This window comes from Prosopis cineraria, unplaced genomic scaffold (genome assembly GCF_029017545.1).
Source record: "Prosopis cineraria cultivar Desert tree isolate PC_DT_omini unplaced genomic scaffold, ASM2901754v1 PC11, whole genome shotgun sequence".
Classification (NCBI taxonomy): Eukaryota; Viridiplantae; Streptophyta; class Magnoliopsida; order Fabales; family Fabaceae; genus Prosopis; species Prosopis cineraria.
Window position 1 is genome coordinate 25,855,097 of NW_026555342.1, and position 72,089 is coordinate 25,927,185.

Consider the following 72,089-nt stretch of genomic DNA (forward strand, 5'->3'; position numbering starts at 1 on the left):
CAACCTTACTATCAGTGGTGATTCGACGACTGACAACAATGGGTTTTCTTTTTTTTTTTCTTTTTTAATTATGAGGGGTATTTCAATTTTTTCACCTATGGAATTAATATATCATAAAGACTAGAGAACTACAGAGCTATTTTGAAATCATTTAGTCCTTATGGCATATAAATTTTGTATAATGGTCCTTGGATGCTATTTTCCCTTTTTTCTTTTTGGCATAAGACAAGAAAATTGGAAAACTCTAAAAGAACCCAAAATCAAAAATTAAAAGAACATCATTTAATGAAAATTAAATACTTAGCATTTTGGTCAATATCATGCAAAAAAATACATGTGAATCAAAATTTCTAGAGGAATCATATATCTGTTATTTATTTAGCTAATAAGTTATAAATTTTTAATATTATTATTGCTATTACTCATTATGCATTTTCTTCTCGTACATATATTTTTATGTGTATATACTTATTAATTACATTATACTATACCTATTTACTCTCTCTCTCTCTCTCTCTCACACTATTTATATAAAATTAGAAGGTGACTATATTTGTAGTACATATATTTCTATGGTATTTTCTTCCGTCCATTAAATATGTAATGTCCACCATTATATTATCAGCACACAGCACTATCATAATAATCATTATTAAACAAATCCTTATATTATGTTACTATAATAGAAGAGGGCTTAAAATCAAGTTCAAAAGTTTGGGATATCAAGAAAACCTTTTTAAAAAAGATGTTTGAGTTTAAATAATAATTTAAAACATACAAAAAGAAATAACAAAAGCACAGAAACATGAATCAATACATTCGACATTGGAAAGAGGGTTAATTAAACATTAACTAAAACACACCGTCCATTGTGACTCATGTGTCATCCACCATGCCTAATGGCACAAAGAGGTAAGCCCCCTTATTGTGTTATGCGTTGCAGCACACTTATCCTACACTATAGCCATGTTTTCAAAAATAAGACCAAACCAATTGATTGAACTAAGAACTAGCTCTTGATCTGATCCAATCAACCTGGCCCCTTAAATTGGACACTTAACCAACCAAATCAACCATTGACTAACCCAGTAAAAACTGGCAGCTAATTCCAAGCTTATGGACAGGATCAAACTTTTTTGACAAAAAGAAAGAAAAAAAAGAGGCAAAGTTTGTAATTTTCCCACGGGTCAAGATATGTAATTTTCAAATTTAAAAAAACTCAACCCCATTCCAACAAACGGTGCGCACAGCCTTCCGTCATTTTATAGGCAATCATTTAAGTGGAGAGAAACGCTCAATAAGATTGTCACCTGTTATTGAAATTATCATACAAGACCACTGAAAAAAGGTTCAAAGAAAGCCGATAAGATCAGAAATAGACAGGTTAGTCATAAGAAATGGTTAATCAATGCATGTAAATATAGTACAGTAAACAGCTATATCAAAGACTATAATCTCAAATGAGGTGATCTTTTCTGGCCAACCTGATGCAATATCATGGAGATCTACACTAGTTCTAGGATACACTCTATCAACCCTCACAAGGATCACTGGTTCAGGTTTGGATGGTTCAAGAGAATCAAGCATTTCAAAGTTGGAAGGCGGCACGGCGTTGGATAGAAAAGGATGCATGGAAACGTCAATAAGATAGTACTGTTAGATAGAGATCAATCTCCTACAAAACCAAGTTATCAAGATAAGAATACATATAGATAACAATACTACTTCACATGAGCAGCAGGGACCATGAAATATGACCCAAAACATAAAATAAATAAAAAGGGCAAACCAGCATAACATGCGCCAAACGGAGGACGAAGAAGAAGATGGATGAGAAGGAATGGAGAATGATGGCATATCTAAACCGAAGAGGAAGTGCATGGAATTAAAAGAGAGAGTGATAGATCACATTAACCCATCCACGGAGCCCAATAGCAAGCCATATTATATCTTAGGCCGCAACACCTAAAACGGCTCTATGAACAGGGATCTGTGTCTGTAGCCGAAGCATCCCCCATCAGCTCGGTGAAACTACTTTATAAAATATATTGATTATCTTGGTCTCTTCTAACTTACTCCAGGATGAACAATATGAATAACATGAAATCCAAAGTATTCTTTCTTCCTTCAACCAAGCCTACAACACCACGGACACATTCACGAAGCTTCAACAAAAAGAGAAGTTTATGATTGAACAACACTCACAACAAAAAGAAGCAGCCACTGCCACTTTATCCGAAATTTGCAGGACTGAGGATTCAATGGTTGAGGCTCAACTAAAGGAAGCAGAGCTAAATAAGCATATCTCTAAGTTGTAGGCTGAATTGGATAGTAAGAAAAAGGAAATTGAGGAGCGTAAGATCAAATTGTTATATCTTCGAGAACAAAACAAGAAGAGTGCTTTTGATGACATAGGATTCATAATGAAGTTTGAGGAAGTGAGGAAAGAGAGGTTAGGCATGGTTGAAGCACACATGAAAGCAAGGAAACAGCTAGAAAATATGGACGTTAAGTGTTCTTCTTGTATCCAGTTTTGTGAAAGCCACACTGCTGTTAGGAATTCATCTGAAGCAAAAAATTTGACTGTTGGAGAAACTTATTTAAACTTCCTGCAAATATATATATATATATATTCTAGAGTCAAATTTAATAGTTGGATTGTTGCATGTATGAGTTTTGGGCTCTGTATTATCATTGCGGTGATTTTCACTATGTTGATCGTCAATAATGGTAGAATTCTCAAAAAGGAAAAAAAAAAAATTAGAGTAGGACTGTGGTTAATAATTGTTGAACTCTTTGTTGTATACATTAATATGATGATAGTGAAGTTTTTTCTGGGCTTAGTCCTGTGGTTTTTATCTCTCACCTGAGAAAGTTTTCCACATTAAAAAGTTGTACGAGTGTTCTTTATTTCTTTACCTAAAATACTTTTCATATATTCTATTTAAAACTTTTAGTGCATTATCTTAACTTATATTTTTCTTACAAATTGTCTATTTGTGCAAATTCTTTTCCAACAACATTTTTATTGCAGTACTTGATTGAATGACAAGTGTGGTACTTGATGGGTCACTAAAATACAACAAGCAATAATCAACCAAGTTACCTGGCCCACGTATGAGGTTTCACCTTGGTGTTCTTTGATATATTTTATATCAATGTGTTCTTTTTTCAAATTAGTTATCAATTTTTTGGATATTTAATTAAATTGTATTTGAGATATTTAGGGTAAAATTTGAAACAATATTTTATGAGAATAAAGACTATGAGGTGTTACAATCAGTTCCCCATGAGTTATATTAGAAGAGAAATGGCTGATGCTGGATGTTTAAGATGAAATGAAACAAGGCAAGTCCCTTGATGCTAGATACAATAATATTTTTGGCTTTTCATTTTAACAATTGCTTGTGATGGGTGATATTCATGATGAGGGAAAATATTTAAGTAATAATGCAAGAAAAATGTCACACTCCCATCAAACGATAAAGAAGTACTTCTTCTGGTCTTAATATAAATTACTTTTCACATTTTTATCAGAATCAAGACAAATTTTAAATTGACAAATTTTAAATCTCATTAACTCTGTCTAAAAATTTAATAAGTTTTCAACTTTATCCCTATTAAATATACTTAACTTAAAAATAAAATACTCTAATATTTAATAAACTTTCCAACTTTAATAGGGATAAAATGGTAAAAATGAATATAATAATGATTAAAGTGTTTTATAAATAAGATCAAAACAAACACTCTTTATTATATAAATAAGACAAAAGGAATGCTCGTTTGTGCAATATCAATCCTTTTACTTAATTGTCTATATTAGTGGTTTTTAGATATTTTCAATCTATGCTGATAGTGACAAATTAATTAAACAAGCTTGAAGAAAAATTAAGAGAAGTGGATTGATGAACAACTGTAATAACTTTAGATTTTAAATTAGTTTAATAACAAGTGGAGAATAGTAAATTATTAGAATTTCTTCAATAATTTTCTTGAAGATCTAGAATTTAAATTCTACTAAGCAAAATTCAATTTTACTTTATTTTAAATTATAAAAAAATTTATATCTTTTTTTGTAATTTTTTTTATTCTTTCTTGTAATTTTTGTGTGCTCTTTCTTATAATTTTTTTTTTTAATTTTTTTGATCAGATTTTTATCTTCATCTATGCAAAAAAGAGACAGCATTTGGCATTTATCTTTCTCTTCACCGACAGTGGCTCTTATCTCTCATTTCCTAAAATTCTGGATCTAAGAAAGAGGGAGAGTGGTCGTCCTCTCTAGCCACCTTCCACTACTATTTAGATCGCCAGAAAAGCAAGCAGTTGCAGCGGTCCAGTCGTCACAAGTAGTGGGTCCTTATTTGACCGTTGATTTTGCATCGTTCTTGTTGCCATCCGTTTCTCCTTTGTCGTCCCCTATTTCGCACATCTCTAATCAACACCCATCATCTTCTTCTTCCTTATTCAGCAGCAACGTTCTGTTTCCTAGCTCTCATTAGTATTGATTAGTGATAAGGATTTATAAATCTCTTCCTCCTTTCTCGGTCCTCTGTGTGTGTTAAAGAGATTGTCGCTATAATCGGAAGGGGCTTCGAATTCTCTTCCTTGTTGAGTCTATATGAGTGGCGTATGACTAGATTATTGAAGTTGAAAAATTCTTTCCTTTGCTGCTGCTGTACGTGACCATATATATGAGCGTATGAGAAGGGAAAGTTTGATTTAAGTTGGAAATTGTGGATGCAAAAAGATGATGATAATGATGATGGCATGGGTTTAAGTTTTAGTCAAATTTGATAGGATTATTGATTACAATGCTGAATTGTAAAATTTTAAAAAAGTAAAATTAAAAAGGAAGAGATTAATATTAGCTTAAGGGTTAATGCTCATAAGAGATTCAGGAAAATGCTTGTTAGAAGAGTTTTGTTTGAGTTTGAATTTTTTAAAATTCTATTGATTGTGATGAGAGGTATGATTGATTCAAATTTTATTTAGTTGAATTTTTGAAAGTTTTATATTTTATAATTTATAAATTTATAACTATGGTGCTGTTTTATTATTTGATCTTGAGAATGCATTTAATGTGTTTGAGAAAATTGAAAAAAAATATGATAAATTTAATTATGGGTGTTTGGAAATTTGTTGGGCAAGAAGCTATTGATTAAAAAATTTTATTGAATAGTTTGGAATTTTGCACTCAAGGTATGTGACATAAGGTATAAGAAAACCATACCTCATTCAAATAGTTGTCATGATTAAAGTGTTATGAGATAAATAAGTGGCAAGTGATGATGATGGAGAAATCATTAAGATATGAATTTTGGGCTTTTGGAATTTTGAATACTTGCAATTGGTTGGAATTGTGTTGGTAGTGAAATAAAATTTCTATAACTACAGGAGGTAATTTGAAGTTTCATTTACATATATTCTTATAGGGTATGTAGAAGATGAGTATCTTGATAAGAATTGAGGGAGAAAATATATAATTGGATATTGAAATTTAGTTGGTAAGTGAATAGCACCCTAGTTTATTTATCAATAAAAGTCTTTTATTGAATTTATTACATTTTTTTACGTATCATTCTTACTGACAACTATGATATATGTTGGTTACCTTTATTATGACAAGTATTGAATTGAAGATTAAGATAATTCATGCGAGTTTGGTATTGAAAAAGAAAATTGTATTTCAAAAATGATTATTTTCTCGCATGTTTGAAAAGTATTTTTAAGAGAACTTTAAGCAAAACACTATTGCTAACAATAGTTCTGTTAGCCCTTGGTGCCTTAGATAATGACTAGTTAGTTTGAATTTCGTGAGCATCATATTCACGTTTGTTATTCGTAGGTCTCGTACCTGTACTTGATTTTATGGCTTTGAGCCGCGTTTGGTTAGTATTATCCTTGAGACTGTGTGTCCACGTTTGTTTTTAAGCTTAGGCTACGTTTGGTTACTTACCCTTATAGACTATGTGTTCACGTTTGTTCTCGTGACATAAGCCACGTTTGGTTATTTTACCCTCGTGGACTATGTATTCATGTTTGTTACTTGGTCTGTAAAGTTCTTAAATCATTAGCTTTTGATTGATTTGTGAATACACACTTCATTGATTTTATTTAATAAATGATATTATTTTTATTTATTTACTAAATCCATTTTATTTTACAAGAGCAAAGCATTGAGACTTTTTTTCAATTATAAATTTATTGGTTTAGTATTTTTGAAGCTATATGAAATTTCTTAATTTTCAAATTCATGATTATATTGTATTGATTGTTTTAGCTAGTATATTTGAATTTCAAATGTTTGCAGTTAGTAAGTTTGTTACCTTTATTTAAATATAAATAAATTGCTCTCTTTTAACATATCAAAATTAAGTAATTTTAATTCATTCACGTTGTAAGAATTTAAGGAGGAAGCATACCTTAAGTCATTAATTTGCACATACGTATGTGGAAACAAAGTTACACCGATCGAACGTTGTTCGGATACCCACAACAAATACACACACTGAGAGAAAATGAGTTACAAGGAGAAATGAGTCGCAAGGAAATGAAAGCGTTCAGTTCTTCCTTTCACACAAAGAACAAAAAAATGACTGAAAACTACACCCGTAACCATCTCTTATGGGAACGTGCGACAGTTTTTCCTTAACCGTTCATGACTCAAATTCAAAAGTTGGAGAATATTATGTTTGAGGCCCTATGTAAATTGCACATTGAACCCAAACATTTCTCATAATTATGACAAGAGGCCCATTTCCCAATTTGAGCTTTTATATGGGCCTGATCCACCAAGGGTGGATAACCCAACATCTTCCACTCACACTTAATGGAGAAGATAATGTCAGTCCTATCTCTTTCTTTTTCCTCTCTTCATACAAGGTGCTTTACTGTGACCACATAGGCTTGACATCTTTGTTTCGGTTGTTTGTAATAGGAAATCCTATTAAGGACTAGCACAAATAACCTTAAAGTTGAATTTATTCTTGATTAAATTCGTGCCTTGATGTCCTAGATTTACCAATATACACTTTTTCTCATTGTGACTAATCTAATCCCTCTTAAGTCAGTCCAAGACTCAGATAGTCTCTCTTATATGCATAGTATCCATACTTATGAATTCACAAATTATTTCATAAGGGACATGTCTTAAATGCGAGCATAGATGTGTATATTTAAGATAATCATCCTTTTGCCCATATACTACTTCGATAGGAAACAGTCGCTTTCCTAACGTGAAACCTTTAAGTTGTGCATCAATTATGACCAAAAGGTGTATGTTAAAATAACAGACACTGTAATATATCTCCATGATAATGTCAAAGTCAAAGGACATCATTGAAAAGATTTTTCCTTTTTGGGACTCACACAGCAATGAAGCAAGGATTTATTCACTTGCTTCCCATTGCGATTCTTAAGCACATGTGGTATGAAACACATGTTATGGTGTTACTCTTACTTGTAAGAGTGTACGTTATTTTCATTTATTATTAATATCATAAGAACTTAAGTTCAAATATTCATTGTACCTAAACCCAAATTCTTTTTTTCTATTGATCTCACATGACATCAATTTAGAAGAATTTGTTGTTTGGCCATAGGTGTCATGGACATGGGGATCCATGACTCAATCCAAGTTTGCTTACGAATCTCATCTCGACTTGCTTTATGATTGAGGCGACATATGATTTGTGTTTCTTCTCTACCATATCAATATTTTTGTTGCCTTGCTGATGAACACTAATGTCTCATCTCTGATTTCAATGTCAAAGGTAGTTGCTCGTGTGAGAGAGTCAAACTTATCAACCTATATGACATACTAGACATTGTATATTCCTAATTGTAAATATATGGAAGTAATGAAGATTCTTATTAATATACCCAATATATTACATCAAGTCAATCTAACCATGCCAAGAGCCCTTACATGTTTCTTAAATATCTCCTTGGCTATGGGTTTTGTTAGGGGATCTACTATTATACATTTTGTGGAAATTTATTGAATAGTGATAACCTTTTGTGCTATATAATCCCTTACAAAATTATGCTTAATGTTTATGTGTTTGGTTTTGCTATGATATTTAGGATCTTTGGTATAGGCTATGGCTGCATTGTTATCACAATGAATTAACACTGGATTTGTACTTTCATTTCCAAACCCTAGATGTTCTAAAAATCTCTTAAGCCATATAGCCTCTTGCACAGCTACAGTATATGTTACAAACTCAACTTCCATAGGGTGTAAGGCAATGCATGTCTTCTTCTTACTGCTTTAACAAATGGCCCCATTGTTTAGCAAGAAAGTATAGCCTGAAGTTGATCTTCATTTATCTTTATCTCCACCTAAATCCGTGTCGGAGTATCATGTCAGGCATAGATCACTCCCTTAATAACATAGTGCATAGTCAACAATACCCATTAAGTTTCTTAAGATTCTCTTTACAGCCTTACAATGTCCTTCTCCGGGGTTAGATTGGTAATGACTCACAAGTCCTATGGCATAACAGATATTTGGTCTTGTACACATCATTGCATACATCAAACTTTCGATTGCACTGGCATATAGAACTCTTTTCATTTTCCTTTTAGCTATCTCAGTTTTAAGACCTATATCAGGACTAAGCTTCACACCTAAAGCTACTGGGGTATCCATGGGTTTACAATCTTTCATATTAAAACACTCAAAAATTTTCCTTATATAATTCTCTTGTAATAGATAAAGAAGCTTCTTAAAGTGATTTCTTTGGATTTTAACTCTAAGAATGTATTATGCTTCACCCATGTCTTTCATTTCAAAATTTGACAAAAGCCATTCTTTAATAGCAATTATCAAATTCAAACTATTTCCGGCTAGTAAAATATCATATACATAGAGATAATATTACAAACTTTCCGTTGAACCTCTTGATGTAAACACAGTGATCTTCCTTAATCATTTGGAAGTCATATGAGGTTATTGCTCTGTGAAACCTCAAATACCACTGTCTAGATAATTATTTTAGTCCATAAATTGCTCTATTTAATTTACATACTTTATCTTCATTTCCTTTTTCAAGAAAACCTAATGGTTGTTGTATATAAATTTCTTCATCCATATCACCATTTAGAAAAGCAGTTTTTACATCCATCTGGTACAACTCTAAGTCCAGACTATTTACTATTGCTACAATCAGTTTGATAGAATTGAAGTGTACAACAAGAGAAAATGTATCCTCATAATCTATTCCCCCTTGTTGTGTATACCCTTTTGCTACTAAGTGAGCCTTGTATTTATCAATTGATCCATCCACTTTTTTTTTATTTTGAAAACTCACTTGTTTCCAATAGCCTTTCAGCCACGTGGTAAATCAACTAATTTCCATATTTGGTTGGTCTTCATGGAATCCATTCTTCATCCATTGCTTTCTTCCACTTATCCTTAGCAGGTCTTGATAAAGCTTCATTTAAAGAACGTGGCTCATCATCATCTAGAGGAGTTACTACTAATGCTTCACCCTCAATTTAGAGGCATCTTTTTGGCACACTTTCTCTATTACTTTTTTGAAGTGGGGCCTCTTGTGGATTTTAATTCTTTTTAGGTCTTCTAGCAGACTTTTTAGAGCTCTCACTTAGATCAACATTTTGTAATGATTTAGGCCTTTCTATATGTTCTATATTATGCTGCTCTTGTGTCTCGTAAAGAGATATAGTTTGATCAATTTCTCCCCTATTAGGAAACTCATTTTTTAAAAATGTGATATTCCTAGATTCAAATTCAGTTATAGTTCCATCATCATTTTCACCAATAAAAAAATAACACCTTGATTGCTCAGAGTATCTTATAAATATTTATAGGAATCATCATAGACATATGCAGCTGACCCCCATGGTCTTAAGATATTTAAATTTGGTTTGCGTTTTGTCCATAAATCATAGGGTATAGAAGTAACTGATTTTGAAGGCACATGATTTAGTATGAAAGCTACAGTCAGTAAAGCATCCCCCCAATACGAGATTGGAAGATTTGCTTGTGCCATCATTGACCTAACCATATCTAGAAGAGTTCTATTTCTTCTTTCAGCAACTCTATGTTGTTGCAGAGTACCAGGAATAGATAGTTGTCTAATAATTCCTTTTTCTTCACAGAGTTCTTCAAATTGATCAGACAAGTATTCACGTCCTCGATTAGTACGTAATGCTTTAATTTTCTTGTCTATTTGATTTTCAACCTCATTAATGTATTGTCTAAAGCACTTAAGAGTTTTAGACTTTTATGATATCAAATAGACATGACCAAAATGTGAAAAATCATCGATAAAGGTAATAAAATACCAAGCTTTGTGTTTTGCCCTTATACTCATAGGACCACATATATCAAAATGGTTTAATTGTAATGAATTTTTAGCCCTAACACCTTTACCAGAAGGTTTTCTTGTTGCTTTACTAGTTAGACAATTTTCACATAAGGATATTTTCATGTTTGTAATTAGACCTAGCATTCCTTCTTCAGCTAGCTTAATTATTCTATTTTGATTAATATGCCTTAATCTAGCATGCCAGATATTCATAGCTACATTATTGGAAGAGGTGGTAAAGCAATCATGAAAATGAACTTTGTCAACAATATCCATTATAAAGAACCTTTTTGAAAGAAAAGCACAACCATAAAAAGTTTAATTGTACATAATGTCAACAATCTTGTCATGAAAATTAATTACAAACCCAAATTTTAAAAAGCAAGCAATTGAAATTAAGTTACATTGGATGTCCAGTGCATGTAAATTAAGTTCCTATGCCTTTTACCTCGATCTTTACATTGTTGCCAATGTAAAGCCACTTGCTTTGATTCGACAACTGACGGTACTCTATAAAAGATCCACAATCCTTGCTCATGTGGTCTGTAGAGCTTGAGTCTACAATCCAAGAAGAGGAAAAAATTTCCAATAGAAAAACATTACTAGAAATATAAGAAGAATGTGAATTCACATAATTTACAAGTACCTAATCACGTCCACTTTGCTCAGGACAATCCTTTGCAAAATGGCCCATCTTTTGACAGGCAAAACATTTGACATTTTTAAGGTTAATTCTCTTTTTGCAGCTCTTCTTGCCCTTTTTTTTAAAAAGTTATTTGTTCTTTTTTACTTTAGGGCCACTCTTATTACCCTTCTTTTATTTCTTCTTGCCTCTCTTGGGCTTAAAATTTAAAGGACCACCTTCCTTGACAAGGTAAGCCTGTCTAGATGACTTGTAAACCTCCAAACATTCAGCCTCTAGCTTTAAGTATTTAGCCACATCGTTAAAGTTAATGATGTTTTCATTATGGATTAGGTTAACGTTTATATGCTCCCAGCTCTATGGGAGCGATCTAATTACAACCTGTACTTACTATTCATCAGAAAGATTATGCCCAGCTTCTTTAAGTTCATGGATCATATTGGCCATCTCTCTAAGATGTTTATGCATAGGAGTATTTGGTTTTAGTTTACAAGTGTCAAATTTAATTGTAAGTCTTCTCAGTTTGGTGTTTGAGGTACCACCAAATTTTTTTTAAGGCAACCTACATGGCTTGGGCAGTGGAGTGCTTCTCAAATTCGCACATCAGATTGTCCGCCATAGCACTTAGAAGTGTTATTCATGTGATGCCATTTTTTCATTTCCATGCCTCAAATGCCTTTTGGTCTCTCCTATGTTGAGTCGAGTTTCCTACCTCAGACTCAGCCATGACTACTGTCAATGGCTCAACAACATCTTGTTCTTTCAAAGTATATGACATCTTACGGTGCCAGATATCCCAGTTATCCCCATTTAATTTGTTGCCCTTATTCAATTCAGCGATAATGCTTTTTGTTGTCATTCTTAGTTCTGAGATGAAACTATTCTACATTAATAGTTTTCTATATTAAACCAAGAATAAAATACTTATAAGAAACATACAATGTCTTATATTTTAATTATTCTTTACTAGAGTGATAACAACTCTATTAAGTCAACAATCGGGAGGCTATGTTTGTATCTCCCATCACATTGATTCTAACAAAATCACTATCATTTATAAAGAATTTTATAAATATTTTTATAATCGTTATATATAGCTTATAAATGATTTATCACTTTAGAGCTCCCACTCAAATAAAGTATATATAAAGCAATTAAACATAAAACAACATGCTTGATATATTTCATAAATCATTAAGGTCTTAATACAGCATAAAAAATAAATTTTTGGAAAAACAGAATAATGGTTAAGGTACAAACCTAAAAAAGACAACTCTTAATTATGTCTTTATATTTTTCTTATACTTTCATGCCCTTGATGGCTCTATTCCATAAGGGATTTCTAGAGTATGATTTGTTTTGCTTGTTATGTTGCACAAGCTACTTCTTGAGTTGTTTGAAAATTTCTCCTATAACCATGGCTTGTTTTTCTTTTGTTATGAAGCTTGAATATGCTCTGACTATCGGAGAAATTTGATCCAGTTTTTTTATTCTTTTAGCTTCTCTTTTTGCTATATTTATGATCACTGAGGATGTGAAAGGTTGTTTGGCATCTTCATTTTCATTTTGAACATTCTCATCACCCTCTGATTCATGTTTTGGTCCCGACAACATGCGCACCTCTTTAGGTCCTTCCAACATATTTTCAAGATCAACATTAGGATCTTCTTCAAGATCAAAATCAGAATCCTCAGTTTGAGGTTCATATTCCTCCTCCTACTCTTTAAAGAGTTTCAGGTCGGAATCCTCACTAAGAGGCTCATAATCTGGTTCATCCAAATACTCAATGCTGACAGAATAATTTTCTGAGTTATCAGTGCTGCTAGAAGCCTTGTGCTTCATATTTTTCTAAAAAAAAAAGAAAAAAATTTAGAAATTTTTTGTTTTTAACTTATTAAAAAGCACTAGATAACTCAAAAAATAAATTCTTGTTTTATCTCAAAAAATATGCAAATTATATATCAAAATAAAAATCTCAAATTTAGGAATTTTTTAAGACAAATTTTGTCCCAATATGGTCCCACATGCACTGACACGTGCCCCAAGAAGATGCTAGATCAAGAAATTTTGAGAAAAAAAAATTCCACTCTCAGGGGAGGCGCATGTTGTGCATGCACCACCTTATCTTGCTCCGATAACGACACGTGCCAGATCGTTGTTCTCCATGCACCGACAGCTTCATGGTAGGGTCAGTCACGCGCTGATGGAGTCTTCCCATGGGTCCCACGTGCCATGTGTCCTTCTTTATATTTTATTATTTTTTAAAAAAATAAATATATATTTTTATTTATTTTTTTAACTGGGTCGAGTTTATGTACCCGACTCGTAGACCCATAAATCCATTTTTTTTTGTTTTTTTTTGTTAGGCTTCTAAGCCCAAGACCTTTCTTCCTTTTTTTTTTGTTTGGGGTTTCTGGGCTTGTAGCCCAAAAACCACTTTTCCCTTTTTTTTTGGACGACACGTCATTTTGATGACATCATTTCTATTGCCGTCTTCCTCCAAGCGGGTCGAGTTCGTCAGATCCAAAACTTTCAGAGGCCATATCTTCATTTGGTCTCCATTTTATGGGTTTTTGGTGTCATTTTCTTCATTTTTTTTTTAGCTCTACACACTTATGCAATTCTTTTGTTCAACAAACTCATTTTTCAAACACCTATTATTAGTTTGTTTTTAGTCGTTGTGTTTGTCACTTGAGATTGCATGCAAAACGTGTATAACCATATATAGAACACTCATAGTAACCAAAAAGCATATTAACACATTCATTTTGGTAGTAATAATCTTAAAGATAGACAAAGACAAATTCATGCATAAACACAGTAAGAAAATAAAAAACTGAACTTATAGATTTACATGTATATAATTAAGCAAATCATTATAGCTTCTTTAGACATAGGAAACACAGCCCAGGAAAGACAGATGCTCTGATACCAATATAAGAATCTGAGGAGCAAAACATACCGTGAGTCATTAATTCACACATACGTATGCGAAAACAAAGTTACGCCGGTCGAACTTCGTTCGGATACACACAGCAAATACACAAACTGAGAGAAAATGAGTCACAAGGAAATGAAAGTGTTCAGTTCTTCCTTTCACGCAGAGTATAAAAAACTGACTGAAAACTACACCCATAACTATCTCTTATGAAAACGTGCGACAGTTTCTCCTTAACCATTCATGACTCAAATTCAAATGTTGGAGAATATTACGTTTGAGGCCTTGTGTAAATTGCACATTGAACCCAAACATTTTTCATAATTGTGACAAGAACCCCATTCCCCAATTTGGGCTTTTATATGAGCCTGATCCACCAAGGGTGGATAACCCAACACATGTTTTATTATTATAATTGATATCTCTAGATTTTGAGTTATTATACTGAATTATTTTCCTTGTAATTATTTTAGATAATGGTAAATTTATTATTTTGCTCTTTTAAATTTTATTTTTGGGAGGATGCTATTCATTAAAAATTATTTTGGTCTCTGATTTATTAGGTGACGCTGGATCTCCTACTGATCATTAAGGGCTTGCAACTGTGCTGGATGAATAATTATCTTTGTAAACCCCTTCTCTTTTGATGTAAATATTCAATTATATGTTTTATTTTGATATTTACATTTAGGTGCTCCACGTCAAGTATAGCTAGGATCCTACTTTTTGTTTTATTATGTTGATTGTCTGTGGTTGGGGAACATAGTTCCAATATGTTGAATGCATATTATAATATTTTCTGTTATAGAGATTTTGGGAGATTATATTTATAAGGGAGGTTCTACCTAAATTTTTATAAAAATATTAAAAATTTTATTAAAACAAATATTATTAAAGATGTCATAATTTCAATACAAATTCTAATTATGTTTTTTTTTGAAATGGAAAATTCACCTGATTTGAGGCTTAAGGGATGTGTGATAAAATATACATCTTATACCGATCACCCTCTATTTTGGGCCATGACAACAACTTTCTCAAAGGTTTGATCTGTATAGTTGCATGTTTAGATAGGCTTTGCAATCAATTCTACAAGCCTAAAGCCTTGGTTTTGGAATAAAAACCCAAGCACCCTATTTCCTTCATACATCAATGTACCCTTACAACTCCATTTTGCATGAAGCTACTCCCACCTCTTTTCAATGATCGGTTATATATATTAGAGCCATAATAGGTTGACAGAGTTAATGCCATCCCAAATATATCCCTAGCCATGTCAAAGTAAGTTATTTTCATTCTCTCTTTCACATGTGTTTCTTTCTTTATTTTTTACTCTAGTTAGATTTTTATTTTCTTTCCTTATATTTATTTATGAATATTTTTGCTTTCGGTGATTTTTTTTTGTTGCCTGGATCGAAATATGTTTGAAACTTCGATGAAAATTGCCACTGTCATTTTATTTTTATTCTATCCTCTATTTTTTTATCAACATTTATTGTCTATTTTCCATTCATATATTAAATGGATCACTATTATATACTTCCTGTAATTTTATTTATAGGAATAAATTTGAGTAAAATAATATTATTTACAAGTTAAATAATATATTTTACTTGTTAAATAAATTTGAACAAATTTAATGATATTATATACATCTTTATTAATATTTTAATTTTCAAAAGTTACAACTTTTATGGTAGTTTACATATTTAAAATTGATTCTAACTAAAATATCTAAATATCTTTAATTATGTCAAAATTAATTTAAAAAATAATATCCACACTAATATAATTAATTATACTGTGAAATATGCAAAAATAAACACTTTATCAATTATATTAATTAATATATTTATGAATTCTTGGTTAATTATATTAATTAATTTTTTTATAATTAATTATATTTAACTGAAATTTAGATACGTCCTGATTGTTTGAGCAAGTCTATAGAAACAGTCAAACAGAGATACTTTATTACTTCTTAATGCTAACGCATTTGCTCTGCTTCATCATTCTCTTCATAGGTCAAAAACGAAAAAATCATTCTCTCCAGTCTCCATCACAAATTCTGTGCCTTCACGGAGTGAGATTATAATCTTCGCATTCGTGGAAATAGGAACTACAGTACTTTCAATGAATTTTGGAGCTCTATTTTAAGTTAAATTTCAAACATTAAATGTGAGTTCAACATTTAATAACAAAAACAAATTTATAATTATTTTTTTTATTGATCCTGCTATTCTTAATTTTTTTAATTCTTGGCACAAGTTCATTTTATAATTCTTGGATTCTCTTTCGTCTCTACTCCTTTAAACATCGTTTGCTATTTTTCTGACTGAACTTCCCCCGTCTCCCTCTCCAGTCTGTCCGTGCTCCATCATCCAACAATGAATGTTGAATATTAATAAATTTTGAATTATTTATTACATATTTTTTTAACATATTAAATTTTACATTCTTTATTCTTATTTATTTAACATATAAAATTTTATTTTATTTTAAAATTTTCACATATATAAATATTTCTTATATATATAAAAATTATGCATTCATAAGAACATTTTAAAAACACAAATTATTATTAATTTAAATAATTTTTAATTTATTAAACTGAAATTTTAAAAAATATATTTAAATATAAATTTTAGAAAAAAATTAGTGAAAAGACCTAGTTAGAAATAAAATTGGTTCTAGGAACCAAATGTACTTAAAGGCTTCTAGCCAACATGTGAAGGGTTGCTTCTTACGTTAATTAATTTTTTCAAAAAGGCACAAAATTCAGTCACTAAAGCTCTGGCCAACAAGTGAAAGATCGTCCGAAAGGGTCACTGGAAAGTGTCGTTAGGAAAAATCAATACCACTTGATTACATGTAATCCTCAATAAGTAGAGGTTGAAAGGATTTTGACTTAGAGTGTAAGGGTTCTGGTTTAGATGCAAGCCTTTTAATTTGAGATACAAGGATTATGACTTGGGTGCAAGACTTATGGCTAGAGGTATAAGGCTTCTAGCTCAGTGCAAGAGATTTGGCTTAACATGCAAAGGATCTGATTTAGGATGCACGTGTTTTGGCTTTGAGTGCAAGGCTTTTGGCTTAAACGATTATATATAATATCTTGTGTATTACATATAAATCAAATACATAAAAAGCACCCACTGTGAATAATCTTGTAATTACATGAAAATAACTGTGAATTACATGTAAATCAATACAGAAAAAAAAATTCATGAGTATGCCTTAGGAATAATTTATATATAATCTCTAGCGAATTATATGTAAATCAAATGCATAGAGAGCACACCTTGTCAATTCTTTAGAATTACATGAAAATAATTATGGATTACATGTAGATTAATATTGGAAAAAATTTGTGAGTAAGCCTGAGAAATCATTTATGTGTAGCTTTTAGCGAATTACATGTAAATCAAACACACAATGGGCATGCCTCTGTCAATCCCCCATAATTACTTGAAAATGATGATGAATTATATGTAAATTAATATGTGAAAAATTATGACTAAGGAATGATTTACATGTAATCTCTAGCGAATTATATGTAAATCAAACACACAGAGAATAAGCCCTTGTTAGTACTCCTGAATTACATGAAAATAACTATGGATTACATATAAATTAATATATGAAGAAATTCACAAGCATGCTTGAGGAATAATTCACATGTAAAAATTCACATGTAATATCTAACAGATTACATGTAAATCAAATATACAGAGAGTACACCACTATCAATGCCCCTTAATGACATGAAAATGATTATGAGTTACATGAAAATGACTAAGCTAGAAGCTTTGCACTCTAAACTTGATTCCTTACACCATAAGCCATAACGAATGCAAGCTAGAAGCCTTACATCCAAGCCACATTTCTTGCACCCAAGCCAAAGTCCCTGCAAAACTAGAAGCCTCGCACCTAAGCCATACCTTTCACACCCTAAGTCAAGATCCTTTCACCCTCTAGTTCTAGTATCCCAAATCAAAAACTATATTATGGGGAGTAAGAATAATATCATGCCCATGTTAAACTACATCCTACCTTATACAAAAAACAAATAAAGGAATACTCATAATAAGTTCTCTCCTTTTAAGCATTATACATTATATAGCAAGCCATGTTAACCTGTAAAACATGTAGATTCAACAATTTAACATGGAGGACAATTGAATAGTCCCAAAAAAACAAGTAAATGTGAAGAGTGAGAGTGAACAATAATAATTTCAATGAAAGAACACTAATTCCATTAGGTTTGGTTTATCTTTATATCAAATACAATCAAAATGATAAATAAAGACAACAGGGGATAGTCATGTCAAACTACCTCCTATCCTATACAAAAAAGCAAAGAAGGGGATGGTCATAAGTACACTTCAAAGTATAATCATAATTGCATTCAATCTTGTAAGAGAATCCCTTGATCAGTATTTTCTTATAGCTCACTTAATTTATAATATGCATGAGTTGAATTTGCAGGAGCTTCTTGACTTGAACTTATTTTTTCTCATCTTCGGACAAAATCTTATGCTTCAGTGAGTCTAAAACATTATTCTTGAAATGAAAATTAGTAGCTATCACAAGTAGGTTATTCATACCATGCTACATTCACATATAAGATGTTTATCCAAAATGAAATGACTATGAGAATTTTCTCCTTTAATAAGTCAATGATGTGCTTTTTCTCTAAGATATTGAGCAGTAAGTGAGAAACTGTGGTCATGACTGAACTAATAAAAGAAAACGTGGGAATTTATGAAATAAAAAAGCATCAAGGCATCATTATATGTATTTGTCTTTTGTTGCATGATACCTTGCAAAAACAAGAAACAGAACTTACCTATTCCAAGAGGACCTTCTTAGTTCCTACCCAAGTTGTCCTTGAATTGCTTTTGCCACTAATTATTTCTAGTACAAGAACTTCAAAGCTGTATACATCAACCTTTAAGGTTAACTGACTACCTAATGCATTTTCTAGGGCTAGATAATTGCGGTGCAAATGAAAAACAAAGCAGGGTACAATTTTTATCAAAATCAATGTATGGATTGATCAAATTCCAAAATACAAACTGGTATAGGCACATATACATATTAAGATACCTTGAATCTTGTTACAGCAGAAAGGTGAAGATAAACAAAAATTGATAAAAATTGATTGGTGGAAAAAATGCGTGAAAGAGTTCTCAATTGGTTTATAATATTACAAAATTAATTTACACCACAGAGATTTTGATTTAAAAGAAAAGGGGGAGTAAACTTATAGACAATTTTTTAAACTAGAGTTCTCTTATTATTTTATTTGGTTAATTAACACTCTATAATTACAGATTAAGCCTTGCTTTTATGTATAATACATGAGCTAGAAAAAAAAAAGTAAAAGACATGAGATTTGATCACATTTGATTGCATATAATCGGTGAAATTGACTCTAATTTTAAAAATGTCGAGTTTGTCCTTGAATGTTAATAGAATTAAGAGTTACAAAAGCTAACTTGCAAAGACAATGAAGAGTTATTCTTATCTTTGTATAGTAGTTGTTTTTTTGATATTACAATGAATGGTAATACTTTCTAAATGATTGTTGTTCAAGCATCATCTTTATCATTTAAGTCACACAATTGTCTAAAGAATATGAACACACTAGAAAGATTTATATTATATTGATTCAAAGTTTTGTTGACAAGGAGCATTATGCATATCAAGTTCGAACAATATTATATGATTGTCAAATATCAGAGTCAAAAAATTGAAGCAGACATCCATTCTATACCTATAAATATATATAGCTCTCTTTGTGATTCTCTAAACATTTTTTCTTATATCGCTAATGTCTAATATCAATTTGTGGAAATTAGAGAAGAACAAAATAAAGATAACACTAAAGATTTAATGTGAAAAAACTCTAAAAAAGATAAACAGAGCACGGGATAGTCCTGCTGTAGTTGAGAGATTCAATCTTCTTAATTTTACACAATGAGAGATCATTCTATTTCTTTTTGTCAAATGAACAAAAGAACACCCTTCTTTATGAGATTCCTCAACTTGAGGAATGTCACCTTTGCAATTCTTCTTTACCAAAGATATGAATTTGAAATCTGAGATTTACAAACATAAGCTTTTTGGCTTAATCCGTAACAAGGCCACACCCCACCACGTTCAAGCCTCATCCCATGATGTAGCTCATTCTGCTAGCATCCTCCATAGGTGAAAATACAAATTTTATGGTTTCATATATGATGCAGTGAGATTTGGAATGAGATTTGTGGCGGTGGATGACGGTGATGGAAGGAGGAGTTGCCAATCACCTTTAGTAGGCAAAGGTAATAGGAGGAGTCACTGTTACCAGCCATCTTCAAGCTCAACAGCTTCAAAGAGATTCTGATAGTTATTCAATTAAGGCGTGTGAAGAGAATATTATACAAAAGCATCTATTTTATGAATATAACAATAGACTTGATCTTTCAAATATATTTAATTCTTGAGATTAATTTTGATTTTAACTAGATTTTTTTATCAATTTTCTCTCAATTTTATTATAATAACTGATTTTTATCTAAATGAGTTTTATTGAATAAACTTTTAACGACCTGAATTTAGCAAATTAAAAACAAACACACATGAAATTGACAGAGTTTGGATTAATGAAGATGCTCATGAAGTCACGTCATTGTCAATGGTTTTGTCGTATGCGGAAAAGAAGAAAGAGCCAACAAATTGGAATGGACTTGTTCTTTCTCTTCTATTCAGGGCCATCTTTCTCTGTCTTTGTCTCTTAGAGACAGACACTGACCCAAGCTGGGCTGCCGAGCCACAATATCACTATTTTCAGGACAATTACAACGATGGCCTTTAGAAGTTAAAACTTGAAAACTTGCTTGTAAATATCATAATATTTACTTAATACTCTTTCAATCTTTTTTATAAATTATTTTTTTAATCTTATCAATATTAATAAAAAAATTATAAAAGATAAAAGTGGTTAAATTTTAAATATATTTTTATACAATAAATTTTAAAAATAATGTTATGTTATTTTTTATGAAAAATAATTTTAAAAATATTTTTTAATTATTATCTAAAAATTACACCATAAATTATAAATGAGATTAAATAAATTTTTTAAAATATATTTTATAAATGAGACTGAATGGAGTAGTTCACTGGATTGCTTTTAACGAAGAGCAAGAAATAATTATTTTCCACTCTCACACGTCACTTGAATTTTTCAAAACGCACCAACTTTTTTCGTATTATTCTTAATTTAAATTCATTAAATTCCAAACATCCTATTTTTTCTTTTCTTTTTATTTTTTGATAATCAAACATTCTATTTTTTCTATATGTGAAAATGAGAGTATCGTTTCTTTTAAATGATATTTATTTATTTTTTGTATGGTTACTCTCACGAGAATATTTTAAAAAATTAAAAAATAAATTTCAATTTAAGGACTTTTCTAGGAAAAAAATTATTCTCTTCATTCAAAAATGTAAGGCATTTTTAAAAAAATTAAATATAAATATATAAGATATTTTTAGTCTTTTGAAGTATAATCATTATCTTTTTTTCTTCAAAAGTGTCCCTATTAGTAATAAATTTATATTTATTGTAGGATATTTAGTAGAGGTAAATATAAAAAGATAGGGTTAGTTTAAAAGTAAATAATTATTTTATTAAGAATAAGATTTAATTAAAAATATTTTATATTTTTTGGAGGGAGGGAGTAATTTTTTAGACATTTCATGTTGTGATTCAGGGACAGAGGAGGAAATATATCGTTCATATAGAAATGCTCTTTTCTTGGCTAACCGGGAGCGGATATTGATTGATAATCTCTCCCCATGCCCATACGCCCATGGCATTATTTTCTTCGGTTCTTTCTGTTCTTCGTGTGAGCCCCACCATTTTTGTAACTGACTTTATTTAATTACTTAAAACACATAATAATTTACTCTAATTAGAGAAAATAAGGTAAATCAAAATCAATGGCTAAACAGTAGACCATTTTATGTTTGCTGGCCTGAAAGAAAATCTTTGTTTCAGATGAAACATTCTCCCTCTAAATTAGTAAATTTAGATTTATAGAGCTAAGAGATTAATGATGTTAACTATTTTCTATGGATAAGTCAACTCTCTGAATTTATAATTTTGCATTCTAGATCTTACAAGTGTCCTCTTTTTTAGTAAAGTTGTAAATTTCAAAATTTATTTTGTAAATTTTAGTAGAATATTTGTAAATCTAATACATTGACTTAAGAGATTAAGTTATATATTAAGAGATCAAGTTGTAAATAATAATTAATTACTCTTTCTATTTAAAAATATAAAATATTTTTTGAAGAATTGGATGTTTAAAAATGTAAGATATTTTTAATTTTTCAAAGTGTAATCATTGCTTTTTTTTTAAAAGTGCCCTATTAATAATGACTTTATATTTATTATAGAGTGTTTAATAGAGGTAAATATAAAAAAAATAGAGTTAGTTAAAAAGTATGTAACTATTTTATTAGGAGGTAAGATTTAATTAAAAATATTTTATATTTTTTAACGGAGAGTGTATGCTTAAAGTAAAATATTTATATTTATGCAAACATAAGGAAAGACTTGTACTCCCTCCGGTCCCATTTATAAGTCTCATTTTAGAAGGTGCATTTGGTCTCATTTATAAATCATGGTGCATCTTTTTATGTAATATTTGAGAGGTATTTCCAAAATTACCCTTCATGAGAGAGAAAAAGTAACAGGACATTACTTTTTAGATTTGTTATATAGGGGCATGTTTGAAATTTTACGTACTTTTATTCCTTGTACTTTTATTGTATTGATATTGATGAGGTTGGTAGAAATGACTTACAAATAGGACCGGAGGGAGTATACTATTAATTTTATATATTTTTATATATTTTTATTTAATTAAATTAAGATAAGTATATTTTAACATGTCATTAATATTAATATTAAGAATTTATTATAAAATAAAAATATTAAAAAATATGCACCTGTCTCTATTTAATAATTCTTGGGTTGGGATAGGAATAGGTCAAGCTCCTATCAGGAGCTTACATTTTGACCCACTTCAGGCCCAATCTAATTTATTTATTAAATAAACTCAAACTAAATTCATGCTTTTAACTAAATCTATTTAGTTAAATAGGCAAGTCAAAATTTTTAAAGCTTGACTTATGAGCGTAACATGTCGACCAATTTACATACATATATATATGCCCACATATATTATGTAATATATCACGAATGCATTAATTTCACAATTTAATTTTTAATTAATTTATTTTTTATTTTTAATTATATTTTCAATCAGATTGAAAATATATATTAATTTTAATGTTATTATTTTATTATTATATTATATTATAGTTAATAAATTTGTTTAATTATTATATATTATAATTAATAAATTAAGTTATATAATTATTCTAATAGCCGACATTCAAGAGTAAAACAAGGGCTTATATCAAGAGTTTTGGGCGGATGGAGAAAATATCATGTACAGTCTTGATATACAGTACTCACACATGGACCACCCTTTCAAACACATCATTGAATGTTGGAGCCTGCTGTTGAGACGATTGATTGGGGTGAAGAATTGTGAGCAAATACGCTCTCTCAGTTCGCTATTCACTACAGCTTCTGCTTCCTCTCAGCAATTTCAGTGTTCAATCTCAGTCACAACGGTTTCTGTTGATCTTCTTCTTCTTTAGACTCTTGCCTCGCTTCTTCAACACTCTCTCAGATCTACCTTGTCTGCGTTTGGATCCTTCCTTTTGTGTTTTTCTTCACTTATTAACAATTCTTGCTGCTGCTGCTGCTGTTTTTATTTTGCTGATCTTCAGTCACTGTATATTTCGTTGTTGTCCTTCATACATATTCTTGTTCTTCAACACTTCGTGTGCCCTGCTTCTTTGTTTTTGCTTTGTTCCTGTCTCTTTAATCTCCAGAGTCCCATTAATCGTTGTTGTTGTTGTTTTAAGAAAAAAACTTAAAAAAAAAAGGACAATCTGTGTGGTCTGTTTGTATCTCTACTTTGATTTCTATCTAGTTCCTATAATTCTTCTCCTTCTTCATTGAAAAAGGAAAAAAAAAAATGAATTTTCTCGCAAGGATACCTATCCAGTGATTAGAGTTTTGAGCTATCTCTCCATTAATCACTGTCGTCCTGTTATTGTTCTTCTTTATTCTAAAAGAAAAGAAAAGAAAAGAAAATACAAATTGTGTGGTCTACTTTTGAGTCCCAATATGTGTTGATATTTCTCTTCAGTTACTTTCAGTTTCCGTTGTTCATCTTTTGGTTCTTGTTCCTCCTAAAGAAAAAAATCCCTGTCAAATGTCTTCATTTTTACCGTTCAAAGTTAAAAAAAAAAAAAATACAGAGAACCCAGTAAAGGACCCCAAAAAAAGGAGAAGGAGAAAGGAGGCATTCCCGGAAGAAGCATAGTGGAAAAGCATTGAAACTTGAGGTATGTATATCTGTGTTCTGCTCTGCAATGCAAGCGGTAGGGCTGTGCAAAAGTCTCGATTTTGTTCGGTCTGGTTCGACCCATGAAAATCTGGTCTTGTCCAGATGTTGGTCCTATAGAATCAAAAAGATAGGATTGATTTTTTGAGTAAGACCAGACTAGAGACCAAACATGTGGATTAAGTGGTTCGGTTTGATCCTATATAATTATTTTAATATAATTAAAATTAATTTATAAATTATTAATTAATAAGCCTTAGAAAAAAAAGTTTTAATCTTGCCTTGTACTTTGCACTGATCGAAAAAAAAAAACCTTAATACTGTTACTCAACAGCACTTAGCATCTCAGCCACTCACTCAACTTTGCTCTCATTCTCAATTTCTTCAGTGCACCAAAGCTCTAGCCCTTGCCTTGTACTTTGCACTCTGATCTTGATCTGTTTGAACTTTGAAGGAATATGTTTGTGGGTTAATTTTTATTACTTCTGTTCTTGCTAATTTTTTTCATCTGATCTATTTTCGGTCTTTCCTCTAATTTTTTATTGAAGTTATGTATTTAAATCATTTGGAGTTTGGACTTGGTTTTAGAAATTATTATGGATTTATTATGATTATAAGTGTTTTTATTATCTTAATTGAGTTTGTTAAGTTGAAATAAATTATTGGTCATCATAGAGAAAAAAGAAAAAAAAAAGGCTAACTGAGTATTGGACTAACAGGACCAGTCTCTTAGTCCTATAGACCAAGTTCAGTCTTGGTAATCTCCGAATTTTCACAGGACCAGACCGGATTATGGGTTACTTAAGCCAGTCCTTTTCATGAAAAGGATCAGACTCCGGGTTAGGTTAAAGTCCAGTCCCATCCAGTCTTTTGTGCAGTCATAGCAAGTGAGTTATGAATTTAGATTATTACTTTATTTTGAAATTGAGTAACTGACACGCACTGATTAAAAGAGTAAAATAAAAAAAGATAATTTTAAAATTAGTTTATTTATTATTATATTTTTCAAAACATCTTGTATAATGCGCGTTAATTCACTCCAAAAAATATATAATATAAAATGTGTATAAGTTTTATATAGCATAAGATGGGTTGTCATAAATTACCCAAAATCTAATTTTTATAAATTGAGAAAATTTTTTTGCATAAACCCCGTAAAGCACGTCATCCGTATTTAGGTATAACAGAAACTGTCACAGGATCAATAGTAAATAATGATTGGCTAAAAAATATAGGACAATGTTTTAAAATTCTATTTAATCTTAAATATTAGACAAAGATATACTCTGTTTTTTTTTTTTAAGTGAATACTCCCTCTGTTTTCAATTATAATAAAAACCGTTATATGCTTCCTTTTTTTATAATTAAAATTACACATTCCAAAAAGTATTTTATTACATTTTTTTTTCAAATTGCTCCTATAAAGTCAAAGTTTATTTTTAGGCGACATATTTATTTTATTAATTATGGAGATAATTTAGTCAAAACTTTTTAATTTCATATATAATTATTAGGGTAAGATTTATGTTTTTAAACTTATATATTTAATATTCTTTTATCTAATCAAATTAAGACAGTCGAATTTTAATGTGTTAATAATATTCTCTCCGTTTAAAAATGTAAGACATTTTTAACTGAATCTTATCCCCAATAAAGTGATCACCTATTTTCAAACTAACATTATTTTTTTTTCATATTTACCCTTATTAAATATCCTATAATAAATATAAAGTTACTGTCAATAGGGACGCTTTTGGAAAAAAAAATTACATCTCAAAAGACTAAAAATATCATATATTTTTTAATATCCAACTATTCAAAAAATGTCTTACATTTTTTAATAGAGGGAGTATTAATAATAAGAAATTGTTATAGAATCTTTAAAAGATACACTTGTCATGATTTAATTAAAAATAAACATGTTAAATTTTCCAGAAAAAATAAATAAACATTTTAAATATATAAAGTTAAGTATATATAAGTTTTTTCTTAATTATTATTCTTAATCAACTTCCTAAAACTAGGAGTTTGTTTTTTTTTTCTTATATTTAAAAACAGATTAGTAATAGTCAACTTTTTTTTTTTCAATGATTACCCTTCTTTTAATCCCACCAAGTTGTTTGCAAACTTGTAATTTCCAGGCACGTTTAATTATAAAATTTAAATTTCGTGAAAGTATAATAAAATTTAAAAAATTTAAATATTTTTTTTTACAAGTTTATGAATATTGATTCCTGAACTTTTTTTCCCCTTTGATTAGGGGAAAATCAAGAAGCAAGAAAGAGAGCCCTCCGATCAAAGACATTGAAATATTTGGACAAGAGGTAAGTATAGAGTTTCGTGATATTAATATTATGATATGATCTCTCCAATAAACCATTGAAATTAAATATTACATTATCCTATTTTTATTATGAAACCATTTCCTATAGTATTTAATACAAAACTCTCCATCTAAATTATTATTCTTTTTCTTAAATGTCATATACTTTAATATTTTGTAACTAATTAAATAGCATCCTAAATAGGTGAGGATGGGAGATATAACGCCCTTCACTACAGGTTAAAAGCAAGACAATCCAACAACACACAATCTAACAAACAAAGGCAAACATCTCACGTCAAATAAAGACCCAGAATCATTTACGAGGCTAGGATTGTGTCCTGAATTTCAAACTTTGTTTTCTAAAACAATCATTATAACGAAAGGGGTTTTTAACTATGGTGACAAGCCAAAGAATGCAAATTCAATTGTAACAAAAGATCAATCATATCCATGCATAAACAAGGTTACGAATCATCCGTAATCAAGCTAGAATCAATTCTATCGTACCACTAATAACATCCATCCAATCACAGAGCAACAAGGTTAATAGTTACTACAAAAAGTTAGTCTGGCCAGCATCATGCCTAGAGATCAAGAAACCACACACAAGCAAACGATCATCAAGAGCATTAGAGTGTTGCATTTCATAGTATGTCATTGAAATATTACCAGGAATTTAATAAACGAGCATTACAAAGCTACTAAATGCTTCTTTCATTGATTGATCCTTGAATGAAGTGCGAAAAGACCTCTACACAGGTGCTTTCCCTTGATCGCTGCAATCCGCACCTGAAATTGTTGAAATGGGGAAGTGAGATACAAATTCCTAGTAACTGGTACTTCTAGTCTAAACAAGAGTGCATAAACAACAATCTTAAATACAATTGCAGTAAAGCTTAGTTAAAAGTAAAACATGATGCATAAGAGTTTGAATTTGAAAGTATTGCCACCCAACTTCCACACTGCCCTCCAAAGCCCCCAACCGCGGTACAGGGAGCACCCACGCATGCCACCTTCTGCAGCCTCCAGAATGGTTTAGGATCCACAAACAAATCATGAGTGACAAGGATTGCAGCCACTTCCACAATCCCAAACTATCAAGTGTTTCTACAGTCTCCCATGCTTCTTTTCAATGAACACAAGTTTAAAGAGAGAATTATCTCAAAAGAGTAGCGTATTAAAAAGAAGAGCTTTTTATACTTGTAAACCATGCTTTTTATACTTGTAAACCATGCAATCTCTTATGAGGCTCTCGCATATGGAACTCATAACAATGCATCTTTGTTCAGGAACCAAGATCAACCTATTAAGAGAAAAATCCTCTTACACTTCTAAGCTATAAATCACACTTTTTGTGAAGTTTTCTGATATAAAACTTATAACAATGCACCTCGATTTAAGAATGAATACCTACCAGCCAAAACCCTACACCTACTTGTCGAAATTCTATCAATATTATGAGTACAAGTGCAAAAGAGAGTTCATCTCAAAATACTAACTTGTTAGGAGAAAAAGCCTCTTACGCTTATAAGTTATAAACCACATTTCCCTAGCAAAGTTCTTTAATGCAGGACTCATAACACTGTATCATTGTAAATTTCATTGACGATGGATTTTGTCATTCAAAATAAAAAGGCTTTAATTATTTTGCACTATATGAATAAGATTTTGAATGCTATGATTTCTTTTGTATGCTATTGAAATCTTAGATCCTAGTAAGTGTGCACCTAGGCATCACTATGTAGTATTTTTTTTGTTTTTTGTTTTTTTGTTTTTGGGTAAATGTAATCTCATTATGATTGACAGATGGCGGAAATCGGTGCCAGCGCTATTGCAACAAAGTGTACAGATATATTGGTAGATAAAGTAATGAAGGAACTTCCATACTTGTGTTGTTACGAGAGTTATGCTGATGACTTTGAACAGAAAAAAAGACAATTGTCAGCCGCAGTGAAGAGGATGGACATAAAGATAAAAGAAGCCAAAACAAGAAACGAGACTCAAATTGACCCTGTAGTTAAGCATTGGGTTCAAAGAGCTGAAAAACTTAGTCAACAAGAACCAAGCCCAAAAAAATGGTTTGGTTGCTTTTCCCAATGTTCATTGGCCAAGGAATTAGAGCGCATGACGCGAGAGATTCCAATAATAATGGAGAAAGTCGAGAACTTCTCTCAAGTTGCTTATTCAGCCGAACGTCCGGGCATGGAATTCTACTCACAAGAGTTTATGCATTTTAAAAGTAGAGACTCGATATTTGAACAACTTAGGGAGGAATTGAAAGATGGCAATAAATGTAGGATTGGATTGCAAGCAATGGGAGGATCAGGGAAAACCACAATGGCAAAAGCAGTTGGTAAGGAAGTTGAGAATTCAAAGGCATTTGATAAAGTCATCTTTATTGAAGTGCCCAACCCTGTTGATGAAAAAAAGATTCGAGATGAGATTGCGAAGAAGTTGGATATGCAGTTAGAGGATGAGAAGAAATTCACACATGCAGAACAAATATGGATTAGAATTGCCAACGCTGGAAATTTACTCATAATTCTTGATGATGTCTGGAAAGAGCTCAATCTTGAGAATATAGGGATTCACCATGGCATCCATACCCAGGGCCGTTGTTGTATTTTGCTAACCACACGTTATGATAATATTTGTAGGAGCATGAAATGCCAAAAGACCATTAAACTAGGGGTCTTACCTGAGGAAGATGCAGTGGATCTTTTCCTATCTCATGCCAGTGAGAGTGGAAATGATTGTCGTGATAGATTGAAGGTGGCAGCATCAAAAATTGTGAACAAATGTGGAATGTTACCCATTATAGTTGTGGCAGTAGCAAAAACCTTGAGAAACCAGGATCCAAGAGAATGGGAGGAAGCTTTTGCAGCAACAGAAAAGGATGCATCCTTAAGGCATGGGAATGCTGATGAAGAAGCAAAGAAGTTTTATAATTCTTTGAGATTGAGTTTCAAGCATCTAGCTGCAGGAGCCCAAGATCTCTTCCAGATATGTTCTATATTCCCAAGAGCTTATGAAATACCTATAGAGCTTCTAAGCAAAATTGCTATAGGTTCGGGACTTTGTGGAAATGATGACAGCTACTATATAGCAAGAAGTCAAGTGCTTTCAATAAAAACCACACTCGTCGGTTCTGCTTTATTGTTGACTGCTCGAGAAGGATGTGTAAAAATGCATGACGTGATTCGTGATGTAGCCCAACAGATAGCACATGAAAAGGTTCAAGAAATCATGGATCCGGAGACAAAATTGAGGGAGAATGTCAAATATTCATCTTGGATCATAAAGGACTTTTCCAACTATTTAAAGGGTAGCAATCTTGAGGTTCTTCTAGTATGGGTAAATGCAAATGGTTCTTTGGAAGTCCGAGATGCATTCTTTGATGGCATAAAGGGACTTAGAGTTTTGCTTTTGTATTCAAAGATTAAGTATGGGAGAACTTTGGCCTCGTCACTGCCAAAATCCATTCAATCTCTAGAAAATATTCAGACACTATGCCTAACAAATTGGAAGTTAGGTGATATATCTATTTTGCAAAACCTAAAAAAACTCCAGGCTCTTGAATTGACTAATTGTTCAATTATTGAATTGCCAACTGATGTCAGCCAACTAGAGAAATTGAGATTGCTAGGCTTGGTACGTTGTTTAGTGGAAAGGAATAATCCATTTGAAGTGATTGAAAGATGCTCGAAGTTAGAAGTATTGTATTATCTTTCAAATGATGTCAATCTTAACATTAATGCAAAGCCTTCTAAAATTACAGTTCTTCAAGAATTTGGAATATATCATATAGAAGGCCGCTCCTCTTGGTGTTCTTTTCAATTGGATGGTTCAATAAAAAGATATTTCAATCCAACCAAGTTAAAAGGGATATTGTCTGAAAGCACAATAAAATCCTTGGCAGCAAGAGCAGAGATTCTTGAGTTAACAGAATGTGATGAAACAAGATGGACAAATCTCATTCCGGATATGGTTCAAATAAAAGAAGGAGGCATGAATGACTTAATTAGGCTTTGTTTGAGATCTTGGCCTGCAATACAATGCCTAATCTATACAAATGGCATTCGATCTAATGCAATTATCTTCTCCAATTTAGTTGAGCTACGACTTAAAGAGATGCATATGAGGGAATTATGTCATGGTGATTATCCTAATAGCTTTCTCAAGCAACTCGAGAAGCTAGACTTAAGTCGTTGTGTTGAACTAGAAGGTACATTATTTAAGAGCAAGCTAGAGCTTGGTAATCTCAAGTCTATAGAAATAGATGATTGTTCAATGACATGTCTTTTCCATCCATCCACAGCTCAGAGTCTAAAGCAATTAAAAAATGTGTACATAAGCGGATGTTCTAAGCTAGAATGCCTAATAAGTGATGAGAGATCAGCAGAGCTGCAGAAGGAGGATGATCATCAAGATCCTAATCAAGAGAATCAAGACCCAATGCTCCCGAAATTGAAGTTTCTCAAGATTCAAAATTGTCAAGGACTAGAAGTCATATTGCCAATTTGTTCTCATAAAGACCTTCCATTACTAGAAAGCATGAAAATCCACGGGTGTAATGAGCTAAAATACATATTTGGGCAATGTCTAGAGGAGGGAGGACTGAATCAAGTGGAAAAAGAAATCATGCTCCCATTACTAAAAGAAATAGAAATTGCAAATGTACCGAAATTCATCAACATATATCAAGACTATGATCCCCTTCAGCCTTCCCAAGTGAAAAAATCATGGGGCCCTATATGCTGTTTTTGGTCAAAATCAAGTGCCTCAAGTGTAGATGCCAAGGCCACTCAGCTGGACCACACGCAGGTACTTATCTCTCACTCTTTTTTGACGCTATGGTTCGTTTCATTAGGAATTGATAGAGAATGCATGTTGGTTTGCAATATAGTATCTGAAATGTCGTACATGCAAAGTAATTTCTGCATCTAAATTTTCAAATTAAAATAAAATAACAGAAAATTTTCAATTATATTTTCTAATTTAAATTACTTTTATATAGAAAATTAGCATTTTATATATAAATATTAGATAGGTTAGATTTTTCTTCTAGACTATCAAAAAAAAAAAAAAACATTCTCCTCTATTTTTTCTTTCGCCTTGCATACTCTTCGCAGACAAAAAGTACTTTTCTAACTCTGCAATAGAACATATGAACACATACTTTTTTAATTTGGGAAACATCTCACGTTTGTGTAATACAGGTGTTAAAGGAGAAACATGTCGTGAATAGAGCTCATGGGCTTTTTACACCACCATTATACCCGTACAAATTTTTGAAAATCATAAAGATAGAGGGATTTTCTGAGTTAAAGGCACTCTTTATATTATCAGCTGCCTCATCATTGAAATTGCTGGAAAAATTGCAAGTAATAAGGTGTGGTGCGCTTGAGCAGATAGTAATAGACGAGAGGCATGGTCATGATCGCACGAATGACAGCTCTATCTTTCCCAACTTACAGCGGATTGAAGTCACCAAAGCTGAAGAGTTGAAATATGTGTTTGGAAAATGTCATTTTGGTCAGCAGCATAATGTTCATATGGACCTTAATCTCCTAGCTCTGAAAGAACTGTACCTTGATGATGTCCCAAACATGGTTAGTATTTGCTCCGAAAACTATTACGTGGAAGCATTATCTCTACAAGATATTAGATTGGAAAAATGTCCACAACTTCCCTTAAAAACTGTTATAGATCTATCAGTTGATGTGCGAAAAGGACAAGATCTGTTGAGGAGAAAGGTAAGCATATTTCCAACTTGATTTTCTAGTCTAAGATTGATTGCTTCAAAACAATCTTAAATACTGACATAGCTTATGACACAAGTGATATTTCCTCACGCAATTTCAAACACAGGTATCAATGTAGATAAACTTTAATATATTTTTAAGCATGAAATTTTGCTTCATGTAAGTTTCATTGATTTATTTTTTTTTTAAGCCAAACACTTTTCATTTATTTAAGTATTTAAAATGCTGAAAACTTATCACATGTTTCTGTATAATTCAGGCACCAAAGTCGAAGTCTATTCCCAGTACAACTCATGAATATTTTACACCAATTTCATATCAATGCAATTTAAGAGAGATTGAGATAATGGGCTTTCCTAACTTAACATCACTCTTTACCCTATCTATTGCCTCGTCACTGAAATTGTTGGAAGAATTGGAAGTCACAGAGTGTGATGCATTGGAGCACATAGTAACATTCCAGGGGCATGGTCATGATCATTTAAATGTGGGCTCCATCTTTCCCAAATTACGATGTGTTGATGTTCGTAGTTGTAACCATTTGGAATATATATTTCCAGCATTTTATTCAAAAGACTTTAAGGATTTGGAATCTGTGGACATTAGGAAGGCTCAAAGGTTGAAATATGTGTTTGGAAAATGCCATGTTGATCAAAATCATAGCGATAAGATTGAACTAAATCTCCCTGCTCTAAAAGATCTATGCCTAAGAGATGTACCCAATATGCTTCATATTTGCACTGAAAACTATCATGTGAAGGCATTATATGTAGAAGATATCAGTTTGGGAGAATGTCCGCAACTTCTCATACAAACTTTTAAAGATTTCTTGGAAGGCGGACATAAAAGACAAGATTTCTCGAGGAAAAAGGTATACCTATTTCCAACATATTTTTCTGTTATATATGATTGATCTCATAAAAAGAATCTTTAGTACTGACGTATCTCAATCATATTTACAGGCATTATCTCTCAAGCAGAAAAGTAAGCCTCTTCCCGACTTGCAAGAGGTGCCTGATTTTAGGGATATAAGTGAGGGGTCTAAAAATTATCAGAGCTTTCGAAATCTCTCCACGCTAAAACTCAAAGGATGCAGACAATTGAAATTTCTACTGTCTACATCTATCTCAAGAAACATGCCAAAGTTGAGCAGCCTAATCATATCAAACTGTGAAGAGCTCGTGAGCATCATTGAGGATGAAGAGAATGGGACAAGGAGAGAATGTTTCCCAGAGCTACGTAGAATCAAAGTGAAGCATTGCAAGAAATTGAAATGCCTATTCTCCATCTCCAAATGTGGCAAGCTTCCACAGCTCATGTTCTTGAACATAGAAGATGCCCCTGATCTTGGGCAAGTATTTGGATGGGAGCAGGGCACACCACAAGAGCCGGTCATGAAGGATGTGCTTCCAAAACTATTTGCATTAAGACTGATAAATCTACCAACTCTTCATACTATCTGCCAAGGAATTGATTTTCAAAGTGTGAAAGTCCGTCTTGTGCATCATTGTCCCAATATTGCTTTAACTTCAGCTAATGCCAGCTCCCGTGAATGTAAGTATCCACACACACACACACACACACACAGTTAATCACAATTGCTAACTGCTATCATTTGTTCTCATGATAATGAAATTGTTTTGTTTGGGCAGTATTTGATGTTCATAGAACATTACGAAATGATCTGACAAACTTTGTAGATGAAGACTACTACTCCTACACATCTGAGATTTTGAACTGGGCTTTCAAGGTCAGTACCAAACTTGCTAAAATAACATAATTTCATGGAAGTGAAAATAAACAAGGGACAGGGAACCGAAAATGATAATTTTCACACCAAACTTTGATAAAATATATCAAGTTGATCAATTCATAAACAAAAATGTGCCTTGCTACTAATTTTGGTAGAAATCAATGGATCAACCACTTTTTTCTACCTTTATTAGTGACTTGAACTTATGATTTTCTTTATATCTTTGTTTAGAGAGAAGAAGAAGAAGAATCAAAGGAAGCTCCTGAGAGAGACAAGACAACATCAGAACAGAGCAATAGTTCTCTGGAATTAGCAAATGTATATGCATTATACTTCTCTTAATTATTGTGATCTTCCATTGTTCCAAATTTTGGGATGATGTCAATATTTCTAGAAACTATTTTTTGGTTGGCTAAGATTTATAAAGTTTATGAGATTTCAACTCATTTTATCTCTTTTTATATGTTTTGTGATTGTTTAGAGTGAAGAGGCATCCAAGGAGATTGCTGAAAATGACTCCACAGTACACAAACAGAACAGTAGTTTATCAAATTCGACTGAGGTAAACATTGTGCTTCATTGTAAACAAAGCAGCCTCATAAACCAACAAATGGTTTCTCGCTCAATAAATAATGTATGATATGCTTGTTAACGAATTGAATTATTTAGCAACTCATTCCTCAACAAATACTTTTCTAATAGTGCAACAACTTCATCATCTGATTAAAATATTGAGGGTCATTCCTCAACAAATACTTTCACTTGTATTTTCATTGAACTTCTATCGACCATTTAGCAATGTGGAAGTGGAAATAAATTGAGGTTTTACAATTAGTAGGAAGATGACTTTATTTCAAATCTATGATTCCTATTTTTATTAGTGACGTACTCTAGCTTTTATTTTCCTACTTGTTGAGTGGATAACTATTTTACTTCTTTATATCTACTATTATTGTTCAGATTGAAGAAAAAGGACCGCAAGAGGCTATTAGAAAAGACTCTACAATGCCAAATCAGAACAATGGTTCACCAAATTTGGCAAATGTACGTATATTATACTTTAGTATAATCAACTAGACTTAAAGAAACCAACTAACGGTTTCTCTTTTACCTTATTGGCCTATTTATTTGTTCAAAATAAATCAAGAATTTTTTATTTTGTGCACTAAGATACATTATGGTTATTAATAACTTGACAACTCGATTTATCTTTATATATATATATATATATATATTGTCGTATAGAGTGAAGAAATGTCAAGGGACATTCCTGAAAAAGACTCCGAAACAGACAAACAGACTGGTAAATTACCAAATTTAACGAAGGTATGTAAATTATGCTTTTCAATAATAACATAAACTCAAATGAACAAACAGTTTCTACTATAATTAATAAATGATGATATTCTTCTTTATTTTTTTTTTGGCCAAATATTCTTCTTGATTAATTTAACTTCTTTAGCAACATATTCATGTTTTCTGAGCTATGCAGAATACAGAAGCATCAACGAACAATGAAATTGTTGAACAGCTTTCTAGTTCAAATACAACAACTCTATCTTCTAGTTCAGATTTGGTAAGGTTCATTTCTCAACAAATACATTAGTAGATTTATTGAGCAGAAACTATTAATAAAAATTATTTTGTTTTATCTATAAGAATGGGTAGGAGCCTTTGATGCACTTGGTTATCGAAGTTGACGATGACAATACTCAAATTAAAACAGAGTTAAAAACACATCAGAAGGTTTTCTTTCCGCAAACATGCTAAATTTATAGTGTACCAAAAAACAGCAGCAAATGAACTTGTTAAGCAAGTCCTCTCTGATATGGATTCAATTTACATGCTAAATGACGTAACTTTATAATTCTTTTTGCATATTCATGTTCATTTAGGAAGATTTCGTTCACAAATTAGGAAGCCATGAGTGAAGGAATCTTATTATATATTAACAAGCTCAAGCACATATATGTATACATTCCAATGATTCACACAAAGTTAACAAAAGAGGGGAGGAACGTTTCACTGATAGTAGTCAGTGTTCACTTGAGTTTCATGGGAAGCTCCTGAGGAATGAGATTTTAACTTATACGTAGAAGAAGAATGGAAAAAGGGTCTCTATTGCGGCAGGTTGTAGAAATATATGTTCTCAGGAATAGTGAGGGTCAATGTTTATGCGGATTTGTGTTAAATATTGGTAGAGGAAGCAGCTTCCATGTAGATGCCTTTACAAATTGAATCTCCTCGAGGAACTATCACCATTTTTATCTGGAAAAAAAAAATTACCTATAAGCAGTCATTTGAATATTCATGTTCATGAAGGATAAGTTAGTTGGCAGAAGAAAAGATAAGAATGAAACAATCATGATTTATAAGCAAGAAATGGTATAAAGACCACAAGTGGTTATTGAAAATGACTCAACAATGTCGTAACATAACAATGCGAGCACAAGCTCAAAGAGAAAGCCCATCCTGAAAGACAAACCTATTGAGTGGGAGAGCCTCTCATACTTATAAATCTCATACCACTTGTGAGGCTCCCTGATGTGGGAATAGTGATAATGCTACCCTATTGAGAGTCGACACCCTTGGCGGCTCCACTCTACGATACTTTACTTGGCCTTTTGCCTGTCATAACCCTTTGTGGATAGTCCTTTCCATGACACCGGCCTCTTAATGAAAGCATCAATGTGACAAGTATAAGTCTAAAGGGAAAGTTCATCTCAAAAGACTAGTCCGATTGAATGGGAGAGCCCTTTGAACTTATAAACATCACACCCCTTATGAGGCTCTTCGATGTGAGATTCGTGACAATGCTACCCTATCAAGAGCCCACATCCCCAGTGGCTGCACTCCACAGAACTTCACTTGGCCCCCTGCTAATCAAAACCCACATCGGTGATTGCACATAATATGAGCATCAAAATTAGGGCTGGCATTTTCACGAGTCTCACATCAAGAAGCCTCACAAGTGGTGTGAAGAGCTCCCTTACCTAATAGGTTAATCTTTTGGGATAGGTTATTTCTTTGGACTTGTGCTCGTTACATTGATGCTTTTATTGAAAGGCCGTGTCATGGAAATGGATACCTACAGATGATTCTGGTTAGCAGGAAGCCTAGTGAAGTGCTATGGAGTAGAGCCGCTAGGTTTGTCAGTTCTTGATGGGGTGATATTGTCATGAGTGCCACAATGGGGAGCCTCACAAGTGGTGTGAGATTTATAAATTTAAAGAGCTCTCTCATCCAATCAGATTAATCTTTTAGGATGAGCTCTCCCTTTAAGTTTGTGCTTGTCACAAAAATATATAGGTATGTTATACTTTTCTATAAGCAAGTAGACTGAAGATAACAACTAATGATTTCTCTATTGGCTTATCGTCTCATTCATAAATGAATAAAGATTTTCTGTTTTGAGCTAAGATTTATTAAGGTATTATTATTAATACCTTCAAAACTCATTTTATCTTCTTTTTATATCTTTGTTGTTTTTTAGAGTGAAGAAACACCAAAGGAGATCATTGAAAAAGACTTCACAACACAAAAACAGAGTAGTAAGTTGCCACATATGAAAGAGGTATTTACATTATGCTTCTATAATAACAAACTCAAACAATCGGTAGTTTCTCCCTAATCAATAAATGTTATTCTTCTTGATTGATTTAACTTCTTTAGCTATTTCTTCATACTTTATGGGTGCAGAATACAAAAGCATCGACCAACGAAATTATTGAAGAACAACATTATTGTAAACATGCAGCAGAAAATCCATCATCTAATTCAGATAGGGTAACCATCATTTCTTTTAGGCATCATTTGTTGAACATTTCCAATTAAGTAGTAATATGTAGAAGCCAAAACATCTCAATAGTAATGATTTATTTTTTATATACAAGAGCTGGTACGACCCTCTAATGCACTTGGTTATGAAAGTTGACTTTTATGGCAAACTAATTAGAAGAGACTCAAGCAACCAACAAATGGTTTTTTGTCCATTAGTATATTGTGAGCTTATGGAGTACTAAACCAGAAGCAAATGAACAGCATGTACAGGTTCCTTTTTTATGATACAACAACAACAACAACAACAACAAGCCTTTATCCCACTAGGTGGGGTCGGCTACATGGATTGCAAGACGCCATTGTGCTCTATCATTTATCAAGCTTTTAGGAATATTATTAATTAAGAGATCGCGTTCAACAACTTCAAAGAGTGTTCTCTTAGGCCTTCCTCTACCTCTCTTAATCGGACTCAAAGTTATATGTTCCACTCTTCTCACTGGTGCCTCCCTTGGTCTTCTTTGTACATGCCCAAACCATCATCAAATTATGATAACTCCATCGTCTACTTCAGATATTTTAGAGAGCAAATCTCCAGCGAACTCCTTCACTTGTACATTAATTGAGCTCCTTTCAGTTAATTAGTATAAGAATTTATAGGATCCTCTAATGCACCACTTGGTTTTATATTACAAATTTAGCTATTAAAGGATATAATTTCTAGATAGATGGCACTGAAAGTAATCAAATTCAACACTAAATTACTACTCTTTGCTAAGAAACAGATTGCTGAGGAAACTATGAGGCTGAGCATTCAAGGAGGTTTTAAATTAAATAAAGCTAGAAAAACTGATCAAATCATGAATTCAGAATCACGCATCACACCACAAACAATATCTGCTGTTCCATCAGAAAATAAATCTCTAGATGTGAGAATATGGTCCTTCTTGATATGGGCTGAATTTATGATAAATAGCATAACCTTATGTTGCTTTTTGCATATTTATGCTCATTTAGCTAGGAGAATTTGGTTTGCCATGAAGCCAAAAGTGAAAGAATCATAGTAGGTCAACCAGCTCTACCACATATAGGATCTGATAATGATTTTAATGATTTGAAAAATGTCAACAAATGAGGGGAGGAGCATTTCATTGATAGTCCAAGTTTGCTTAAGCATCCATGGAAAGCTCCTATGGGAGGAGTTGTTAATAAAAGATAGAAAGAGGTACGTGGAAGACTCTAATGTTGGTAGGTTGTGGAGCTATTCCTAGGAGTTTGTGAGGGTGAGTGTTTGGGTAGATTCAGGCCAAATAGAAGGAGTTTATGAAAAATGAGGTATTCTCAAGTATGCATAAAGAGGCTTAGAAGTTTGTCTTCCATCCTTTTAGGGATATGCCTAAAGAGTAAAGAGGTTGAGAAAAGATTGTCCTAGAGGATTGAGGGTTTGAGTTAGTCTTATTGTAAGATGGTGTATGTTTCAACATTTGTAACTCAAAAACTTATTCCGTACTAACAATGTCAAATCCATGCATATTAACTTCTACCAATGTAGGCTTGTTTCATTCTTTTTTGCTCTAATGTATGTATGTTTGCATTATGCTTGTATTCATGTATTATATTGTTGCTTATTCATTCCTTTGCTTAGGAGTCATGTGCTGAGGAATCAATGGATGATAAAGAAGCACTTGAAGAAGGTATAAGCCCTAATGGAGCTCCTCAAAGAGTTATAGCAAAAGCTACCAAGGAATGTTGTTCTAAAGAGACACCAAGGAAAGCTGCATTCACAATTCCTCCTCCCACTTCAAAAATGACCTTTCCACTGGTAAATTATTACCTTTCCATTCCTCTCCTTTGACTTGAGCAATAATATTGGGATCTTATTGATTTTCATTGAGTTTAATTTTTCTTACTACATGGTCTTAGATCCCTTCAATCTCTACTCCTGAGAAACCCCAAGTAGTAACTTCATCAGCTACTTACAAAGAACCAAAGAGCTCACAGTCAAACCAATCTGTAACTTCTGAATTTCCAGAAGTAAGTCCTTCATATATTGAATTAGTTTCAGGTTGTCATTTTTTCCTTCAAATTTTTTCTGCTAATTCTAAAATTTGAACAAGATATTACAATTAGTAAACATTTTTTTATTGGTAAGAATGATGTTTATGTCTTATTGATTATCCAACCCAGGATGAAATCATGGTCAATGATGAGAAGACTTTGACTGATGAAGAAATTAAGATTGACCAGAAGCAGCCTCAACAATGTGAAGAACATGATCTGATGATGCTATTCAAAATAATGAAGGAAAGTGCTGATACAGAAGTTGACATGTCTTATGTATCTAAAATCATTGCTGATCTCAAAGATAATAACGAGGCAAGTAAGGCCCTTACTGACTTGGAAGCCTCATTGAAGATGAGTCTTAATGAAATAGCTACATCAGAAGGAAACAGACTTCGTCTTGAGAATTCTCTCAGCATCTTGTCCTCCCATTGCTTTGAAGATGGACCTCCCTCTTATGGCCTTCAAGCTACAATTCACTCCCTGCAGCAAGAAATCCGATATGTTCTATCTTCCTTCAACCTAGCCTATGCCACCATTGAATCATTCAATGAGCTTGAACAAAAGGAGAAGCATATGATTGAACAACGCTCACTGCGAGAGGAAGCAGCCAAAACTCTTTTATCTGACATTAACAAGGCCAAGAATTCTATTGCTGAAGCTAAGAATTCTATGGTTAAGGGTCAATTGAAGGAAGCAGAGTTGAAGGAGCAGATCTCTAAGTTGCGAGCTGAGCTGCATGACAAAGAAAAAGAAATTGAAGAGTGTGAGAGGAAGTTGTTATCTCTTCAAGAGCAAGAGAAGAAGAGTGTTTATGACACCATAGGATTCATAATGGAGTTTGAGGCACTGAAGAAAGAGAAGTCTCACATGGTGGTGGAAGACCAAATAAATGCAAGGCAACAGCTGGAAGATATAGACACTAAGTGGTCTTCTTGTCTATCCAATTTGAAGAAAGCCACAATGCTACTAGGAGTTCATCTCAAGCAGAAGATTTGATTGTCGATAATTGTTAAATTTCTTGAAAACTTCATAAAGTATTTAGAGTAGTGTAGTCAAATTTGTTAGCTGGGCCGTATCATTGTAGTGATCTTCACTATATGTTGGTATACAAAGTGAGTAGTGGTTGAGTTTTTATCCAAAAAAAAAAGGAAGGAAAAAAAAAAAGAATAGGGTGCGTGGCTGATAAATGTTGAAGACTTATTTGTATATATTGATTAGATTACAGTGGAGTTCTTTTTGGACTAGGTCCCGTGGTTTTTATTTCTCACATTGAGGGAGTTTTCCTCGTTAAAAAAAATTGTACCTTTTTCTGACAATTTTTTTTTCTAAACACACTTTCAGACTTTGGAATGGGAAAAAAGAAATATAAATGAGGGAAAATTAGAGGAGAAAATAGAGGGAAAAAACTTTTTTCTCACCTTTATTTTTTCCTCTCGGGGAGGAGAAAAACTAACGGGTCAGTATAGCATTTGATGGAAAGGAAAATGTGGTTATTGATTGGTCAAAATGGAAAACTATTTCAGTTATGAAGAAGTCCACAAACTCAATAGCCTTGAGTAAACTCGAGTTTTGAAAATTGGCAAGCAAAAGTTGAAGGGCGAATTTTTCAGTCACACCAAGTTCAAACTAATCTCCTCAACAAAAAATACACATATAGTGGATGCATGAGATCGCAAAGGAAAACAAATAACAAAGTGAAATGGATGATGTGCAGATCTGATAAATTAAGCAAAATATCGGTTTCAACTCTAAGCCGTTTTGCATCCACACAATTATGAATAGGCTTGATTTATATAGCTATGTTGCGTAATTTGGAAGATGATAAGTGGAGTCCTTGTTGATAGTTGATTGTCTTGAATTATCACAAGAAGCTGTAAAAACAGAAAAAAGCTATCTTCATGGCATAGCTTTCACACTTTTACACAAAAACCACCTAATTAAACCATGAACCCAGGGTATAGGGGAGATAATTTTTTTGGGAAAATGAATTTTGAAAAATGACAATTAAAGACCCTATAAGATCATTAATTACAATTAAAAATCTTGAATTATTGAAAGCTCAATAATAATGAACTATAGTCCTTACTTGAAATTAAAAATATATAAGTTTGAAAAAATGCCCTCGAGTAGATGAACAAAATAATTGAATAGGTCTCACTTGAAAAATTAATAAAAGACACTATTAAAATTACTATTATGGATTAAGACTATAATTAATCTCAATTGAAAAAATTAAGATCCGAACTTGAAAATGAGTTGTTTCTCAGTATGAAATTAATATGAAAAATTGACAGTTAGGTCCTAAAAGGTTGAATTAATATAATAGTTTTGGGCAAAATTTTCTAAAAATAAATTGTAAATATTAATTCAAACAATTACAAATGTAAATTCTTGTTACAATCTAAGAGTTATATTTGATGCTTAAATTTCAACTTATTCAAAAAAATTGTCGAGGACTTAACTATTATTAATTTAAAGTTTTGGAGCTAATTGTTATTCGTCCTAAATATAATGCTGTTAACAGAGGAAGTGGACCAAGAAAGAATCGAAGCTAATATTCTATGCTCTTCACATTGAGAATTTTCTTCCCAGCTGAACTTGAGAAAGGTCGGATGATCATAAAGATAAATATGAAGTCACTTTATTTCCTGAGTTGATAATCAAAGCTAAAACGTAACCAACATTATTGTTAATGGTTTTGTCGTGAAGAGAAAGGAGCCTAGAAATTAAACAGACACATCATTGCATTCAATTGTATGCTTTCTCTTCTTTTCATGGTTATTATTTTTCCGTTTGTGCTCATCACACATCAATAAAATATGTGTTTGTGCCATCCCCTTTTTCATGCGTTTCACGTCGCTCTCGTCTGTATGAAAGCAAGTATACTTTTTGCAAAACAAGTACCCATTAAAGGTTCTCATGTTTTTAAGTGAGAAGTTGTTAAAGAGTGAGAGGACGTAATTTAATAATAACTAGACAGTTTCCATACATTGCATGAGTTGAAATTAAAAAATTTAAAACAAATATAATTGATATCATTGATATTGATACATATGATATGGCTAAATTTTTGGGAGTTCTTTTATAAATCTATAAGCATGATCGTGCATTGCATGAGTATACACATAAATACGATCTGTGTATTCATGACATTACAATTTCTCTTCATAAGTGAAAACCTGTTTTAAATTGAAATGCCTTTCCTTATAATGCCCAATCGTAAGTGAATTCACTATTAATGTTCTTATGAAGGACACCATGGTAATGGACCCAGTAAAAGGAAATTCATCCCAAAGGCCGTCATTCAAGCATGACGAAGTCAAGCTCTTGAATTCTTCAAGAAGTATGTGGATGAACCGGACATCCTCTCCCTGACATTGACCAAACTCTCCACCATTGACAACAAACCCACTTAGGAGAATGGTTGATAAATCATTAATTAGGGTATATAAGATTAGGAGATGCAAATATATTCCTGTATTGGGAACATAAACTCTCTAGTGGGAATGGAGAATATGAGAAACAACATAGTTAATGCTCCCATGATAGATGATTCAGGGAAAATTTAAAATAGAATTTAATGCTTCCATCCTGTGAAAAGATAAAAATTAATTTAAATAAAATGAAAATAAATTAAGCTTTGTCAACCAATAAAAAATATTTAATCAAATCACCAATGAAATAGTAATATTAATATTAGACAAAAATTAAATTGATCATCTCGTGAAAAGAGAAAAATCAATTAAATAAATGAAAAAACAAACTAAATTCTGTTAGCCAATCAAAAAAAATATTCAATCACATCTAAATTGATTGTTCCGTGAAAAGATAAAAATCAATTAAAATAAATAAAAATAAATTAAATTCTGTCACCCAATAAAAAAAATTCAATCACATCTAAATTGATCATCCCGTAAAAATAAAAATCAATTAAAATAAATAAAAAATAAATTAAATTATACCAACTAATAAAAAAAATATTCAATCACATCAACCAATGAAATAATAATATTAATATTAGATTAAAATTAAATTGATTATACAAAAATTAATTAACCAATGGGAGGGGATAATTAACATTATACCAAAGTATGTTGACCAATGGGAGATAAGAGATTGGTGTATAATTAATTAACCAATGGGAGAGGATAATTAACATTATACCAAAGTATGTTGACCAATGACAGAGAAGAGATTTGTAATCTATTACTTTCATTCTACAAGATTTGTAGATATACATTGATGATATGATATCTAGTCTCAACTCTCAAATTAAAAGTCAGAAAAAATGAGTATATTGTAGGAAAGAATGACTTGGAAAACCATATCAAATAATTCTTTTTTCATTTAAAAATCCCCCCAAATAATAATAGTTAACCCGGATGGTGTTTTCAGTATTTGGTGATGAACTCATTGAGCGATTTTGCAATCGACTTAGAGAGAAGCAAAATTATTTCATACACCATTTTCATTTTGTCGTTGGTGGTCTTGCAATTCATCCACTACATCATATAGAGTTCACTCCCCAATCATGCATACATGACTGGCCAAGTTGTAAGGATGAATATTTCTTCAAGATCATATCTGTTCATGAATTAAGACGAGAATGGTGACTAGAGATTCGTGTTTGTGGTTAGCATCTATGTACTAAAGAACTCTTGATGATGAGTTTTACATTTAGCAAAGCCACTGAAGATCATTTTGACAATGTGTTTCAGATGTCTTTGGTTTTGTAAGGAAAGTCGGCGGTTCCAGATATTTTAGAAAGAGTGGTTTGATAACTCCCTAGCTTGAGGTTCTTATCAAGGATAATTAGTATTTCAGATGTCTTATCGAAGATTGAGAAGTTACCACTTAAGCATTTATTGTATAAATCTAGAAATCATTAATTTATCTTGGCTCATTGTGACAGTAGAATCTGTGCCAAGTGACCATTCATGGTAAACATATTCTTGCATGCGTATAAATATTACCTACATTAAATTGTAACCATGATTGACAGTGAAATGTGCTAGTTTTGTAAGAAATGATATATGAATAAGACATGGAATCATGCATGCATGCATGCAGTTAGTAGCTGTTAATATTCTTGGTTTATGTCTGTCCTACGAATCACCGTTCTAAATAGGTTGACATGTCAATATATGTAAGACTGGAGACAAATGTAAGTGCTTATCTCATTTGCACATCAGTTTTTCATTAAATGAACTGCAAAAGCATTTCCTATGCTGCATGAATTGAGACATATCAAGTCCAGCCAATTATGCTGTTAGTTGATTATATCACCTTTCGAAGTCTACACCTTTGTCTTTCAATGAAGTTTAGCAATGAATTTTGTCCTAATGTGTTAACAGCAGTGAACCCATCCTTAGTTGGTTACATAAATAAAAGAATGCATGCATGCGGTCAGAAAGATTCATGTTTTCCCGTGTTTGATAATGAGCTTTCGTCTGATGAATTATTACACAATAAGCAGGATATCATCTTTAACTTCTCCCTTTACAAAGTACTTGCTGTAGCATGTATGGACTAATATGGTTTATGCACTCGTTGCAGATGACCAACAGGTGTCTATAAAAGCACAGAGACTTCCAACCACAGTACCCAACAATGTTGAGATGTACTATAATCCTTTATAGTGTCGTTTCTTCTCACTTCTCCTAAACATGGCTGTTTCAAAGATTTCTCTCATCAAAGACTTCCATGATGGAACAGATCGTTGGGATGTTATCGTGAAGGTCTTCAAAAAGTATAAGGTGTATCACAAAACCAATTCTCATGAAGTCTTTTGTATCACCATGATTCTGCTTGATGAAGAGATATATTTATCTAAAACTTCTAATGTTAAAGATTGATTTTAATCCATATGGCCTTTTAATTCATGTATTCATCTATATTATAATTTTTGTAGGGAGATATGATCCAAGCATCCATTACGAACAAGGTGCAGTTTGATAAATTTCGTCAGACGCTTGTTGAAGGACAAGTTTACTACATTAAGAATTTTGCAGTTTCAACAAATTCAAATCAATATAGGCCCACCACTCATCCATTCAAGTTAACATTTTGATGGAACCCTCTATTCTAATAAGCTTTAAACAAGCATAAACCAGAAACTACACCACAAATGGGACTGAAAATTACTAATACCGAATAGCAAAGTTGGATTACAGTGAAATAAGGAACTGAAAATTACAACGTACTGAAACAGAAACAGCACAGAATACATTCCACCAAACAACAATCACAAATATAAGTCACTCTCTTACATACACACACTAAGCAGAAGATAAAATGATGAAGAAAGATGACTTCCTCCACCCCCAACCTGGCATTCGAGAGGCCAGAGCTCTCCTTACCACTCTCAATATTCAAAAATCTCCCCCTCTCTCTAGGCAAAGAGGAAGATTTAAAGACCTAAAAGTGACTCTAGCACGGCCCTTACCCCTAGAAGACCCTTAACCATCACTAGGACTCTAGCATATCACTAGGCCATCAATTACTTTCTTTTTTCCCCTCATAACCAGGATCCGAAGGGCAAACATCTGAACCAACAATAATGTTATCTTTTAACCTCTTGCCTTCCTTGATTTTCTCTTATAGGTCTTAGTAAAATCATGAGCTCTATCACATTTTCACAACAAACATATATCAGGGAAGATGTTGCAGCTTTACCTAATTATTCTTACCGCCTCTCCCGACCAGTGAGATAATTAAGCACACTGAAAAAGCTCCAGTTGAACATTTAACTGGTGCTAACTATTTAATATGATGGATGTTTGTGTTATTCAAACTTTTACTGTCTACACTGAGTGATTGTTTAACAATTTTATAATTTTCAAAATGACAGATGTAATTGGGTTTGTCTCTTTTGTTGGAGCTCTTGAAGAATATCGCAACAATAATGAGACAAAGTACAAGTGGAGAATTACTATAGTTGACAATCAGTTGGGAGAAACCATCAATTTTTCTCCTTTATGTGATATATTTACAAAACATAGAAAATTTTAAACTATTAGAATTTAATATTTATATTACCTACAGGGGAAACTTTGTTGAATGCGTTTTCTATGATGAATGTGCTACTAATGCATATCAAAGTCATATTGTAATAATCCTAAATAAATTTAAAATAAATAAATAAATATATATATATATAGGTTAACTTGCTTTAAGTGTGTTTATATTAGTTTTTAAAATAAATATAACAAGTTAGAGATTTGGTTTAGTGGCAGCTGAGGAGGACTTCATATGTCAGGTCTAATTCGAATCTGGAAGAAAAAAATCCAAATGAAGAATTAAATTTTTCCTTCTTTTTGCTATGCGAAATTACCAGATTGTCCTTCTCCCATTGTAATATAATCCTTTTTCTTTTCCTTTCTCCAGCAGATTTGTGCGTGAGTCAAGAGAGCTGCAGACTTCACCAGAAACTTCGAACCCTTTTCCTTCAGCCCTTCACCCATTATCATCATCCCTGTCGTTAAACTACTTGCCGGTGACCTTAGGAACACCGGAAAAATCGACCATGGGAGACGTTCAATAACCAGTTGTTCTCCCCTGTTTTCGCTTCGTTCTCTTTTATCTTGCTGTCTGTGAATGGTGCCAACGTTCCAAGCTTCCTCGTTGTTTTTCTTTCGTCCGTCTCAAGTGCTGTAAGTTCGCCGGAAGTCTTTTGCTCTTCTCGCATTGGAGTCGTGCAGCGAACCTTCTCTTTTCTTCTTCTTCCTTTCAGCTCGTTATACAGAGCTGTGACTCATCTTGCTTCTTTGTTTGATTTCAGTTGAGCGAGGTACATATTATAGGATTTTTTCTGTTGCTACTGTCAAGTTTCTCAACTATGTTTAGTTTGTTATGCTTCCTTCTACTCGTCCTGATTCTTGCTCTGTTTTCTCAAATTTCGTTAATATGTTGCTAATGAATGGAAGAAATTAGCTTGCTGGAAATTGGTGGATTCGATTCTCTTCACTTTCTTTTGAATAGTGCTTCATTTTTTCCTCTTGCTCAGCCATGAATTTCATTTTCCTCCTCCCCTGCTGTATGCCGTTGGACCATTTGAGGTGAAGAATCTTGATCCCTTCTCTTTTTCTTCTTGGTAGCTAACGCACCTATGGGTATGATGAGATAACATTGAAATTTGCTTTCCATTTTTTGATTTTCTGTTGCTGCCCATGACTGAATTAACAATATATATATATATATATATGTGCATTAGTATTGAAGAATGATGAAGAAATAGATGGGTCATAATTTTAGATTTAAATTGATTTTATTTGATTTGGTTAATGCTAAAGAATTTATTAAGGTGAAATTAGAAGAGATAAGTAACTTCTAAACATTGATGGAAATTATTGATTAGGAATTCACCTATAGATTTATAAAGGAATTTAAATTATGGGTTTACACACACAGTTATTTGTATACTTAAAGCTCGTCTAATTTTTGGTAAATAATTGAAGGTTTTAGATTGAAAAGGTGGAAGTAATGCACCTAAGGTAAGAGGTGCAAAGATTGGGAGAAAGCTTCTATCCCGAAAAAAAGAGAAAAGTTGTTAAAATTATATATATTTATATTTTATAGGGTGTGTGGAAGAACAAGACCCTAAAAGGACTTAAAAGAAGAATACTTTCGGGAATTTAGAACTTCAACAGGTAAGTGAATAGCATTCCTTATGAGTATTCATTGAAAATCTTTTATTAAAATATTTCATTTTTATGAATTATGTTAGTTTTAGAAATTTTGAAATAATAATGAAGAATAGTCATATTATGATTTGTGTAATTTTTCAAGAAATATATTTTTATATTGATAAAGGCACCTTTGCCTATTGAATTTTAGAATTTCTTGATTTCATGATTAGCGCAAGTTTGTACATTCATTATGGTGTATCGATTTGACAAGTTTCATATATTTAAAGCAATTCATGCGAGTTTGACCTTGAGAATGAAAATTTGACTTCACAAATAATTATTTCTCTCGCATGTTTGAAACGGGATTTCTAAGAGAACTCTATACAGAACACTGCTACTAACGGTAGTTCTGTTAGTTCGTAGCGCGCTGTGGTTAAACACTAGCTAGTTTGTTTCGTAAGTTTTATTCTCACGTTTGGTATTCGTGGGCTTCGTACCCACGTTTGATTTCGTGGCTTGAGCCGCGTTTGGTTATTTACCCTCATGGGTTGTGTGTCCGCGATTGTTCTGTAGCTATAGCTGCGTTTGGTTACTTACCCTTGTGGACTGGTGTGTCCACATTTATTTTCATGGCATAAGCTGCGTTTGGTTATTTATCCTCGTGGACTGAGTGTCCACGTTTGTAATCTGTTCTGTTGAGTTCTCAAAATTTTAAATGTTGAGTATTATGCGTTTTCAAAATTTACTTGATTTTAACTAGTAATTTGTATCACTTTGAGTTATATGAGAGCAGATCGTTTTCTTTAAGCATGATATGATAACATAAATTATTTTCAATTTACTCTTACTTTATACATATGGTTATGACTTACATGTTTACAAATTTTGATAGAATTGCTTTTAACTAGCTGGTACTATTATTAGAAATTATCGATTAAAATTTTAAGAAATTTTATTTTATGGGAATGCTATTCACTGAAAAATTATTTTGGCCTCAGATTTGTTAGCTGACGCTGATCCCACCAACGACCTCTAAAAGGGCAACTAGCTACAGTGGGTGGACTTTTTGTTTTTATTAGTATTGTTGCTTTAATGTAAATATATAATCTGTTTGTCTTTTTGATTTGAAAGAAATAGCAGATGCTCCACATAGGTTGTTGATGAATTTTATTTTTGGTTTGTATATTGATAGCTGGCTGGAAGGAGCTACGCTTTTGAATTATACTGTTATTGTAAAAATTTTTGTTGTAGAATTTTCGAGAGATCTTAATTATTGGGGAGGTTCTGTCGAAATTTCTACAAAAATGTTGACACTTTCTTATGATAATGAATTTAAAGAAGTTATTTAAATTCTCATATGATTTGATTGAATTTTTCCTTTCTTGAAAATGAAATAAATATTTATTTGAAGGCTTACGGGAATGTGAAAGTGGTTCACACCCATGCCGGTCACCTTCTATTTTGGAGTGTGACACATATTGTATACCCACAAACTCCAATAGTTGCTGTCATTAATCTTGCAAGCATTAGCTTTAGTGAGGATGGTATTCTACAAGTATAGTGACTTTAATTGGAATGAGTTATATAACATTATTCAGGATGCCTTTCAAATTATTAATTCCCATGTATAATGCTTTTAGGAGATACTCAGGTCTGCAAGCCATTCTATGCTACAAGGGTTCTGTTTAATCTTAACATTAAGGAATGCAAGGACCTCTTATAAACGTCTATATATTTTTATAGAAAAAGCTCTACATTAAAACTTTTTGTTCTATTTGATCTCATTCTCAAATGTTCACATGACTTTATATATTTGTGTTTAAAATAGTGCAAAGGATATGGATTCCCTAATTATTCCCAAATAGCCAAGAAACATGTGAGTTCTTCCTGAACCTATATATATGTTATTTCTCTCTAAAGATTAAGCATTTGACTTAACTTCTTAAGGACCTTTTGTATTGCTTGAAAGGTGTCTCAAGTGGATTTAGAATCAAAAATTTAAAATTTGAGTGCCCTTATCATTTTTTAGTTTATTGGTCCTTATTCCAGAATAGCATATTCCTAAGTGAACTCTCTTATTCCCATGTATCAACTCACATGTCTTCTCAAATACAACTTAATTGGGAATAGTTGTTCTTGTTTTGGAATACTACTCTTCAAAGCTTATTCATGTTGCGTCCTTCTAAAGTTTCTTATTTAGAAATAGACTATCTGTGAATAACACTCCTTATTCCTAAATAATAATTTCCAAATAAATGCTTATGTAACTCTATTTCAATACAAGAGTCTTACTTCGGAATATGTTTGTGCTTCTTTCAAATATGCTTCTACTCTATTTTGAAGTAAACACTGTTATTTTGAAATAAGCCTAAGGTTTTGTGCTCTATTTCATGCAAGTAAAACAGGGGTTGATCGAAGCATTATTGATTCATTCTCTTAACTTCTTCTGAAAGTAATGCGTGTTATCTAATCTATCTAGAGTCCTTCTAAACATGCTTCTGAGTTCTTTTAAATGTAGCTTGAGTTTATTCAAAAGTTATTTAATCCTAAATAGCTTCATTCTTCTAAAACAACCTCTCACCTACCTTGTCAGAACATTTAATGAAAAGTGCCGTTACTTTCCTTACTTGTCGTAATAGACAAAGCTTCACTGAAAAGCATTGTTCTATTGTCTTAGTTCAGCGATTGCTCAGAAAACTCAGAGAAAAGAAGATGATGTATCTAATGGCTATATCCATGAGTGTAACCGATCCTTTACGAACTCCAACTATAAATACAAGCATTTATGAAGACGGTGAACAAGTAAATGAACACGATCAAACTCAAGTCATTCATATTTATTGTTTACCAACTTACTGAGTTTATATTTATTACCAATGAGCTTCATTAATTATATATCAACTTTAAGCGAAAGTATTTAATAGTAGTTGTTCATCTTTGAACACACTCTGTTTGCCTCTTTTTTTTTTACTCATAACAGAGCAACTTAAACTCGGCAAGGTTAAGTGGGTTATATCATTACCTTTGAAAGGAGGAGTAATTCAGACTTTATTTGAAGTTTAGGATTATACGGAGGCTAACAAAAGCCTAGGTTAATCTTGGTAAAATTAGTAGAGAAATCTGAAGCAGAACTTGAGGACTGGACATGGGCTCAAGTGGTTGGAGCTGAACCAGGATAAATATTTGTGCAAGCTTATGTTCCTTTATCTTCTCAGTGTTTGGTGAAATCCCTCTAAACTTATCTTTTGATTTTAATTATCATTTGTAAAAATTTTATAAGGCCCAATTCACCCCCTTCTTGGGCGAACTTTCACTAAATACCAATTACTAAGTAAAATTATAAAAAAGAGATAAAGTAGCATGTTTCAATAAAGATAATATAATATGCATATACATGAATTCATACACATCATCCATCATACTCATGCTCATGCACTGTCGATTTTACCTAGCGGAGCAAGCTCTATACTCAAACCAAGACTTCCAGTCTTATACAAAATAAGGCCTACCACACCTCTATCTCAGACCAAGTATCCTCTTCGCATATAGGTGGTCTCCTAAGTTCTTCTTGGTAGAGTCAAGCTCTATAATTAAGACCATCAGGACTTCGTAGCCTTACACAAAGTAGGACCATGACCCTTACCCTAGTCTAAGATACACTCGTGGATCATTCTCCTAGGTCCATCATGGCAGAGTCAAGTTCTATACTCCAGATGTTCAGGATCTCCTCAGTCCTTCCTAGTAGAGTCAAGCTCTATGCTCAAGACCTTTAGGACTTCCTAAACTTATACAAAGTAGAGCTACGACCCCCTACCCTAGTCTAAGGTATACTCACAAATGTAATGCACATGTTTATGCACATGCCTCTTCACATTCTCATACATTACTCACACACTCACATACATATCTATTTCACAATATTGCTACTCTATTAGTTCATAAATACAATGCACATAGTTATGTAAAAGTACTTGCAAATAATTTCACAAATGAATAAGTAAAAAAGTTATTCTAGTTACTTTTTACCCTTACTATCAAGGGTTACCAGTCATAATGAACTCCCAAAGTATAGATTCTCATGAGTAACTTCTCAAATTCTCAATCTACATAATAAAATGTCCTTCAATCAATTTCCAACATTTAGCTTATTCACTATTTTGTTTAAGCCAAATTTCTCAATGCAGGAAACAATTCAATTAGCATATTTTGAACTCATATAATCCATTCTTTATAGTCACTAGCTCTATAAGTTATTTAAATGACCATAACAATCTTTTAACTTATTTAACTAATCAATTTCTCAATTTTAATCTAATTATTTAGGCTATTTTAGGCTTAAACTCTTAAAGTTCAACTATTTAACTCCAAACTAGTCACAAAACCTTACTTTTGCATTTGATATCCTTTTTAAACCTTTTCTCTAGATTTCAATTCCTTAAAACTTCTTGATTTGATTTCTCAACCAATTAAATTTAAAGAAAATAAGGTAGAAATGTAGCTCAGTAATATATGATTCTTACTTGACAAGTCGCTAGCCACAGCAAATTCCTGATAGCTACACAATGCTCACCGTAATAGAGCTAAACTTCCTCTCCTCTTCAGATGTGTTTTTGTTCACTCCCTCGTTTGATTTCACAAGCTGATCACATCGATTTTAAGTGAAATCCATAGTACCTATCGTGACACATGGCACAGTGAATTTAATCTCACTTATGCTCACGTGTTTCATCCCAAATTTCCATTCTACCATTCAATCCTATTAACATAATAACCAACCAACACCATATATTAATCCAATACTCAAACCATAATAAATCCACTAATTATGAATTTACCCCTAATTAGCAACTAATTTTCCTATAATGAAATTCAGGATGTTACATCAACCTTATTCTCCCTTAGTTTAAGCTATTTAAAAACTAAATTCAAAAGTTTTAAGAAGATAATTTCTTACTCTATAGTAATAAAAAGGATCTTTAGAGTAAAATTAAAACTTTGCGACTAGTTTAAGTCAGAACAATAAAGTTTTAAAGTTATAGGCTCAAGTTAGTTAGGTTTAGAGAGAGAGAGAGGAATGGGTGAAAGTTTAAGAGGAATAGTGTAAGGTTCGAAATGAGAGGTGATTAGGTGCAATAGGTGGAAATGGACTTAGAATTGATGGATATGATTGTTTACAAACCTAAATTGCTATAATTGGCACTTTTAGTCAATGATAAAATTGACTCTAGGTGCTTTAATTGTGTAAATTTTTGTGTGTGACAAGTTGAATTGTAAAAGAAACTTGGATAGGGTTGTGGAGCATAGGTAACCCTAAGGGTGAGCATTGGTCGGTCCGGTTCGGTTCGATCCCAAAGTATGCAGAACTGATCGGTCGAATAATACTGAAAATGAAAACCGAATCGAACTAAACAAGCTAATCAAACCGAACAAGGACCGAACCAAAATTTGATAATACAGTTCGGTCGGTAATTTGGTTTTTTGGTTTTATATTGGGCTATTGAAATTGGGCCCATTTTTTTAAATATTAAAACAAATAAAACTACAAAATTGAGCCTTTTTTTCTATTCGCTTTTTTTTTAATATGAGCCCATTTTAATTACACCCATATACCATAAAACCCAAATATTATAAAGGCATGGATAATCAAATAAACAACCACAAATAAACACCGATGATCAAATAATGGCTCCATAATCCAATCACAACACCTACTAATGAGAGTGACTAACCGAAATAAGGTTTCAAGTGATATTATTATTTTTTATTCTTTATTAAAATAAAAAATAAAAATAAAATAAAATAATTTATAAATTAAATATAATTTATAAATTAATAAATTATATGTAATTCGGTCAGTTTGTCTATTTGATTTTAAATTTTACTAACCAAATTGAACCTATCAACCAAAATATTTAAAATAAAAAAACCAAATCGAACTGAAAAATTAAATAGACCGAATCAAATAGACAAAATTCGATTCGATTCGGTTTGATTTTTAGTTTTGATTCAATTTTGCTCACCCCTAGGTAACCCTTTCTTACAAAAAGAAAGGTTGAGGTAACTATATAGTTTATTATGTTTATTAGCTATTATAACTATGTAAAAGTAAATATGTAGTTAATGGTTTATTGTTTGGTAAGTTTTATATGCATGGTTTTGCAATGCAAATGATTTTAGCATGAAATTGATTTGTGAAATGGATGTGATCATTAGTTGACTGATATTTTTATATATATGCAAAGAGAGAGAGTAAAATGTGGAGGAAATGATGAACTATATGTGGAAGCATGATCATAAGGGGTAGGAGTTCATTTAGAGTATGTGTGGATGTGTGTGTGTGTAGAGATAGGTGTTAACAAATCCATATAATCAAGCTTGTACTATGAGACATCCAATGCAACATTATATTCGAACTGGTACCATGAGCCATTTAGTACAGCACTACATTGGAACTGTTACCATGGGACATTCGGGCAATCTCGCAACTCCCTAGTGCTCGTTAGGGTGCAGTTAGGAGTCAACGACATCTCTTCACAAGTGTGTGAGATGAGGGAAATTATAGTTCAAAGGTAGAATAGATTACCATTGGCTGGGTGTTTCTACCACCAAAGGTGCGCTCGGGTGAATATGCAATTGATCTAGTAAAGCTTATGGTTTTGTGTTGGGGAGTTTCAGAGGATCGATAGATAGATGATCATGCTATTGTTCTTGATTGTGTGACAAAGTTTTAAAGGGGAGATTTTGTATTTATTTTCAATATATGAGTGATTACTTTGATATCCTTACTTTAACATGATTATTTGTGATAATAGACATTAATAAGCTATATTGATCACTGAGATTTTAATCTCACATGTGCTTATAGACATTTTTCAAGTTTTGGTACTTGTAGTGCAAAGGGATAAGAAACGGGATGAGTACAAACTCTTTTGAAAAGCCCATTATGAGGTCGTGTAATGAATGTGTTTGTGGATAGTGCTGAACTTGTATGTAAGTTTCTATAGGAATCAACTCATGCATACAGTCTGAAAATGCTTGTGTATTTATACAACTTTGATATTCTAGCCCATTGTGTATAAAAATGTGAATATGAAATGATGTGATGATATGGGCTAGTAGCTTGCTATTTATACAAGTGGGGTATTTGATATGTGTGTCAAATTTAGCCATTGTGTGATTGAAAATGAAAAAATGTGAATTTGCCCAAATGTGTATGGCTCAAAATTTGTAAAGATTTCAATGCTTTTAGTTAATTTCCTTTGAGAATCACTTATTCCCTATTGTTTACTTCCGCTATGTGCTATTATTATGACTTAGTTTATTTTATAAAGAGATTTTCAATAATTTGTATTGGGATCTCAAGCTTTCAAAGATGTTTTATGTCGATTAGTAGATTATGTGAAAAATTGTATGATAATATCATTGAGGGCATTACAAATTGTCTAAAAAGTGTAGGTTGGATCAATCTCATTACATATCAAATGGTCCTTCAATTGCCCTTACTCATTTTCCATATCAACATTTTAAATAACGGCATATAATTCCACCGAGGTGTTGATCACAACAAAATGCAAGCTTAATAAACTCATCCCCTCCATCCCAATATTTCTTAGACAGTTGATTAGCTAACATCTATTTTTTATTTATACTACTAAAATTTTGAACTCCTAACAATATTACAATAGTCATAGAAATTCAAAAAAAAAAAAAAAAACAAAGACTTTGATTTGTATTTTAAGAAAATTCAATAGAGTTCCCCTTAAAAGTGAAGCTTCCCAATTATTTAACAACCAATAAAATCAATTAACCACTAAATGAAAAATAATCGAATATTACAATACAACTAAAACCAACATACCATCAACTAAACACAACTAAAATAAAACCAACATTAAATCATTAGCTAAATCAGTCCATCCAAATAAAAATTAAGTAGCAAAATACAACTAAAACCAATATATTACCAATTAGTTGGAGTTTATCCTTACCTTAAATTAGCTTAATCTAGTAACTTAAAACTGTAATGATCAAAGAAATTAAAAAAAAAAGACTTAGAATTTGAAAAAAGAAATAAAAAAATAAGAATCCCCTTAAAAGTGAAACCCTCCAAATTATTCAAAATTAGACAAATCAAATTCAATTATAAGCTCAACAATAATTCAATAAGAGCATTTTACTCTCTAATTGAACAATCAACAAAATTTCTAACAAAAATCTCTATAGAATCTCCCCTAATAAAAAAAATTTCATAAATACCACAAATAAAATTTGGACAAAGTTTGCTCTCAAAATTAAACCTCCCAATAATTCAGCAATAACTACTATTAACTTCAAGCTTAACAAACATAATAGCAAATTCCAATATAAGCACAATTCCAAACACTCAATCACAATTCCAACAAGTCAAGACAAAATTTGGGTAGATTTATAACTAAAAATTAAACTTTCCAGCACTTCAACAATGTAACAAATACAATCAACTTCAATCTTAACTAACCCAAGAGTAATATCCAAATGAATTTACCTAATAGTACAACTTATTAATATATTATCATAACTAAATTATTCCAATATATATAACAACGTTTAAAGAATTTTAATGGGTATAATCTAACCAATTTTAATATACAATATCAATTTAAATAAAATTAATTAAAAAAATGAAGAAGAATAGAACTTACCAAGAGCTTGACAAAGCAAAGGTAATGGGAAGGAGTAACAGCATGGAAAAAAAGCGTGACAAAGGAAAGATAGTAAGGTGGTGATGGCTTGTGGCAGAAGAGCAACAATGGCACGACAACAACTCAAATATGAGCAAATCTAAAGCACAGCTTGCGAATGTGAATGCTAGTGATAGTGGACGATGAAAGCTTCGTAGCAATAGGGGATGACTGCGGATGATAGAGGCTGGTGCATGACAAATAGTCATGTAGAGAAGAGTACTATTTGAAGGTTGCTGTGTGAGAAGGGAGAAGAGGGGACTGAGAGAGTTGGAAAAGAAATCTATTACCAGGGGTAGGGCTCGGTGATGTTATACTAATATACAAAAAAGTCTTTTGAAGTGCTTCCATAAAGTGCTCCCATAAAGTGCTCCCATATGTAACTCTTACCGAAGCATTTTCGCAATAAGAGCTCTAACAGGATTTTTTTTAAAAAAGTATAGATAATAGAGAGCTTTCTAGAAATTATAGCGCTTTGATATCCTCAAGCCTATTGCATCACTTGTTCACAAAGCACTTCAATAGCCTTTCATTGTTTTTAAAAATTTTTAACTTGAGCCTATCGAAGTACTTCTTCTAGAATCATTCAAAAGGGCTTTATTTTTTTTTTTACTTTTTAAAAAGTGAAGCTTATATGAGCATTTCTTCTAGAAGTGCTCTGATAGGCTTGAACCTTTTTTAAATAATTATTTAATTGTAGCCTATAATGGCACTTCTTCTACAAGGACTTTTATAGGCTTTAGTTGTTTTTTTGTTAACTTTTTTTTTTAAATAATTGGAGCCTAATGGAGTTTTTTTGTATGAAGAACTTTGATAAGCTTTAAATTTATTTACTTTTTTTTTAATTGTAGCCTATTAGAGTGCTTGTTTCAAAAGCACTCCATAGGCCTTTTTTTTTTAATTTTCTTTTGACTACTTTTATGTATGTGCCAAATAAATGAATAATGAAGCACTTTTTCCAAAAGCATTACCACCATGTTTTGCCTCTGTTTCAGATCATTTTTTTCACATAAGTACTTTGAAATAGGTGCTCTTGTAGATCTTTTTTGTTGTACTATCTCTTGAATATGAAACATTAATAACAAGTCCAAAACATTAAACCCATAGCAAACAACAATAACATAAACCAACAAACCTTAATAAAAATCGAAAAGCAACAAACTCTAATGGATCCTTACTTGTTCCATCATAATCAAACAAAAGCTGAAAATAATAACCCATAACTAATCTATCTAAGGAGAGGAAGATTTTGAACACCAATGGAACAAGCAAAGCAGTCAAACTTGAGACAATATAACAAAGAAAAATCAAAATTGAAGAGAAATAAAATATCCTAGAACAAATGAAGAAAAAATCAAAGAATAAATCTTTGAATATTTCTTCATCCTCTATATCAAACCCAGTAATAACAATAACCATATGAAGTTGAAGATAGCACAAGGAGGAGAGAAAATGGTGAGCAGTACAATGAAGAAGTTGTGATCATGAAATGATAGAGCAACCCACGAGTAATGGTAGTGGACAATTTAAAATCCATATTTGCTTCACCATTAGAGATTGATTTTGGAAAAAGAACCTTGAACTTAAATTTATTTGCTTCAGGCTAGATTTGCTTTAGCGATATGGAAGAGGGTTACAGAAAAGATTTAGGGTTTGGAGGTGGTGATAGTAGAGGAATGGGAGACGAAGAGGAGGCAATGATGGCAGAGGAAGAGAAGATGAAAAGGAGGCAGTGAGGATAAGGGATCCTCCTATTGGAATTATTTTTTTTATGTCATCTTACATGGCAAGCCACATGAGCAAGATAAAAACTCATTAGATTACAACTAGATCATTTTGTGAGGACCATGCTATTATTTAATGGACATTAACTTTCTCTTCATGGTAGGGAGCAAATTGAATTAGTTTTTGAAGTCTAGGGGGAAGAAGGGATCAAAGTGGAGTTTAGGATATGGGATGCTCTTGAAGGTATAGTTTAAGGGAAAAAATTGACTTTATCCCTTGTTATCTTTTATTGCTCATAGCTATTCTCCTATTAGAAGCACTTCTATTTAAGGTATGATTAGGAACTAATTATGAGTACCTTTCTCAATAAGGATTTGAACTTAATTTTCTACATGGTGCGCGCGCGCGCGTGCATGTGTGTATGTGTGTGTGTTCTTTACTTTACTCTTCATATTTGTTTTTTACTTGGTTTGGTACACATGACAATATCTAGAGCATTTGGAACCCATGGAAGTCATAAAAAAAACTAATGTAACCCACATATTTAAGTTTATATGTATAACAAAGGGAACTCTTAAAATTTATTTGGTTTTGTTTCTTATTTGTATTATGGGTTTTGTCTAGAACTAGCATGATCCTACTTCTAACCCCGTATCATAAATCTAAATGAATAAGATAGACTTTTTTAAGTAATAGAAACCTAGAAAAACCAATAACATGGTTATGTGTAGAATTAGTCTGAAGTTCAAAGAGATTAAAACAAAATAAAGTTTAAGATTAACAGACAAGACCATAAAATACGTAAGTATTGGATTACCAAAACGATATAAATTCCAAAACTAATATCTTCTAAAAACATAATGATTTTACACAAAAGATAGCATTAAAATATCATGGATTTGAAAAGTTAAATGATATGTAGAAAACATTTAAAATAAATTAGCTACAAATAAAAATAGGAGAAAATATTTATATTTAAATTAAAATTGTAAATCTTAGTAAGACAAGAATCTTATCTTAGTCCAAAATTTTCTATTTGATGATCTTGACCTTATTTAAAATTTATCCTAGCTAGATTTCTTTCTTCATTATTTATTTCTAGTATGTTTGTCTACTCTTGATTTTTCTCATCTCTTTTTATCCATTCTCATATATTTTAAGGGCAATTGCATTGTAAGCCTCAAAAGGGAAAAAAATTGCATTGCAGACCCAATATATTTTGTTATAGCATTGCAAGCCTAAGAGCCCTTGTTGCAATTTTTCTTGAAAGTGAAAGTACAATTTTTTTCTTGTGATTTGAAAACTCAAATCATGTTCAACACAATTTTTATTGATGCACAACATAATGTCCATGCATGTCTAATTAATTAATATGTTTAATAAAATATACAAGTAATACAGACAATATACAATATAATGTCTATAGATGCACAACACAATATTCATACATTCTCAACTAAATGTTCAAGCATGGACACCCATGGATATTTTGTTGAGAATTTATAAATATCATGTTATGCATCCATGGACATCATGTTGTGCATGCTTCACATGAATTTATTTTAATTAAACTATAGATTAATTGGATATGCATGAATATTGTGTTGTACATCCATGGAGATTATATTATAAATGCTTTATGTAATGTATATTTTAACATACATATCAATTAGACATGTATAGATATCATGCTATGCACCCATGAGTATTGTGTTGTGCATGTTGTACATCCATGGACATTGTGTTGTACATGATTTGAGTTTTCAAATCACACAAGGGAAAAATTATAATTTCACTCTCAAGAAAAATTACAACAAGGGCCTTTGGGCCTATAATGCAATATCAAAATATATTAGGCCCAAAGTAAAGTTTTTTGCTATTTTAGAGCTTATGGTGTGATTCTTCTTATATTTTATGTATATTCTTTCTCTTAATATTATCTCTCTTACCCTTTTCTTCTTCCTCTCTTTCTCCTTCTCTCTCTCTCTCTCTCTCTCTCACATTTTTCTCTACCTCTCTTTCTATTAAAGCTGGTAATTTGGGCTAATCCCAACGAGCCTACCTGAACTCGTCCAAAATAAGTTAAGGCTAAATTTGGCTATATGGATTTTATAAGAAGGTATGATACCTTAAGCTCGATCCGAATAAGCTCAACTGGAATTGAACCCAACCTGAATAAGCCTAATAATTAGAATTTCTAGCTCTATATGTATATAGAGTCAGTAATTCTGGTCAAGCCCGATGAGCTAATCTAAACTCGACTAAAAAGTTAAGGGCAGACTTAGCTATATGAGTTTTTTAAGAAAGTATGATACTTTAAGCCTATCTAAATAAACCCAGCCTGAATTGAGCCTAACCTGAATAAGCCTAAATCGCGCAAATTATCAACTCTACTTTTTATTTCTTCATCTTGCCTCCTAAAATATCCACCTTAACTAATCATAATTAACAATTCAAATATATAGCAATCAAGAGATTAACTCCCAAAAACATTACCTAATTTCAAAATCAATAGATCCTAAGTTTTCATAAGTTGAAATGAGTCCAATTCATTCATTAACTCTTAAATTAGAGTAGAATCAAGTTATAGAAGTATAGGATACCTTAGAGGAGTGAAAGAAATTGAAAATAGTTGAACGTCAAGTTTGTTAGAAAATAGGGCAATGTGCCATAGCCTGTGTACTCTGCACCACAGCTTATTGCTCTCTATACCATACTCTATGGTTTAGGCATCAATGCACCATGGTGTGTTACACGCTTTCATGATAGCAAATTTTGCTATCATTTGATAATAGAATCGTGCAATCTCTAACATGCACTAATTCTTCATCCAACATCCAAATGACAAGATCTCAGTGTCCATAAGAAACTCTTTTCATGTCCTAGCAAATGGCATAGGTTTCACTTGCAAAACAAGTCACATCAGAAAGTTGGACACTCAAACATATTTTTACCACTTTTCACAACTTTCACACATAAAAAAGGTGTCCAAAATCCAAAACAAATGCCAAAAGCCATTCCTAACACCCAGACCATATTTGTTAGACCTAGGATAACTAGTACAACACACCACATGCACTCAAATATCAGTATAGAACAAAATTACTCATCAACCTATTTAATACTAAAAACAGAAGGGAGAGGTAATTTCAGTACGTTGCATTCAAATTCAATCATAGTATGCTTAAAACAACTTTACTATAATTACACTAGTATTTTAGCCTTGTTAACATTTACAATTAATCATAATCATACCTCAGGACCTAAAATACATTCCAGACATCATAATAAACTGTATAGTGCAAGTGTAGCCAAATGCATCTTAATTGGCAATAATAATCTATTACACAAAGTAAATGGATATTAGAGGCATACAAAAAGAAATGCACAGATTCCTCAGCCTTCGGAGCTTTATCCCTCTCAGCACCAAAGTTAGAGCTTGTAAAATATTAAATGAAAATGGTGAGTCTAACCACTAAGTAACTAAGGTAAAACCTACCCTATGCAGTTATATATTAATTGTAATAAACATATGGATATGAAACAAATTTCTTGAAACATGCTTGAACACATAGCACACAACTTATTATTACTTATTTAGCTCATTTTCATCCCAGTATAAGGTATATTGTCACAAAACACTCTGACATGTGACAATGATTTGATATGTTAACTTGACTTTCCATAACTTAATCATGTGACATGTCATATAATCACATAGGTAATGATCAACCTCTCTCTCCATCAAGCCTTCTAACTTCCCCCTATGACCACCATCCATAGTTGCCAGATCTTTAGTTTACTACGTCATGAAGTGCACACGATGGTCGCCATCTAACATTGAAGAGATTTTACTATCCAACTATTCACATGGGAGAGTCATGGTGAAGTGTGCATGGTGTTTGAAATCTACATCAAGGTTTTTGTTCGTGTTTATTGTCTAACTATGCATCATTGGAATTTGATGCTTCACCACCATTCTCGTCCAAATTTGAGTCTTCATACGTCTACCGTCAAATCGCTAGATGTAGTTATTATTGAATCATGGCTATAATAGTATTAAGTTAATAGATAAACCTTAGATAAAATATAATTGCTTGGTAGATGTTTGTTACATTATGCTATAAAATTTTTTTTGGATGAACTGATATACTGAATTGTTAGATTTCATTATTAAGGATGCTCTACTTTTAGGGGAGACCCTGTCAATTTTTTTAAGAATATTAAGTCTTTATTTTTTGAATTTTTATGACTAATATTAGTGATGTGGATTGTAAATGAATGTCGGCTAATCAATTATCTAGAGAATATTAGGATGGGGTAGATGAGTTTATTTAGTTTTCATTTTCTCATGATCAAGACCCTCGTGGAGTCATATATCCTTGTTTAAAATGTTGCTATAGAAGACATGTAAAGCCAATATAATTAAAAGATCATTTGGTATGCAATAGGATTGATCCAAATTACACATGCTGGACCATGCATGGAGAGACAAGGAATTACACTAGTGATTGGAGAGATGGTGTGAGCTACATATCATTTAATCGTGATAGTGGAATATATGATGTTGACCATCTTGATGAGATGATTGATATGGTTGAAGAGGATCTTAAGAATTATCCTGAGATGTTAAAGAGGTTAAAGAGGGATGTTAATAAACCATTGTATCTCGGTTGTAAGAAATTCATAAAATTGTTAGTTGTTCTAAAATTGTACAACCTAAAAGAGGCTAATGGATGGAGCAATAAGAGTTTCACATATTTGCTTGAACTTTTGTATGAGATGTTACTAAAGTACAACAATCTTCCACCCAATACTTACGAAGCTAAGAAAATGCTATGTTTTATTAGGATGAGTTATGAGAAGATATATGCATGTCCTAATGACTATGTCCTTTTTCAAATAAGTATTCAACTTTAGGTAAGTGTCTAAAATATGACGTGTCAGGGTACAAGAGAAATGGGTATAGTCTAGCTAAAGCATTGTGGTATTTTCCAATCATACCAAGATTCAGATGCCTGTACAGTATTGTAGAAGATGTCAAGCTCTTAATATGGCATGCTGATGAGAGAATTAAGGATGGCAAGCTATGGCACTCTATAGATTCTCTTCAATGAAAAAAGTTTGATCTTATGTATCTCGAGTTCAGGGATGAAAATAGAAACCTATGCCTTGCATTAGCCACAGACGGAATGAACCCTCATGGCATGCAAAGTAGTACTCATAATACATGGCCGGTGATTTTGATGATCTATAACCTCCCTCCATAGTTGTGCATGAAACATAAATTTATGATGTTGTCATTGTTAATTTCTAGGCCTCACCAACCAAGAAATGATATAGATGTATACTTGGCACCATTAGTTTAAGATTTAAAGCTTCTATAGGAGATGGGTGCAGAGGTTTACGATGGGTATAGGGAGGAACATTTTATCTTGTGAGCTATGTTATTTGGTACTACAAATGACTTTCCTACTTATGGCAGCCTGTCAGGATACAATATCAAAGGGCAAGATGCGTGCCCTATATGTGAAGAGCACACTTGTTCAATGCAATCGAAATAATGTTAGATGAATATCTTCATGGGTCATCATCAATTTTTGCCTTAAGCATATTATTATTGCCAATTGAAAAAGGCCTTTGCCTTTAACTACTAAGTAGCTCTCTGAAAAGGTTAAAGATTTAAATATTGAATTTAGAAAATTATTTACAAGTGGAGTTGTTAAAAATGGCTAGAAAAGGAAGCCCATCTTCTTTGAATTGCCATACTAGAAGTTATTAGATATGAGGCATTTCTATGATATGATGCATATTAAAAAGGATGTTTGTGATAGTCTAATTGGCATATTACTTTACATTTTGTGAAAAATCAAGGACGATATCAATGCAAGGATAAATTTAGTTAGTATAAGGTTAAGAGAAGAGTTGGCACTAGAGAGCAAGGGACAATGTACTTTTTTACCTCCGGCAACTTATCCTCTATCTAGAAAAAAATTGACTTTATGTGAATTCTTTCACAGAGTTAAAGTACCAAAAGGATATTCTTCAAATATCAATAGCCTCATATCTATGAAAGATCTCAAACTAGTGGGCATGAAGACTCATGACTGCCATATTATTATGAAAATCTATTGCTGGTAGGTATACACTCCATTTTGCTAAAGAAAGTGCATGGAACTATTACTAGATTTTGTTTCTTCTTTAAGGCAATTTATAGCAAGGTGATTGACCTAGAGAAATTGCCTAAATTGGAGCATGAAATAGCTAAGATCTTATGTGAGCTTGAAATGTATTTTCTACCTTCATTCTTTGATATCATGGTTTAGTTGTCATTTTACTTAGTTAGAGAGACAAAGTTGTGTGGCCTAATTTATCTGAGATGGATGTACCCGATAGAGTATTACTTGAAGTTATTAAAAGGATATGTGAAAAATCAAAGTCAGTTAGAAGGATGTATTGTTGAGAGGCACATCATAGAAGAAGTAGTTGAATTGTGCTCTGCATATCTCTCTAATATGGATGCCATTGGGTTGCCAAAGTACACAAAGGATATCATAGGTGAACATGGTGGAATCATTGGGAAAAAATTCATTAGCATAGATAAGACACAATGTGAACAAGTTTACTTATATGTTTTACGCAACACTGAAGAGGTTGAGCCATATTTTGAAAAACATTTGGCAATAGTTAGGAGTTAAAATAAGGGTAAACATGAAAGTTGGTTTATAACATATCACAATCAATATTTTATAGATTGGTTTTGAGCTCACATCTCTAAGTTTGCTCAGTTGGTTAGTTATATTAAGGTTCTAGCATGTCACTACGTGCCTCATTGTATTGTAGATTAGAGAAAGAAAAAATGACCCAAAGTTCAAACAAGTAAAAAATAATATTTGGGAAGATCTTATAACATCTTTTGACCAAGATGAGAGTCATAGGCATTATATCATGAGAAAAGCTACATATGCCCATAGAAAATTTTAAGCTACTCTTATAACATATCATCTTAAGGATTTAAATGGAGAAATCAATTCACATCCTTTTGAAATGTATCCTGAAATTTAGCAAGAGCATTAGGATAAATTTATTAAAATGCGCCAATAGCCTAAATTTCAACAGATAAGTTAGCTCAATTGCTCTAGAGCTGTATGTATTCCTTTTCCATTTAGAGCAGGAAGAAAGAGCTATCTAGATATTAAGCATGGCTTGGTAAATGCTAGTTAATAACTTATAATATTACCTATAGAGAAATGCTTTTTAATCATTCTAATATCTTACCTTCTCTAAATAGAAGGAAGATGTTAGATTGGATGCTATAATTACTTATACTCTTGTATAGAAGATAGCTTGAGAGGATAAGGAAGGAAGATTACTGGATGAGTGTACTCAAAAAGTTTGGGAGGATTGTATGAGTATTGATGTCTTAGTATATTGACTTCATTTATTTAATAAGCAATTTACAATTTGGTTAATAAGAAGCATTGTTACAATCAATATCATAGGATGATGCGAGTGGCCACATTGACATTCTTGGTAGGGCATTGGAAGCCCCAGAGGTCTCTAGTTGTAATAAAGGAATTGAATTTGGTGTTTCTCAGAGTACCTATTTTAAATGTCAATCTAAAAATTTTATCGAACAAGATGTAATGACAAAGGTGGCTAAAAGCATAGTAGAAATGGAGGTAAGAATGGAAAGAAAATTGCAAGAGCAGATGCAAAACAAATTTAAGCAATTAGATTAGTAAATGTGCCACCAATTAACCCCAGCGAAAGAGATAGCTACTTATTCTATACTAAGAAATATTTTCCCAAGGTTTTAATATCTCTATATTTTTTTTATCTATATATCCATAAATAATATCTCACATTATTTTTAAAATATTAGTTTGTGTATTTTTCAAGGTGAGTCACAATGTCAATTATGGTTAGAATCAACACATTGTTGTGTTATGGCACTTGGATCTATGTATAATGATAATAGTGATACTGTACATAGCAAATCGATGCCTATGCATCACTTAAAGGTGACTATAAGTATACTAATAGAAAATGATACTGAGCTATTGGTGCAAATAGAAGATGAGGATATATTCATAGTTTCTGATGCTGTTGGCACTTATGTGGCTTGGCCTACAAAGCTCATTAAATTACAAGTATGAAAATTGGTTGTTCTTTAAAATCTTATTCATGTTTATTTTGGCATTATTAATTAATTTTACATTTTACAGACATCAAAATCCAAAGGAATAGTATAGAAACCAATCAAATCAAAAGGAAAATTGTCACAAGCATCTACCTCTGTAACTAAGGCAGAGAAGATCGATTCAAAATTTGCTCAGTTAAAATATCCTAATAAAAATGCATTTAGAGTGATTATGAGGATAACATTTAAAAATAGTGCCATTCATGAAATATAAATGGATGAGGGGATTTATGGTGAAACGGTTGTCGAAAGACTAAGAGAAAAAAATATTAACGATATTTTGACAAAGGACTGGGTACAAACCATAGTAATTAGTTTATACATCAAGTATTTTCTAAAGTTTATTACTCTTTGTGGTATTTATTTATTGTTTATAATGATATTTTATGTTGTTTCATTGTAGGTATTTGTATTATACATTTGTTGTGCTAGGCTCATTGATGAAAAAATTTCATTCGTTAGCTCGCACAACACAAGTACATATAACATTGTTTATCATTCTCAAAAATTATTGATTCATTCAAGGCTAAAGGAAAAAATAACATGTTATTTTTAACTCCTCACAATTCAGGGTGAACTATTATCTATCTTTAAATTCAATTGACATTTGATTTAATACAACATTTTATGTTTTCAGGCAACATTAGATGCTTGTTTGTGTCAATCCATTCATTCGTGTGATTTATTATCTTGACTCATTAAAAGATAATGAGCTCAAGAATTACATATCTATGAGGATATTATTTAATCAGTAAGTGTTTTATTCTCTATTCTTTATACATTTTTATTATAACAATTAGTCATAATTTTAGTTGGTATATTTAATTTTGATAGAATCATAGCATGTTACTAAGGTTGTGAAGGTCTCTCTCCAAATACTCAAAAGAGTGATCCTGCTGAGTATTATACATGGAACAAAATAAAGGTTTGCATTATTTGCTTAATAAAACATGTTTGGTATATATGTATGGAAATGATTGTTTTATTAATAATTTATGTCTATTATTCTAAATATGCTGCTTTGGATTAATGTAAAATTGCTGGACAATTCTAGAACATTCAAGTTTTAGGGGAGATTCTGCCAGATTTTCTCTAGGAGGAGGAGGAGGAGTTCAAGTAAAGGGGAAGAAACTAAGCCAAAACTCTACTCCAATCACTTCCTTTGCCCATACTTCCTCTATAAAAGTTGTTCCTCTCTTTAAGTTGAATACTTCTATAATTTTAATTTTTCAAGACGATGAGTTTGAAGTGGCAAAAATGGGGAAGAAATGGAGAAAGCAAGAACAAGTTAGTGCATGGAGAAAAGGTAAGCACAAGTATTATTTTAAGCTAGATATCTCAAGATTTAATTAATTATTCATGATGACGTGCTGCTATTTTGTTCTTGTTAAGAAGAAACTTTAGGATTTTGATGATGCTAAGAGTTTATAATTTTAGGCATGATAGATTAAGAGTTTATAACAAGTTTTGTGAAAATTGGAAAAGCTTCAAATTAATGGGAGGTATTGTCTAATTTTCCACAAGATAAAACCATGAATTTAATCAAGTTTAAGTTCATGAAATATGATTTAAAACCTAGCCTTAATTCATGTAAAATATGAAGCATGAAAATAGCTTGGTAGCAAGCACAATTTAAAGTGTCAAATACCTAGAATTGTTGCCAAGGGTAGCTCAAGAGGAAGAAGTTAGAATTTGTGAATTTTAATTTATGGGCTTCAATTTTTATTTCACTTGAACTATATCACTTCCAGTTGCATAGAAAAGGTGTTAAAAATGAAGATGTGAAGTTGGCTTGATGAAGAATGAAGGACAAATCATTTTAGATGGCATTCTTATCAAAATTCATTTAATTGGACTTGGCTTCTCCAAAAAAAAAATTACTATTGTGTGATATGTATCAAATGGTGGCCTATTCCTAAAGAAAAGTTCTTCTTGTGACTCTTCATAAATATATTCATGGGTAATTATTTTGTAAAATAAATTTTATTTATAATTTTCCAATCCTTTCCTAATATTTATGTAAAATTATTGTAAAATTTATCTCACATGTCTTTGATATATATATATATATATATTCCATTGAAATATTATATAATCCATTTCTCTTTGAATATATCTATATAAATTCAAATAAGGCATAAAAGACACATAATATTATCTATTGCAAAATTTATGAGTAAACGAGATGCATAATTTACTAAAAAAATTATTAAGTTTTTAGAAATTTAATTTTTAAACCTATAATTTATTTACATAATTATATATTATTTCAATTATTTTATTTTTCCTAGATGCTACACTAGAGGCAATAAGCATGTACAATAATGAAGAAGCATAAGTGAGCTTTGAAAGAGAGATGTTCAACATATCAAAACTTGATTGCATACTTCAATCTAAAACTTGAGTATGAGAAAATCATATGTTGGAGTCATTGGATGATGCCATAGTAAGATATTTCATTGGTGAAAGAAACTTTTACAAATTTCAAAGGAAAAAAATACAAAACATATGGTACAATATGTTTAACAGTTATTAAATACATAGAAGGAGGTTTTACTGGATTGGGGTATATTTCAATTCATATAATGAAATAGAATAATAAATTTACTTGAACAAAAGTGCATAAGCAAAGAATTGGTAGAGATTCTTAATTACCTCTTAATTTCATTTTTGAAAATTTAGCTTGGCATTTCAAAGAAAAAAAAAATAGAGACAAAGAGACATTGCTAACAACAGAGTAGACGAACTTGCAAGCAAAGAAAATATATGTTGGAAAGAGTAGAGGAAATATGCAAAGCCTAAACTCAATCCGAACTTTACCACCCCTAATCACACAATCAACAAATACTAACACAATAATATAAGAATAATAACTCTTTATTTGTTTTCAAAATGTGGGATCCCAACTTTTTAAAATATATATTCAAATAAGAGGGCTAGCGAAAGTGCAAACACAATCATACAACTCGACATAATACAACTTCTTTACCCTGAAAGAGGGCCATGCTTCGTGGCCTATACCATATGTGCCACGGTACATGGTACAAAGCAACGTGCTCTTTTTTGTTTATGCCATGCACCATGGTGCATATGACAGCTTGGAAGACAAACTTTTACCATATGCCATTTGCACACCTGACGTCTGATTGAAGTGATTCAAGCACCCATACGAAGCTTACAACATATACTAGCTAATGGGATAAGTTTTGACTTGATCTGATATTCAATCTAAAATTAAATACTCAGATGTAAAATCACTTTTCTTTTAAAAACTTGCACCCTAAGTACTTAATTCTCCTTCCTTGTCTTATTAGACCATTTCAGGCTTTAAACCAAGTCTAAAAGGACCACATACACTTGATTGACATGTCATACCACATAAATCATATCATTTGCCCATTTTGGCCTCTCAATGCCATATTACACAGTTGCGAACTTATATAAGGAATGTACATACAACACAAATCACATATATACAATTAGACTTGTTCTACTTTCAACCCTTCGACTCTTACATATAGGGCTTCACCTCACCATATGGTCGAAAATCATAATATACTCAAATCTTCCAAATAGGGCTCCGGTTCACCATTTATGTCAAGTTCTCACATACACAAACACAATCATCACATCAAGTTTCACATATAAAGCAATGGAACAAGTTACACAATATCATATACTTGCTTGATTAGCATCTAGGCCTACCCACGTACCCTCTCACTGGGGCACCCTTGGCGAGATGCAACATTATATACATATGCAAGCAAGGTTTTCACAATGCAATTCATATATACATTTACTTATGCATTCTAGTTAGCAACTCAAACTCTATACACAACTTTATACCTTCGTTTGTACATATGATAGTCATACCACTATCAAATGAAGCTACTCTTTTTCCACTTCCTTTCTCGGCCTTCTCATGCTCTTTTCACCTGTGTGCAAAAGTAACGGAGTGAGAGATACATCCTGATAACTCAAAGGTAACCCAATTACTGGTTAGTAAGTAAAATTATAAATAATAGATAAAGTAGCATGTGAATCAGTAAGAGCAATATCATATGCATATACATGAATTCATTCTCATCAATCTCATCATGCTCATGCTAATGCATTCTTGGTTTCACCTAGCAGAGTAATCTCTATGCTCGAACCGGGACTTCCAGTCATATAAAATAGGGCCCACCATACTACTGCTCAGACCAAGTAATTCTCTTCGTGTATAGGTTGTCTCCTAGGTCTGTCATGGTATAGTTAAACTTTTCACTCTAGATCATCATGACTTCTTAGCCTTATATAGAGTAGGACCATGACCCCTTACCCTAGTCTAGGGTAACCTTATAGATCATCCCATATCCTAATTTCGTCGTGGCAAAGTCAAGCTCTATGCTCTGGATCATTAGGACTTCCTGGACCTCCTCACAGTAGGGCCGCGTCCCCCTACCATAATCTAAGGTATTCTCATCGATGCAATGCATGGCAACGCACATGCCACCTCAAATTCATTTCAATCAATACTCACACACCCGCATACATAATCTTTCATAATGCTGCTACTCTATCAGTTCACAACATAATGCATATAGTTATATAACAATACTTATAAAAAATTTTACAAACAAACAAGTAAAATGCTTACTCTAGTTATCTTTAACCTTTGCTACTATGGGTTACCAAACACACTAAGCTTCTAAGGGTATAGATTCTCATGAGTAATGCCATAGGTGCTC

General features: G+C 32.0%; 1 protein-coding gene across 8 annotated transcripts; it reads left to right on the forward strand.

Annotated features, from left to right (window-relative positions):
* The first annotated feature begins 23,449 nt into the window (after window positions 1-23,449).
* LOC129285702 (uncharacterized) lies at window positions 23,450-41,321 on the forward strand. Of its 8 annotated transcripts, XM_054921504.1 has the most exons (18): window positions 23,450-24,400; window positions 25,178-25,286; window positions 26,660-26,723; window positions 28,532-31,549; window positions 31,945-32,481; window positions 32,750-33,361; window positions 33,453-34,044; window positions 34,143-34,240; window positions 34,475-34,561; window positions 34,725-34,805; window positions 35,204-35,287; window positions 35,489-35,569; window positions 35,736-35,819; window positions 37,737-37,817; window positions 37,943-38,029; window positions 39,666-39,842; window positions 39,944-40,054; window positions 40,208-41,321. In XM_054921504.1, exons 4-18 carry the CDS (start codon window positions 28,532-28,534, stop codon window positions 41,078-41,080), a joined length of 6,603 nt encoding a protein of 2,200 aa, XP_054777479.1. In that variant the 5' UTR covers window positions 23,450-24,400; window positions 25,178-25,286; window positions 26,660-26,723; the 3' UTR covers window positions 41,081-41,321. The 8 variants fall into 8 exon arrangements, with proteins under 8 accessions (XP_054777479.1, XP_054777478.1, XP_054777483.1 ...); XM_054921503.1 differs by lacking the exon at window positions 25,178-25,286; XM_054921508.1 differs by lacking the exon at window positions 25,178-25,286 and having other exon boundaries at window positions 31,945-32,337.
* The last annotated feature ends 30,768 nt before the right edge of the window (window positions 41,322-72,089 follow it).

Coding starts and splice junctions, on each gene's coding strand:
- LOC129285702 (XM_054921504.1), top strand. CDS start 28,532: ATGGCGGAAATCGGTGCCAGCGCTATTGCAACAAAGTGTACAGATATA. Junction 34,806..35,203: donor GTTTATCAAATTCGACTGAG/GTAAACATTGTG, acceptor ATTATTGTTCAG/ATTGAAGAAAAAGGACCGCA. Junction 37,818..37,942: donor AGTTGCCACATATGAAAGAG/GTATTTACATTA, acceptor TTATGGGTGCAG/AATACAAAAGCATCGACCAA.